Genomic DNA, 71,140 nt, shown 5'->3' with positions numbered 1-71,140 from the left:
CAAAGATGTCTTGGGTGACTCTGGTGAGACAGATTACATGTTTGTGTAATTAATCCAGCCTAAGTGCTTCAGGATACCGGGTCTCCCAACGCTGCTCTCCAGCGACAGGTCCTACTCTCCACCAGTGGGAAGCTGCTGACTTAGGTACTTACTGTATGTTGAAGCGTTTAATGTGCAAATACTGTATAAAAACTGGACACCGGACAGCTTTATTGCTGGTGCTTTAGCTGCGTGTGGTGGCAACGGCAGAAGAAAGGTGTTAAAGGGCTGGAGATGGTTAGCTGTGATACAATTAGAAGAGGCTGAGTGCCTTGAAAGCTAATTTCTTTTGTTTTCGCAAGCCATCTCGGTCAAATAAAATACATCATCTCTTCGTACAAGCCTTGCCTCACTTAGGATTGTAAGAGTGGGAGATAATTTGATTACCAAGATCAAATGATGATGTTTTAGAGGAGGAGCCATCTGGAGTATTTGAGTGAGCAGCTGGCAGCCTGGGCTGCACAGTTAACGATCTGACTATGCCTTGCAACTATTTTTTCCACTGCAAAACCTTTTAAGAGTCTTTAGAGATCAATCTACACCACTGCCTCTGAGCAAGATGCTATCTGCAAAATTGCACACAAGTGTTCCCTTTTAAAAGCTCTTTCCACAACCCCCTCTTTTTCCTTTCTATTGGTAAAGTATTTCTTTGTGAAGACTCATAACGAATCCTTAATTTGCTGTAGTTTGGTAGTTACTCTGCTTGACCTAGTAGTAGTCGGTTTGTTTTTTGTTCCGCATTATTACCGCTGTGCTGCCTAAAGTGATTTCCAAACTTCACGTGGACAGTTTTAATGGAAATACATTTTCCCCTGAAAATCTTACAATGTTGTTTGAAAACAGTCATGGTAAGCATAACACAGTAAAGCTCTTCTTTCTGTATGGCCCAAGATTTTTGGATGTCCTTCAGCTTTTTTCTGTCCTTGCCAAGTATGTTAACTGAGTGGGAAGTTACAACTGAGAAGTCTGAAATCATCTATCCTCGTCAGCGTAGCAGAGGGCAACAAATTCAGCGAGGTAAGGAGCCACTGGTCAGCCAGGCAGCTCTGATTTCAGCCTTTTTTTACCTTCTCCAAGTAAAGTACTTCTTTTTAGGTCCGCTGGGCACCTCCAGCCTCTCAAGAAGCCACATCAGACAGGTTCTGGTGTGGGGGACCAGGAGGGATTCCCAGCAGCACCAGGGAGTCAGGGGTTTGCCTGGAAAGGGGTGTAAGGCGCTGGAGGATGTTCCCTAAAAGCAAGTTGAGCAAAGCAGTAAGCGTGTCCCCTGTGGCCAGTGGCTCCTGGTTGGTGCCGTTGATGGCCCACACCCAGCCGCAGCTCCAGGGACAGCCTGCCAGGCAGGAGAGCGCGGCCAAGATTCTTGTGTCTGTGGCTCCACCAGATGGATGGTCCTGGAGCCAGGCCACCGCTTCTCGAGAAGAAGCTTTTGAAATTTGAGGGGGGTTGATGTCGCATTAAAACAGAACCGTATTTGGAAGTAGCAGAATCCTCCATGAGAAGGAGGGGCTTTTGCAGCAGAGCCTGGGTTTTTTGCTGTGAGCTCTTGCAGTGTCACGTCTGATCTCATTCTCTCCACTTGTGCTCTCACCTCCCATCTCTCCTACTTGAGATTTCTCTCTTTTTTGCAGCCAGCCATTTATCTCACCCTGGTGCTTCCTACACTGTGCTGAGCTGAAGTAAGTGGAGAAGGGTAAGGAGGGCAAAAAGATGATGTGAGATGAGTGGCTTCCGATCGATATACCTGTTGGTGCACCCAGTTCCTCTTCTGAACTTACTTTGTATCGGTTACGAGCCCCTTTTTTCTAGTTCTGTTGCAGAATGGAGACACCAGGAGAAAAAACAGGATTTGGGAAGAGATGGCTGGGAGAGAGAAATATAAAAGATGGATTTGCTGCATGTGGCACAGCTGTGTGTTGCTCTGCAGCTTCTCTGTTGGCTCCTTGGATACTTGGTTTATAGACAGCAACCAGGGTTTTACATGGTGTCAGAGTCCCTGTGAAGGGGTTTGATGTCTGAGTACTTACCAGATAAATGATTTGGCTTGGGGTACATGTCGGATAGGAATAAATTTTGATTAAATGACAATTCTGCGGCCAGTCTTTGCTCCAAACCATTTAGGAATAAGGATGAATGCCTTAGTTTTTGAAGTGGCATGGAGCACTTAGCAGTCTGTACAGTCCTGATGTATGTGTAATGCTTAATAATACTCATTACTTTTGCTTTAGGAAAACCCATATGCTCCCACAATTAAATTGTTAGTGCAATATTAATGAGAAAATGACATTCTTATTCCATACAGACATTTAATTCCCCAGAAACGTTAAAACATTTAGATTTACTTAAGATATTTGTTAAAATTGCCACAATTGCTTTTTACCACTCTTGTCTCTAGCTCTGCTTAAGGACCATTGAGATTGGATTGTAGTGAGGAATGAGGTGATCTTCAGTGACTTCAGCTCCAGAGGGCTTTGCTGGCCTGGCGAGGTGTCCCAGTGCTTGGAGACACTGGAACCCTCCTCGGTAACACCTGAGCCTGGTTCCTGGTGGGGTGGTTGATCCCATACACCCTGCCTGCTGGTCTCCTCAACAAACCAGTTTTGAGCGGCTGTGGATCAAAGGCAGAAAATCAGCTGCCTTTCTGAGGATTTAGGGGACATTTTTAGCCTAGCTGAACTGAAAGGGAACTGTTAAGTCTTGAGATTTCGGTTGTGCTGTTCTCCTCTCAGTGTGTCTGATTGCACTGGGACTACGCCTCCGGTAACGCTTGGATGCTCTACGGCAATTTCCACTTTGCGGTTGTGACCCAGCAAATGGTTTGGCCTCAACAAGTGGAAAGAACAGTTCAGGGTGGGTTCAACGCTCCCTGTCTGTAGGGGAGCTCCAGCATTTCGCAGTCTGCTTTCCCTTTCAGTCCTTCTGCCCTTGCGTTTAACTGGCGCTGACAGGCTGAATAGCAGAATTGCACGTGAAGTAGCAGAGATTTCTCCTTTCCTTCCCCCCAGCTGTCAATCCCATGGGTTGCTCTCGGAGTGGCAGAGGGTGTTAAAGACATCAAGCCTTGTGAGGACGGTGATGGCACCCTGTGCTGCTGAGAGCACTGCCCTGCAGTATCCTTCATCCAACTGCAAAGACAAAACTGTGGCAGAATTTGCTGGCATTGCTCTGCACAGGGTTGAAAACAACTTCTCAGGAAAACAAAAGGAAGAGTTTGTAGCACCAGAGATTACTGCTTGTTGGTATGTGTTTAGTTCTCTGCGACGTTTCGGAGCAGGACATGGATTTATTTTGCCCTTGAATTTTGCATAGCAGGAATTTCCCTTGCTACCTATGATGTTTCCAGGGAAAAGGAAAATCTGAGTTGGAAAAGCACAAGTGGAGATGTTTTATACCTCTTCTCTCAGCATCTAGTATAACAGCCTACCTTCTTCTTAAGTGCTTTGTCCTGCTTATACATTACCACCCTTGGTATAGTATTCCCAGATAGGATAAATGTTTCCTGGGGAGAGAGCTATTTTGTATTGCTGAAAAGCAACTGACAGTGCTGAATAAGCAAATAAATCAAAAGCTGGTATTTAAACTTAATTTGAGCCTCTCAGGAAAAAAATGTTGTACCTTGCAATCTGCATAGGGATATTGTATTGTAGGCAGCAAGGGAATGAGCACAGTGAGGATGATGGATTTCCCTCTGCAGCACATTGCATGCAGGATCTGCAAACCACCGCGAGGATGGAAACCCTGGAGAGAAGAACCCTCCCTCCTGTGCCCACCGGATGATGAATGTTTCTGTTGGCTTTCCGCTCGCCTGGCTATCATCACGCAGGCCGGGAAGGTGTTGGACCATCTGCCAGCCAGAGTTCAAACGCAGGGCAGCCCCTGGCCCTGCTGCGAGGGCTGCGCCCGCTCTGCGAGCTCTCCTCTTCGGGAAGTCCCTCTGCAGAGGCAGGTCCCCCCTCCTTCCCTCCCACGGAGCAGATCCGCACACAAACCTTTTTGCCACGTCCCAGTGGGCAGATTGTGGCCGGGGTGTGGGAAGGGGGCCTGGCCTTGGGGGAAATATCCCCTTCCACATGGCCCGATGGCAAAGGGGCAGCACTGGGAGCGAGTACCTCTAGAGAGCTGGTGAGGGCGAGCTCTCCGCAGCACCGCCGGAGCTCCTAACGCCAGGCTGAGTCCACAGTAAAGGTTTTTCCTTGAAGGTATTTATGTCCCTTTCCAACATGCTTACTCCTCCACCCACCGCAGTCCTAGCAAATGGTTCAGCTGAGCTGGGGAAGGAGAAGCCTCAAGTCAGAAGGACTCTGCTCACCTCGACCTCTTTTCCTGGGGGCTTAGCTCTGCCTGCGCCTTTAGCCAAGCTGGGTTTGATCACTGGGAGACCTGACTTTGCCCTACTCTGTGCCGCTCTTCTGCGGCTGTCTTTGCTTATTGTGCCCCTGGGAGCTGGGGCTGGTGCTTCCCCAGGGCGAGCCAGGTGGTTTTGGGCAGAGGCTGGAGGACAGGAGGGTGGGAGGTGGTTACCGGTGCCTGGCGAGAGAAGCTACAGCAGCCTGTGGGTTACAGCTGAGGTGGGGGGACAGCAGGGACACAGTGGCCAGGGTTGGGCAGAGGGTCCTGGGATGGGAGTCAGCCTGTGCAGAGGAGTCTTGGCCACGATTTAGGACTGGGGGATGTGCTGGATGCTCCCCCGTGTCCTTCTCTGTGTCCCTGGCCCAGGCAGCTGTGGGGGGTAACTGGGAGAAGCTGGTGCAAAGAAAGGTCTCCTTCCAGAGCCAGCTGCAGCTCCTGGATTGCTTCTCAGCGTTATTTGCTTTTGCCACTAGATGGTGAAATAAGTAATAAGGGAAAACATGGAAAGTCTTGCTGCGTTCCCCAGCGGCCTCCCTCCTGTGAAACCATGCTGACGTGCTCTGCTTTCTGGGAACCCGGCAATTTCAGGCAATTATCCCCTGGACCTTTTATACAGCTCAGCCTTCAAGAACTGCTGCTGCCACCCTGGTTTTTTGATCTTTTTAACTCTAGTGCTGCCACCCTGAATTCATTTGGACACATGAACTGGGTTAAACACAGACAGCAAACCTGATGCGAGTGTGCATGGAAAGCTGCCTCCTGTTGTAGCGGCTTACTGTGGTCTGGTTTTTGAAGGGGATGTATGATGCAATCCCCCTTTCCCTTGTTGTGAAACCCACACCTTGCCAGGTGGGAACTACAACTTTCAGTCCCTGCTTGGCTGTTCTCTGCTGTACCCTCTTTTTTCAGAGCTGTTTGCTATGCTGGAAACTTTACTCTGGCTGTGCCAAAGGAGTTTGCTGGGGATGTGCAGTGAACCGGAGAGTTACAGCTCACCTGGGGCACTTCTGCCTTTGTAAGAGGTATTGAATGAATACTGCTGACTGCAGCCCCTGACCCTGAGGTAGTGTCGCTGTGTCAGTCTCAGATGGAGATGGCAAAGAACGGGGACGGAAAGGGCAGAGACACGTGCTCGGGCCCTGGGGAGTGAAACTTGAACGAACGAGTTACTTCTCAGTTGAGTAATTGAATGTTAACCTCTCCCAGTTGGGAAATTAAATGCTTTAAAGTGAGGCAGCCTCAATTTTACCTTAAACGTGGGCCGGCTCTGCTGATGAAAGGTAACTTGTTCAGCTGCAGAAACTTGATTGGTTTCATTTAGGGAAGGTTACAAGCAAAGCGAGTGGTGCCCAACCTTTCTCCTCTCTGAACGCTGGCCTGGGTGCCTCTCCACACGCCCAGGACAACCTGCTCTTCCTCTGAAAAGCTGGTTAGAAAACCCCTTCTGGTCATTTCTGTACCGTTCCCTTTGCAGCTGGCTGGAGCAGCTGCTGGCGGAGCCCTGCCAGCCCCGGGAGCACAGCAACGCTCCTGGCTCCGTTATCGCTTGCTGGGGCTCGGGGGGCAGCCGGCTGCCTTTGTGCTGGAGCGGATCGGGGAGCACCCACCTGAGCAGGGCTGTGTGGGGGTGACCTCCAGGAGGAAGCGATGCCAGATGGTGGGGGGTATTGCCTTCCCTTGGCCAGGGCTGGAAGGACTTGGCTGTGTTTTCGCTGTGTTTTGGCTACATGGTCCCATATAGTGTAGTGACAGGACAAGGGGTAATGGGTTTAAGCTGAAGGAGGGTCAATTTAGATTAGATGTTAGAAAGAAATTCTTTACTGTTAGAGTGGTGAGGCACTGGAACAGGTTGCCCAGAGAGGTTGTGGATGCCCCCTCCCTGGAAGTGTTTAAGACCAGGTTGGATGAGGCTTTGGGCAACGTGGTCTAGTGGAGGGTGTCCCTGCCCATGACAGGGGGGTTGGAACTAGATGATCTTTAAGGTCGCTTCCAACCCAAACCATTCTATGATTCTATGATCTGTATGGAAAAGCCCATTGTAGTCTGGTAAAGGGTTTTGCTGGAGGCAGTGAGTCAGTCGCCTGAGTGGTATGGAATGTTTCTGTATTAGGAATGGTCCATAGGCTGTTTAGTTTATTTTTTATTATGTTTCTGCCATTAGTGGCTAATTTCAGTGGGATCGATCTTGTCAGCTGGCAGGATGGGAAGCCTGGGAAGGGGGACGGAGCTGCTCCCCATGCTGAGGGATGGCCCCACAGGTTAGTTCAGGCCACGTTGCAGGATGCAGCTAGGAGGGAGGATTCTCAGCTAGGCAACTGGATAAAGGAAATTGGACTGTGTAAATAACACAATCGTCTGCGCTTGGCACAGAGGAACACGTATGTATGTACCTGCATGTGCTACAGAGAGAAAATGCACATTTCTCTCTCCCTTAGGCATGAAGTGCCTGAGAGGCACAAGGCCAGTGACACAGCCAGGGAGGAGGCTTCTTCTGCATCACTCCTCCCGCAGAGCTGAAACGAGCCTTTAGTGTCACAGAGGCCACCGTGACACCAGACAGAAGCAAAAGAGGGAAAATAATGAATAAATAAACCAGAGGCTCGCGTTAAGTGCAGTCCCTGTGTCTCAGCCTCACCCCTGACTCTGCCACACTATAATGCGTAGCACGGAAATGTTTCTCTTGGTTGTTGGTTTAGGGCTGTGCAATCAAACCTGGTAGTTAAAATCCTGCCGAACAGGGCAGGCAACCCGAACGGCAGCTAATGAGGAAAGGCAAGCAGAGCTTTCAAGCTGTTTGCAAAAAAAAAAAAAAAACCAAACCACCGGAGGAGCAGGTGGTCACATAGGATCCATCTTTGTGTTGGTTTGAGCCAGCTCTCTGCAGATGGGGGGCAGCGAAGAACTGCTGCCATAGGTAATATTCAGAGTGCCTCCGTTCCTTCCCCTCTGAACATCTGATACGGCGGCAGCATCCCTGCTCACAAGGGGATTAGGTGCTAGCACAGACCGCTGTCGCAGCTATCCATTTCCTACTGTTTTATTCAAATAACTCGGAAAAGTACATCCAGCAGCTGAGTCCAGACAAACTCTGTTGAAAAACATGGCTCTGCAGAAGCCATTGCTGTGAGATCTATGAAAAGAGCAAAACCCAAACTTGCACGTTCAGCAGTGGATTGGCAAAGGAAGGGCTGTGGGTTTGAAGGTGTGTGCAGGAGGAAAAGTGCCTGGGGTCCCAAAGAGACTGGAGGGGTGGCCAGAGCAGCCACACTTCTGATGATTTTTCTTTTTTATTTTTTTTTAAATTTAGATTGTCCTTTTATTTTAAAAATTAATCACAGCATTTGAAACACCCCCCTGGAAATGGATGCTGTGCTTGCTGTATTACTCTGTATTTCTTTGCAGTGGCACCATCACACACCCAGCAATGCCAGGTTTGCTGGCAGCAGGTCTGTGCTTTTCCCCCTGATAGCTTCTGCACTGTTTTTACCTCCTGAGGTTAACACAGTAAAGGGGAAAAGCATTTTTTTGCGTGACTTGGGTGCACCTCCACCAGCTTGCCCTAAGCCTGGAGGAAAACTGGCCAACTCGAAGCTGCTGTGAAGGACTATTCAGCTGTTAGTCCACAGGGTGTCACAAGCCATGGGATTTCAGTGTGTTATCCTCAAGGGAGCCCAGTTACTAAAGCAAATCGTCCTGAAAGACACCCTGCTTTGATTTATTCAAATACACCCCCAGTAGCATGATCAAAATCCACAGCTACAACAAGGGCTTCCTGCCATGGATATGCAAATATTGAGATCAGTGCAAACGAGCAAACCATAGATCTCCTAACACAAAGCAAACTGTGACTGCTGTTTACCTCTGGTCACACAGCACCCACGGCTCCAACCCAAGGCTCCCCTCTTTGACGGCTTGTGTCAAGTTGGCACAGAGCTGCTCTTGAAAGCTTCTGCTGAGAAATAATTTCGGCACTTTGTTCTCGTGGTTGCCCCTTTCATGCGGTCCCCCTAGGCGTCTGTGCTGCCGTGCCTTGAGCTAGCTTTAGGTTTGTCCAGCCTCTGTAACCCTGAACCAGACTGTCCAAAAAGCAAGTCTTGGTCCTTCAGCGGCTCTTGTTATTTTTTTCCTTGCCAGAATCTCACTGCTGTTCTGGAAATAAACAATTCCTGGGGCTGCCTGTTCAAAACACGCATTTTGCAGCCTTATTACCATAGCGATTCTTTCCAGAGATTATCTCCCCGTATGTGATTTGCTCTGTGCTGTGAGCAGCCCTGAGACCCCGCGAACATTTCTCAGCTCCCTCTCCCCAAGAGGCAGTAGGGGAGGGTGGTCTCGGCTCCCCCCGCGCTGCTGGAAGCGATGCCGGAGCAAATGGGTGGAAGAGATGCATAAACATAGAGGCGGCGTGCCTCATTAATGACCTGAAATCAGCCGTAAAGGTCAGCTTGTTTGCAAGGGACGCGCTCGAGGCACGCATGCTGAACGCAAACTTTGCCGCCGTGCCTCGGAAAGGGCATTGCCGCCCGCCCGGGACGGCAGCTGGTGGAGGGGGAGCTGTCAGAGGAGGATCGATAGCCTTCAGCCTCGCTCATTAGCGTGCACCCAGGCTGTCCCCCCTCGCCAGGCGAGCCCGGCTCTCTGCAGGGCTCTGCTGAGAAACCAGGCTGCTTTCCCGGGGAAAAGGCAGGCTCCTGTGGCTCTTCGGAGCGCAATGCCGCCAGAGAACAGGCTGTTTTCCGGCTGTCTCGTCAAGCACTTGTTGACTGAGTTTGAACTGCAGAGTCCTTAGAACTCGTATCAACGCCGTCAGCAGCACACATTCAAAAATTGAGCATCTTGATGTAAATTCCAGGGGATTGATACAAAAATTTTGTTTACTAGCTGCTTTTTTTTTTTTTTAACTCCTGAAGCTTTTCTTTACAGTCTTCCCAGGGGCTACAAATTCAAGTTTCTTGCCTAATCTCAGGACTCTGGGAGTTCAGGCTTTATGAATATTACAAATTACCACCACGCATGGTACAGACTTGTAAAGATGGCCATCCTGTAGGATGGCGTCTGCCATGGGTTGTCATGTGAGATCTTAAGGGTCCTTGCCAGCCCCGGCAGTTTCCGACCACCTTTCATCTCAAGAATCGGGCAGAGCCGTGAGACGACCTGCAGAGAAAATAAAGGGGAGACTTGGCTTTACTGAGTCACTTTTCAGACAGCGCTGAGTGCTTCTGGTGTCAACGAAATCAAAGAGATGATGGTAAATGATGGTGGTAGTGCGAGGAAAGTGCCTTTGATGAGACAGGTTTTCTCCATCTCTGAGGTGAATACAATGCCATCCCAGCTGTCCCCCGCCTGCAGAGAGCGCTCTGTCCAGCGGTTTTTCTGGAACAAACCCTTTTCTGCAGGGCTTCTGGCCTCATATGTCCCCCTCACACTCTTTGTGCCAACAAAGAACCACCATAGAAGCTCTGCTTTTGCAATGTGGTGCCTCAGGAGTGATGTTGTTGGCTGGGTTTAGCTTCAGGCGGACTGAGGGTGTCCAGCCGCAAAAGGAGACAGAAAATTAAGGCAGCCAGTCATGTTTTGTTATTTAAATCTGCTCTCTGCCTGTGTTGGGGAACGCAGCTCGGCTTTGCAGGGAGCATGGGGGCACGCAGGGTATTTCCAGAAAGGCACTGGCCTAGGTCTGGAGCAGAACATCTTGGACAGTCCATGGCGGCCTTAGTGCAGGTGACCTGTTACAACTGTGGTCAAACTGGTCAGAGAAGGAGTTACCCATGTCAGGCAGGATATGGCCCATGCCTTCCTCCTCTCCAGGTACTTCCAGCCAAGCAGTGACCAAGGAAGCCTCAGCCGGCGGTGATCTCAAGCCCCTGCAGGTCCCGCATCTGAGGGAGAACAAGACCTGCTGCTGGGCAGAGCTGCACGTCCTCCTGCAGAGCACGCAGGTCCCCTACAATGAGCAGAAGGCAGAAGATGTCCACAAAGTCCAGTGTCTTCTCAACCTCCCACCTGGCCTTGCTGCCAACTTAGGTGAGTCCCTTTGTGTCTCCACTTGCCCTCTGCGGTGAGGTCTGTGGTTATACATCGCATTTACTCTCAGAGATTTTTTTGTGCGTGCATGTCAGTCATCTTGGGTTCAATTTACAGGTTTTAAGTCACTCTCTGCAGATTGCCCTTTTCCCAGGCAAACTGGCACAGCGGGTCCTGCACTCCCTTGCTCAAACAGTGGGATTCCTCCTCATTTTCCCTCGCTTGGCCCTGTGCCAGCCGCAGAAGCTGTGCTCTCTGGCTCCCAGACCCCGTCTCTCCCACTCCTGCTCCCTCTCTCCCGGGCGTCACTGCTCCTGGGCCTGGCTTATAACACGGTGTGTGGCGCAGGGACAAAGATGACAGGGCTTCCTCCATCTCACACAGGAAATACGTTCATTGGTCCGAGCATTCGGCAGGGCGATTAATTGAGAGCTGCCTGAATCTGGAGCACCAAGTGAGCATCATTAGAGCCATCTGAAAATGAGGGAGAAGAGACCATGAGTGAGAGGATAAGGGCTGGAGTCCGTGCGCCGTACGGGTGAGTAATCTGTACATGCCGAGAGCTGACAGCTTTGGGGGCCGGGCGGGCTACCAGGTACGTCACTATTGCTCTTTCGCTGTTAAAAAAGTCCCGTGTTGCTGTTGCAGCCGCGCAGGTGGGTGATGCCAGCCCCTGTGCTGCTGGAGGAGCACCTGGGGATGCTCCCCAGGTTCGGGGCATCCCGTGGGGCAGGGCATGGGGACCGCTGCCTGCCTGGGCCCGCTGCCCACCTCCCTTCTTCCTGCCCGTGGGGCTGGGGAGAGCCAGTGGGGAGCACGGGGAAGGCAAGGAGGGAGGGCCCGGGAGGCTGTCCGCTGCATCTGGCGCTGTGGGATGGGAGCCGTCGTGGGTGCTGCGGGGCAGGAGGGCCCGTGCAGCCGGGGGGGCTGGGTGCAGACTGGCGGCGGGGGGGGGCTGGCCCCCCCCCTTCCCTCCGTGGCCCCTGCTACACCCCCCACCCCCCCTCCCCGGCCCCTGGGCAGGAGAGTTTCCCTGCCTGTGGAGCGCGGTGCTGGGGCTCCTTCTGACCCCTCTCGGGGGGGTGCCCTGCCCCGCGGGGGGTGACGGCTGGGGCTGAGCCCCGGCCGGGCGGGCGGTGGGTGCAGTGAGGCGCCGCGGCCAGCAGGTGCCACTGCCCCCCCGCGCTGCCCGGGGCCGCCGCCGCCCGCCACGGCGGTAGCGCTGAGGGGGCAGCGCCCTGCCCGGGGGGGGGTCCCCGCCTCATCTCCGCCCCGCTGCCAGCGGCACGGCCGTGCCCCCCCCCCCCCCCCCCCCCCCGCCCCGCGGGGCCGGGAGCCCAGCCCTGCACATCGGGTCCGCGGGGTAAGCGCTGCCCTCGGGGGTGCCAGCGAGCACGGCCGCGCACCCAGCACCCGGAGCGGAGCCGAACCGCCGCGGCGGAGCCCGTCGGTGCCCCCACGCACACGCGGGACGGGGCAGCAGCTTCCACCCCAGCGCGGCCCGGGCTGGCGGCGGCAGGAACTTCCACCCCAGGCGCACCGCGGTGGGTGCCCGGAGCCCCGCGGGCTGCTTAGCGCCTGCACGGTGGTCGCGTCCCCCCACGGACGCCCACCCCCACAAACACGCACCCTAGCACCGCTGCCTCTGCCTCGGCTGCCCCGTGCGCATCCGCCCCACGGGTGCGACCCGCCGGGCTCTGCGCCGCGGGGCCTCCCCTCTCTCCGGGCGGGATGAAGCTGCTCCCGCCGTGGGCTGGGCTGGGCAGGGAGCCTGGGCGAGACCGGGGGGCGGTGGGCGAGGGGCTGGGGGTGCGTGTGTAAGGGCTGAGGTGCCGGGGGTGAGCGGGTGTGCAAAATACAGAAGGGGCTGAGCTCTGTGTGTGTGTGTGTGTGTGTGCGCTGAGTGAGGGGCGTGAGCACTGGAGCGAGGTGAGTGTGCGTGGGGAGAGGTGTGTAAGGGGCGGGGGGCGCGCGTGTCCGTGTCGGGGGGCGGCTGGGGCGGAGCGGCGGGGGGGGCGCAGTGCTGGGCGGGAGGGGGGCTGTGCGGGGTGCGTGTCTTTGTGTGTGCGTGTGTGTGTGTGCGCGCGCGTGTGTGTGTGTGTGTGCGCGCACCGGGGGCAGCTCCCCACGTGGGGCTGACGCGGCAGCCCCGGCCTGATCCGGGGCTATAAAGCGGCTCGGCGGCGAGCGAGACAGAGCAGCCGCCGCCGGCTGCAGCCCCTGCCCAGCTCCGCGCCGCTCCGCGCCCCGCTAAGCGGATCCCGGCGGGCAGCGCCCCAGCATGAGCCGCGGGCTCCAGCAGCCCCCCGGTGGCCGCCGCGCAGCCCCGCCCCGGCCAGCGGCGCAGTAGGAGCGCGGAGCCCCGCGGAGCCGTGCGCGGCGCGGGTAGGGCAGGGGGGGCGAAGGGCGGGGGTGTCCACGCAGCCGGGGTTGATGTTTAACCTGGAGCGCCCGTTCACGGAGAGGGGCCACTTCTTCTCCTCCATGGAGTACCAGCGGCAGCTGGAGGAGGAGGAGGGCTACCTGCCTCCCGGCACCAACGGGACTTTCAACGACAGCGGGGCCGGGCCGGGCTGGGGCATGCCGTACTCCCTGCACACCACCGTCACCCTCATCAGCCTGGCGGGCTTGCTCATGCTCTTCACTGTCTTCGGCAACGTCCTGGTCATCATCGCCGTCTTCACTAGCCGGGCGCTCAAGGCCCCCCAAAACCTGTTCCTGGTCTCTTTAGCCTCGGCCGACATCCTGGTGGCCACACTGGTCATCCCCTTCTCCCTGGCAAACGAGGTGATGGGGTACTGGTACTTCGGCAAAGTCTGGTGTGAGATCTACCTGGCCTTGGATGTGCTGTTCTGCACCTCCTCCATCGTGCACTTGTGTGCCATCAGCCTGGACCGTTACTGGTCCATCACACAAGCCATCGAGTACAACCTCAAGCGTACCCCGCGCCGCATCAAGTGCATCATCTTCATTGTCTGGGTCATCTCGGCCGTCATCTCCTTTCCGCCACTCATCTCCATAGAGAAGAAGAGTGGGCAGCAGGCTGACCAGGGGGTGGCAGGGTGCAAGATCAATGATGAGAAGTGGTACATCATCTCCTCTAGCATCGGTTCCTTCTTTGCCCCCTGCCTTATCATGATCCTGGTCTACATGCGCATCTACCAGATAGCCAAGAGGCGAACCAGGGTACCACCGAACAAGCGGGCAGAGCGCCCTGAGAAGAGGCAGAATGGCTTGACCGACAAGGAGGACCTGCCAGCTACAGCTCAGCTCAATGGAGAGAAGGCAGCAGGAGGTGGTGGTGGGCAGGAGGGAGAGGTCAACGGCATAGACATGGAGGAGACCTCTTCCTCTGAGCACCAGGAGAACAACCAGTGTAAGAAGTCAGAGAGACCGTCGAGGGGAAAGACCAAGACTAAACTGAGCCAGATTAAGCCTGGGGACAGTTTGCCCAGGAAGGTGGAGGAGGAGAGGAACACCAAAGGGTCCCGGTGGAGGGGCAGGCAGAACCGGGAGAAGCGCTTCACCTTTGTGCTGGCGGTGGTGATCGGAGTCTTTGTCATCTGCTGGTTCCCCTTCTTCTTCACCTATACGCTGATGGCCGTCTGCAAGAGCTGCTCTGTGCCCGACACCCTCTTCAAGTTCTTCTTCTGGTTTGGTTACTGCAATAGCTCCTTGAACCCCGTCATCTATACCATTTTCAACCATGACTTCAGACGGGCCTTCAAAAGGATCCTCTGCAGGATAGAGAGGAAAAGGATTGTTTGAAGGACCCTTTGCTATCGGCAGGACTAATTCAAGACTTTGTAGGAGAGTAAGGCATGGCTCTCTTGGGCTGTGCTTGCATGGGATGGTTTCCCTCAGCTCGTGAGCAGGAAGCCTTTAAAACCCGAGATGAGCCTATGGAAATGCCGGGCAGCAGCGAGGAGCAGCAGGCAAGTGGAAGTCCAAGCCGTGGCATTCGGCTTTCCAGGGGAGGATGGCTTTTGACTTGCTTGGTTTATTTTGTTAGGTTTTTTTTTTCTTTTGCCAGAATCTCTCAGTGGATATTTTCATGACTGCTCAGTTTGACTCTTTAAAGACAAGCAATGTGCAGCTCCGTGAGATGAACAACAAAGAGGGAGTATGCCACTCCAGAGGTGTTGGCTTTTTTATTTTGTTGTATCTTTTTTTTTTTCCCCCTGTTGTATATGTAATTAATTTTATCCCCTTGTAAAATACAGCATTGTATCTCTGAATCTGAATGTCTTAATTTTTGTAAGGCACGCAGCTTTGAAACTGTGAATGCTTTAATTATCTCTGATACCTTAAAAATCCCTCTCTTCCCACCCCTGAAATCTCCCTCACTCAAAACCACTGAACAACTAGAGCCATTCGCCCTACCTGACAGTTTGATAATATTACCAAAACTTCCAATGTCCGGTCATTTTTTTGTCTATAAAGCTTAGGAGCACAAACCTCACCAGACTGGCTATTTTTGTTGTTGGTTTTGGTTTTTTTTTTTTTTAATATCATACCTAATTCAATTTAATTTCTGTGTTGCCTGTGATACAATACAGCTGAGGGGGTAACTGCCCTCTCGTTATTCATTAAAGCAGACCCTGACGGAGCGGTGGCTTTGCTGTGCAGGCAGGGATGTCCCCGGTGATGGAGTGACGGGCTTTTTCCCGTGCAACGGGAGGCTTGGGATCCGGCCAGGCTGCGCACGAGTTAATCTCGTTTGATATTATACCACGCTGCAGCACAGAAATGTGTTCGATGGTAGCTTGCTTCCCCCGCCTCCAACTGTAAATAGATAACATTTCAAAGCAAATAGCAAAGCTCCGTATATCATGTTATCTCGTTTGTATTGATTTGTGATGGGTTAACTCCTATGGGATTTCCTGCAGAAGAGGAGGGGGTTTGTGCGCAGAGGCTGTTCCACCTTTCTGAATTAAGGGACGAGAGCTCAGTTTTTTTATCTGCCAGTCTCATTTTTCCTAGGAAATATGAAAGCATCCCTCTTTCAGTCTTACACAGGGCAAAACTCTGAAATGGGAAACTTTACTGACAGTTTCTCCAGTATTTTATAGTGTAATTAAGCTTTTTTTTTTTTTTTTTTTTTAAAAATGTGTAAATATTGTGAGATTGGAGCAGGAGAGAGAGTTAACACCGCTTTTACACTCCTTTCCTGAAATGTCTTTCAGCTCTTTCTGCTAAAAAAAATTAATACAAAAATGGACAGAACAAATCGAACATCCTTGTGCCATGAAGAAATTTCTGGAGAACATTAAAAGGAAAAATGTTTGATTCGTCACAATAAATGAGTCTGCAAGCCTTTTAAGGTTATGAAAACAGCTTTATTAAATACTGACAAGTCTTAGAAATTGTTTGGAGAAAGCAAAGTTTGTGTAAGTCTCATGTATAAGATGAATTTGCTTTCTCTGGAGTCATATGGTGCACAGGGAAGAGACTTTAAGAAAAAAATCTTTTTACTTTTGGGAAGTGTTTTGTTGATTTTGCTCTCTCTTTTGACTTTGTAATTAACTCCAAGGGTCCCCGAATGCATCTTGGGACCTGGAGAGCAATGTTTACATTCACTTGCATTTTCAGAATTGAATCCTCAAGAGGTGAGGAAAGCAAATAAACTGTGCTTTAATGTAAAAAACAAAACAAAACCACAAGCAGAAGTTGCTATAATGGATGATTATTTTTATTAAATAAAAGAGTGTTTACAGATCAAGTGTGAAAACCCTCTGGATAATCTGCTAGCTGTTTTATTTTATTTTATTTTTCCAGCTGTTCACCGATCTTCCGGCAGCTTTGGTCTTGACATTTTTTAAAGAACGCATTGGGAAAAGCACTCGTGTTTTCTGAAAGGCATTGTTACCCCAGGTAGGGAACAATGGCTTGGTTCATTGCGCAGTGGCATAATAACAAATGAGTCCTTGATATTTCTTGGGTCATCCCCCCCCACTTCATGCCACAGTAAGAGCATTCACGTGTTTCTTAAATAACAGAGCTTAGGGTTTCAGGGTGTGATTTGCTCCCTGGAAATGCAGCCTGGCTCTACTGCTGGAGACGCCTGGCTGGTGCAGCATTTACAGCTATTGAGTGGAGAAGGTTTTTAATAATTAGGTTGCAGATGGGATTAGAAATGATTAGACTGGAAGGCAGTATTGCTTGATATATGCAGGAGTGTCCGTCTGAGTGGGGCTTTGTTTCCAGCCCCAGAGAGCAAGCCAGCCAGGCTCGCTTGCCCTTACACCAGTGCTGCCAAGACCCTCAGTGCAGGAGGGTGATGGGGGATCATTCTCCCACCAAACGAAGTGCTGCTGCTGCGTGGCTACCTGCCTCCCTGAGGATGCCGGCGTCTGCTCACCATCGGCTTCAGCTGGGCTCCTTCTTTGCCACGAGTGCCAGGTAGCTCCAAAGGCAGGGGGGGACACAAGATGCTGGTCCTGTGAGTGCTTTAGTGGGTGCTTCGTCTTGCCCAGGAGCACATGGAACTGTTTGGGAGCTCTGGCTCCTGGTCTTCCCACTGTTGGGGTGCCTGGAGTCACCCTGCTTCCCTGCTCCTTGTTTGATAAGAAAATAAATGACCAGAGCCCAATGCTGGAGCTTGCTGGTCTCACCAAGGTTGCAGTTGGAGGTGCTCAGCAAGTTGGGAGGTGGACCAGGGCTGACAAACAGCATCATGTAGGGCACCTGGTGATGGCCAAGAGATGAACCTCTTGGTCACCTCATGGTGGCCTTTGCAGGCCAGGAGGACGTGATTTGGGCAGTGTCCTGCTGTCTGTCCTCTGGTCTCGGCTGGGCCCATTGGCCTTGGAGGGTTTTACAAAACAGACCCCGTGGGGCAGGAGGTAATCCAGCAGCCACTGGTTACGCTTGCCCCATCCTTTTGGCTGTCTTGTGTCCTCATGGCCAAACCTCTAGTACAGACAGTAGAGTATTTTGGTGGGTTTGGGGCTGGGGGACCGGGGCTTTGGTGGGCTTTCAGTTAGTGAAGCTTTGCACAGCTGAAATGTCTGATTGGTCCCAATTTTCCATCAAAAGTAAGGTGCAAAAACCTGGAATTATGCCTCCAGGGTTGTGTCCCTCCCAAAACCTTGTGCCCTCATAGCGCAGCCCAATCAAAGCAAATACTCAAGGGACTGTTTTACACATGGGCTTTGACGCCCTGGATCTGAAACAGCAGAGCTGCCTGCCCATCCTTGTGGCCAGTGTCTGAACTTCAACCATCCTGCTGCCTTTGCCATCTTCCTACTCAGGCTTTTATTTCATTTTCCCTGAGCTGTTGGTCATTTTGGTTTCAGCAGTGTCCTGGACCCTCCATGCCTGCTGGGGATGGGCATGTCCAAGCTGCAGTGACCTCCAGGCACGGTGGGCTGCGTGGTGGAGGTGCTGGGGTGAAACCACCATCGCTTTCCCTTTGGGAGGTGAGGATCAGCCCCGCTGCCTCTGAGCCAGAGGTCCTGGGCTTTGCTGGGGCGCTCCCTCTGGCTCTGCCATGGCTTTGTCCAGCTCTGCTCACATGTGCCATTCCCATCTTCTGTGGGGCTCAGTCCCACCTCCCTTGCCTGCTCCAGATGCCTAGCTCTTCCCCTTCCCCCTCCCGAATGCCTTCTCAACAGGAGAAAGCTGCCTCATTGCTCCCAGCTCATTCCCATGCAAATGACACATTAGGGGATGTAATGAACTTTGGTTGTTCTTTATAACCTTTTGTTTTGAGGGTGAAAGGTTAATGGTGTGAGGGGGACTTGCCTCCGCAGTGGGGTGGAAGCCATCCAGGCTGGCACAGTGAACAGCAGGCAGAGGTGCCACTGATGGCTTTGCCCTGGGAGGGATTTCTCCACAGCTTTGCTGTGTGGGGTGACCCTGCACCCCACTCCTTGTGTGGGGACTCCTGAGGACAGCCCAGGGACATGCAGGAGCTGGTCATGAAGAGGAGCCTCTCCAAGATATCCAGCAAGGGACGGACTTGGCCCGAATGATTCTGCTCACACAAAATGAGTTTCCCAGGCCTGGGGGAGCCTCCATCCGTCAGCCGTCCTGTGCCGTAAGTACCCCCAGTCCCACCCAGCATCCCCTCGCCCAGGGATTTCCTTCCGGGTTGGGTGGCTGGCCTGTGCAGCTCTCATCAGCTGAAGCTTTTTATTTTATTTCTTAACATTGCCTGTTCTTTCATCACTGGAAAAGTTCAAAGTCTGCTGAGATTGCTCCTTTATTACACCCAGTGCCCTGGCAGGCGACTACACTGGGAGCTGTCTCACCATTTCTGCTATGAACTGCTCTTTGCAGCTGGTTTATAGTAACGTCTCTGCGACTTGTTAAATATTTGTAGCTGTGATTGCTGTGCCTTATCCCAAGCTGTAGAAATGGAGTGAGGAGACAACAGGGTTAGTGGGGAGCCCACCCCCTGCATTAGCCACGAGTGCTTGGTCAGCTCACAAATGCTCCAGGACCAGATCCTGACCCCTCTGTGAACAGAAAGTGGTGTAGTCTGAGCCCTGGGAAGTCCATGTGAAATTCCAGCTGGGGGTCACAGCGTGCTCCCAAATGTCCCCAAGGCTGAGCAGAGGGGGTAGTGAAGGGGCTGTGGGGGGCACCATAAAATAAAATATACCTTCCTTGAGTCGGACCATGGCTGGTCCCAGGAGGGAGGTTTGTTGCAAGTAGAGGAGAAGGAGACCTGCTGTTGTGGGGCAGGGGATGTTGGTAGGTGTTGAATGGAGGTGCTAATGCTCGAGCTGGTCATTCCACATCCCTTCCTTCTTGGGGGACCTTCTTGGCCATTTGAGTTGTCCCCTAGGAGTGCTCATTTCCCAAAGAGGACCACCAGTGTGTGAGGACAACATCTCACAGCCAGGTCTATAGGGACATAAGATGGGTCCCAGCACCCAAATCCAACAGAGGCATGAGGACAAACCATAAAAGGGAGCAGGAAGGCAACTCTCTCACTTTAGCGTAGGTGTCTATCAGTAAAGGTGTAAACGTGCTGACTTAAACTGTCTTAAAACTTCTTAAGCTGGCTCTGGTTTAGTCTGTTAGTGTGATCGTCAGCTCCATATTGGCTAAGTTAGGAGAGGCCATCCACACTGGCTTAGATCCAAGGTCCTGCTCTCCCTTCATGGCTCAGAGTGGCCCACAGCAGATTTTAGGGAACAGGGAGGAGTAAGGACCCTTCCCAGGAGGCTTGGGGGTTATTAAGCATTCAGGGATTTCCTGGGGCCAGCGGTGCCTTGTGCAGTAACGCAGAAATTCCACTGACATGTTTCCCTTCCGCAATGCTCTGCACTGGGACATCTGAAAAGCTTTGAAAAATGAGCTTTGACTCAAAAGCCAGCAGCTGGTTCTGTGCGAGAGCAATGGGGTGAGCGGGCTTGTCAGGAGGTGAGGTGAGCTTACCTAAACATCCCTGCTTCCCTGTCTGCAATGCTTGCAGTGTTTGGCCCGTATTGGTTTACGCACAGCCTGGGGCATTGCATTTGCAGGAGCAGCCTTGCGGTCCTCCAGAGCTGTGTGACCTGCCTTAGGGTTCGCTCCCAGAGATGAGAAACCTTTGTTGTAAATCAACTGCTGCATGAAAGAATTGATTGCTACTTTGCTGATTGAAACAATTGTGTTTTGCCGGACCATGACTGCATGGCCTTTTTCTTGTTTGTTTTTTAATTGCTCTCCACAGAAAAAGAGAAAGAGCTTCCCACCACTGGCCATCTCTGATAAAATAATTCCTGCTGAAGGCTGTTTTGCCTTCATCTGCACGTGTGGAGTTGCTGCAAGATTGAAACTTCAATCTGAAGATTGAAACTTTAAGGTGTTACTGAAAAATTCCACCAGTCAAAAAATAAAATAAATGCATAAATAAATATTTAAGACACTGCAGCCAACCTTCTGCTTTTCTGAATTGACCAAACTTTTTTTAAGACTGAAATGATGAATTCTTGCCTTTTAATACCAGGATAACTTTTGCCACCAGGAAAATTTGGACAAATTATTCCTATTGCAGACCAAAAGGTGCAAGGTTAGAACCTGAGTGCGGCAGACCTGCTGCTGTGATGCTGATTTACACCTTGATGAAGCATCCTCCCTCCTAGCAATTATCCTTGCAATTTTGATCTCTGGGTAATCAAGTGATAAGTTCTTGTCCTGGTTTTGGCTGGGATAGAGTTAATTTTCTTCCTAGCAGCTGGTATAGTGCTCTGGTTTAGATTTAGGATGAGAATAATGTTGATACCACACTGATGTTTCAGTTGTTGCCAAGCAGTCAAGGACTTTTCAGCTTCTCATATTGCCCTGCCAATGAGAAGGTGGGGGGTGCCTAAGAAGCTGGGAGGAGACACAGCCAGGACAGCTGACCCAAACTGGCCAAAGGGATATTCCATACCATATGACATCATGCTCTGTATATAACTGGGGGAGCTGACTGGGAGGCAGTGTGGCTCAGGAACTAGCTGAGCATCAGTTCTGGGTGGTAAGCAATTGTGCTGTGCATCACTTGTTTTGTATATTATTATGATTATCATCATCGTCTTCCTTTTCTGTCCTATTAAACTGTCTTTATCTCAAACTATGAGTTTTACTTTTCTTTTCAATTCTCTCCCCCATCCCGCTGGGGGTGGGGGGTGTGCGTGAGTGAATGGCTGTGTGGTTGTTTTAGCTGCCTGCTGGGTTAAACCACGACAGGTCTCTCTCTCTCTGTGTACAGGTGAGTTTTTTCATGGTGCAGATATTTGACCTGAAATGGCTCCTTGAACAAAGTTTGCCAGAATGAGCTTCCTGTTAATTTAGGCACGGCTGTGCCTGGCACTTTGCAGCCTGGCTGCTGCACAAACACCGCCTCTCCCCGTTCGTTGGCTCTGCTGTGCCATCACCCAGACAGGGCACAATTCTATAGGATCCCAAATACCTTACTAAGTTTTTCTGTTCCCCAGGGGGGTACCCAAAATACAGATCAGTGACATGACCCAAGTCAACCAAGTGGCCAATGTGAGAAGAAAGTGGAGTCCCCCTGTTTCTCTTGGTTGTGGGTTTGACCTGTAACCTAAGTACAATCCAAAGATTTAAACTTCAGAGACATTATTTAAAAGTAATCCTACATTTATTATTTTCAAAATATCTTGTGGCTTTTAAGCCAGTCTCAAAATTTTGTTGGGCCAGAAGAGTTAAAATGGCCAGTTTAAACTGAATATTCTGACTTGCTTACATTAAAAGATTTACCATCCTAGAGCCTTTGGTGTTGCTGTCTCAGGATAATGAAGATGCATCTGATACATTTTGAACTGCAGTATAATTACTTTCATCAACACTGGTCAGTGTTTGGGTGAGATGGTTTTAAAACAGTGCAGCAGAGAGGAAAAGAAAAGCTAAATGCTGCTCTGCTAAATCAGGCACGCGCTGAGGAAAGCAAGGTAAGTAGTGCTGTATGTAGGGCAACCTTTCATCACTGTTAGCTCTACTGGGGCTAATTAGAAGATGTGTTTCTGGCTGGTATGACTGGTATGAATGGGGTTTGATCCAAACAGGGTTTCCTGTAGTAAAAGAAGATGGTTGTAGTAGCAGATGCAATGGTGGCAGCTGCCTTTATAGCCCAGCGCTAATTGGCTTAAATCCTTTGCAGTGGAAACGAACTGCTCCTATTGTAGCTGTTGTTGCTCATCGGCACCAGAAATGCCTTTTCCTGGCTGTGCTGCTGGGTGATGGTCCGAGACATGTAGCTGTGTCAGGAGGGTGGGCCAGTCACTGGGAAATGATGCACACCGGCCACATCCACCCGTGAGGGGTCCGGGTTTTATTTCCCCTTAGCAAAATAGCTTTTCTCATCACTTTAGCTTCATGGATTCCTACCACTGAAGAGGTAACAGTATCTGGGAGTGGGATGAGGGCATGTACTTGTGGGGATACAAATGAAGTCCATGGAAAATGAGAGACGGTGAAGCAGGGTGTGGAAATGATTGGTGTAAAAGATCCAGCCTAAAGGGCTAGAGGAGGCCAACAACCCAGCACAGGAATTCCAGTAACTGGGAATATAAAGATAGGACCCACTCCCCTCATTAATTGCCATCTCAGTTGGGATGGCATAAACTGGCACGTTCAAGTTATCAGATGTTTGGAGGAAGAGGGGAATTTTTAGCTGTTGTTTATTCAGACCCAGATTTAATTAATATTAAATAGATTAAATATTTGATGAAATAGATTGAAATTAAATATTTAGCTCCCTCTTCTCCCCCAGATAGCAGCCCCAGTGGATGTTTATGTGGGCAGTAACTCTAGAACATCTTCTGAACACCAGAGAGTGTTCAAAGACCCCAGAGCTACACGGGAGCATCATTGGCAGACAGGAATTAAATGAGTCTGGGCCCCTTGTCTTTGTCAGCCTGTGTGGGAACATGGTCCTCCTTCTTCTGGGCTTATTCAGTCACAGCCCGCTGGGACTTCAGGTACTGCCTCAGTGCGGGTTGTCACCCCTGCTGTCCTGCCATGTTCGTCTTCAACTGGGAGAGAGGTTTCACGGGGAAGGTTTTCTCCCACACGTCTCATTTCTCAGGGCAGTGGGCCGGAAAACATAAACTGGGAAGTCAACAGCGTTGCTTTATACAAAGTAATTACATCCCGCGTCCTGAAGAAGAAGAAAACTTGTAGAAAAATGGCATCTTGCCTGAAGGAGGGCAGCTAATTCCCCACCACTTGTGCAGGCTGGTGCCCCCGTGCATCCCCCACCAGAGCTGGGGTGGGACCCCTGTCCCCAGGTCCTGCTGGCAGGTGAGTCCAGTTGGCTGAGTGTCTGCTGGTGCTTTGGGCACCGTGACTTTGTGTGAGCTGCGTGGTGGAGAAGGACACGGGGCTCATTCCATGCTCAGGAACTCCATGTTTGTCCCACTTGTTAAAACCAAATAGTTTTGAGGATTTAGGACTTAAATCCTTTTATGTTAGTATCTGTCCGGGGGTCTTTCAACCTGTGCCTCAGTCATGAAACATTTGCCTTAGCAGTGAGGAGGGAAGGTCTGTGCCTGGGTTGGTGTGCCCTGTGGCCAAAGCCCAGCTGCAGGGAAGCCTCCACACCTGGAGCACATTGTGCAGAAACATGAAGTACTTTGTCAGCCACAAGAGCAGCTGTGAACTAGAGCCATTGGGAGGCAACCCTGGCATCCCTGGGGAAAAATGGACAGCTTTGGGCTGCAAGAGAAGCAGCAAGAGGAGAAAGGCGATGCCATCAGTGGAAATTCGTGGGACACAGAAGTACAGCCTCACGTAGCAAAAGACACAAGAAAATGTGATCTCTGTGTGTAGCAGATGTACCTTATGCCCGTGCTGAGTTGGATCTTCTCTGGTGTTAGCAATGCTGAGAGGCAATGGCTCCTCCCAGCGCTGTTAGGGGAGCAGGGCTGGGATGCTCGGCTGGTCTGTACAGCACCAGCAGCGCTGCCGACCAGGGCAGAGGCAGATGCTGTTGCAATAAGCAGGTGAGATCCTGTCCTGGCTTTGGCAGGCAGGAAGCAACTTGCCTGTGGGAGCTGCAGGTGCTCAGCTCAGTGCCTTTGCTGGGCTTGTGCCCTGCACGGGTGGTGGTGGCTTAATTGGGAAAGAAAACAGGTAATAAAACCTAATGAAGCTGGCATACCCCTTTTTGTCAGACCTGAGGAAGAAAGCCACAGCAAAACCAAGGTCTCAGCCCTCAGCTGTTTGCTTGCAGTACAGTTTGAATAGGCCAGAGATAAACCAGAATATCTAGAATTTCATTACGAACTTCAAGTATAGTCTTGTAAATTAGTCACGGGCCACTTGGAGCCCTGTCACTTACCATGCTGGTCAGTTTGTGCAGGTTAGATTATTTATCGTCTATTCTTTCTCTATAAAAATGAGCTTTGCCCCTCTCTCTGTGGTTTTCTACAGCTCTCCTTTGGACAGGGCTCGACTTGTTTTGTAGGCTGTTTAGCAACTTTGGAAATATTAGGACCTTGCTCGCTGCCTTCATCACATCTTCCCCCTTCCCAAACTTCTGTATGTAGCTGTCAGAAATCAGCTGCCTGGCCTTAGAGGTAGAAACTTAACTAGAAGTAGTCTCATTTGCCAAAATCCACCTGCCAGTGAGTGGAAGCTGAAAAAAGGGTCCTTGGTTTGGGCAAACCAAACATCTGCTTGGAGCTGAAGGCCCTACCCACCTGCATGCTGGCAGGGTTTGATCTAGTTCCCTAAAGAAGAGAGAGGAATTCATGTTGTATTTATAAACCAAATACAGATATCTTATCAATATTGCAGTGTCTTGCTTTATCTATAAGAGCTTTACAATCTAGAGTCACAAATAAATCCACTCTGTTTCTGCAGGAGTAGATACGGTTTCATTTGTTAGCACAAGGTTACTTAGTTAAATTATTTAGAATTTTTCATGCAATTTAAAGCACGTTGGATTAGCAGGCATGGCCAGTCCTGACCTCTCTCTTGAAGCACGAGAGGGATATATTGGTTTATTGTTCCAAGGGCACCTTTACTCAGTCTGCTCCTTCTTTTGCTAGTTGGTGTGTCTGACCCTACTTGCTACCACGCTCAGGGTCATGCCATCTCCACGTGACTGGCACTGGGGTAGTACCCGGTGTGTGAGGTCTCATACATCATTGCACAGCAGACAGAAATGCCCCTGCTCTGAAAATCTTGCATGCCATATCAAGTGATCAACACAGATAGGTGTTAAAAAGGCAAGAGAGGAATAAATAATAGGATATTCACAGTTTGTGAAAGTTGTGTGTGCTCTTAAGAAGACTGAATGGCTGGGGACAATTCCCCAGGAGGAATAAGTTGATGAAGCCCTGTTGAAGTCTCTGATCTTGCAAGCCCAGCATCCATGTTGGACCACACTTTGCAGACGGTGAGATGGCAAAGATTTAGGGCTGGTCTGTTGGGGCAAGAAACTAGATCAGATTATTTCCCAAACTCCTTCTCAGCCTGAGTTTTTTGATCCTGTATGTGCGTGGAGGGAATTTTGATGGCATAAACCTCATTTAGGTGCTCATGTCTCAAATGTAGATCCTCAGAACTCGGTCCTGGAGCTGCCAAGTCCCAGGGCCATAATCTATCTCTCCTGGCACCTCTGCTTCTGTCTGGACACAGATCACTGTCTTGGCATGCATGCAGGGGCTTTCTGCCACGTCCCTTGTCGGTGGGACAGGACTTCAGAGCAGCTTGCACTGTACCTGGGGCACCTGGGGTCTCCTGAGCAGACATCTCCTTTTCTGGCAGTGTGATGCTGTGGCAACCCCGGTCATCTACCCAGAGGTCTAGGGATGGGTGATGAGGGGCACTTGAAGGGGCTGGGCTGGGGATATGTTCCCTTCAGTGCCCAATTTTTAGTGCTGGTGTTTGGCCCCTGTGCTGGCACTGCCAGTGTTTGCTTGGTTTTTTGGTACACTAAGCTGGTTTTAAAAGTAGGTACAATATCCTAGCAGGAGTTTTCTAAATGAAAGTATTGTCATAACCCAGCAGTATGACCTGTATGTGTAGACAAGACCTCCCATTAAGCATGAGGGTAAATCCAGTGCTCTAGTTATCCAGCAGACCACAGTGGTCTACTGGAACCTGAAACATTTCAGAAGAAGTAGCAGAGTAGTGGCTTGTCCTTCTTGTCACCTCCAGCATCACTGTGTGGGGATGGAGGTAGTGCAATCCATTCAGAGCGGTTAAGTAACTTGCTAGAGGTCGAGTGAAAAAAAGCTGTGGTAGATTAATAAAAGATGGTTGTAAATAATTCAGCACGGGCCAGTTGATGAAGCTTAGCAGGACCAGAAAGCTAATCTCATTCTACTTGGTGTAAAGCAGCCTGGCCAGCCTTTTGGCAGAAGGTAAGCCAGACTTATGCTGAGGACCTCTTGGGAGGTCTCGTGCTGTGTGGGTGTGTTTGCACACCCCCTTGCTAATCCATGCTGTGGTTCTCAGGGACCAGTTGGGGATGGGGACTTTGCTGCACACCTGTGGGTTTGGTGTGATGGCAATTGATCTCAGTGTCTTCTGATGTCTTTAGGGTCAGGCATGGTTTCCCTTTTGGTTTCCTGCCCTTCCCTCTGGTTTCTGCTAGCCCTGGTGCTGGGGAAGGGCTGTCCCTGACTGCCCAGGAAAGGCAGGTCTGCACCCCACTGGTGGTGCAGAAGGGAACCCTGACTCGGGGCTCTCAGAAGCCCATGGTGATGGTTCTTGCTTGGGGTAGGTGCATCCCCAACGCTTGCAGCATTACCAGAGGGGCACCTGCAGACACCTGGAGAAGGACCCAGACCCCAGAGCTCCCTGCCTTACTCTGCACTCCTGTTCTCGTGGCTGTGGGTTGCCCACAGCTCAGCGCCAGCCCATCTGCAGATGCCAGTGCCCCATGCTCATCTTGCCTCCGGATGCTGCTGCATCACCCCATAAAACCCAGGTCCTTTTTCTAGGAATCTTCTAACAAAACCCATACAAACCTGTCTTTGTTTCTACGGCTCACCTCTGCGCTGCTGAATTGCCTCAAGCTTTGTTGCCAGCAGGCAGCAGAGTCCCCACAGCCGTCAGGGATGTCTTTTTGCTTGCCCTGCCAGACTTTCAGCAGAGCTGAAAACATAGCCAAGCAGAGAAAACCGTTCCTAAAGCAGATTTCTGAGGGCCCCCCACAGTAACACAGCCAGGCGGGCAGATCAGCACCTGGCAAAGCCAGCCCATCCTGACAGCTCTCCTTTCTGTTTGATGGATTGCACCAGGCTGTTGATCGGCGTTTTTTAACTGTGAGGGACCGGTAAGGGCAGGGTCCTCACAATGGTGGGCAGGTCTTGGGAAGCTCCTCTTGATGCATGGACATCAGTGGCACCATGCAAATGCTGAATGCTGCTATCACCCATGTATGGCCCTCTGACTGGGGCTTCCTCTACTGGGGAAGAGAATTAGGTTATGGCTGAGCTTATTGTATTTTTGCCTGGTGACACAGAGAAAGGCATATGCAATAGGAGCCCAGAGAGAGTCTGATTAATGCGCTTCTGGAATTGGATTGTTTAATGCAAACAGCTTTAGAGATATGACTAAAGTAGGAAAAGAAACTTGGAAAAGACCCCATTTGGGATAAAAGCAAAGTAGGCTATTTTTTGCAAATACCAGTATAGCTTCTTCTAAAAATATTATCTTGGATGTCTGTTAGAAAATGAGAACCAAATGTGATTCTGGACGGTCTAATGCAGCCTGTCATTTCAGAGGAGGAGGGATGGGGACCTCTCACTGTAGGCAGGAGATGTGCTCGCAGGCTCCCAGAGGCACGGCAGCAACCAGGCTGTGCAGAATCCAAAGCTGCCAGCTTTGGAGGGAAACATGGAATCAAGTGAGCAGCATTTGCCCGCGGGCTGCTGAATTGCAGGTTCACACTTTCCCGTGTTGGCAACCATCTTCAGTCATAGTTCTGGGAAGATTTTTGGGAGTATATAAGAGTTTCTAAGAATCAGGAGAATGGCATGCAGATGACCATGGTTTTCCATAAGCGATGGTATTTACATACTCAAGAAAAGGAGTCACACACTGTTAACTTCTGTTTTTTTAAAATTTTATTTTCGTTTTTAAGCACAAACGGGAACAATATCAAGGAATGGGGAGAAGAAAGAATGGTCCTTGCAAGAGAGGCCACATCAGAGCTGTCTTTCTGTCCATCTGTTTAAGGCCCTTTTTTGCCATCCTTGCCTCTCTGGTGCCCGGTGCTCTGTTCCTGAAAATCTCGCAGAAGCAGCGAGGTAGGTTTCTGTCCTTTTCGCATGTGTCTCTGCCTCAGCCTCTCAAGCAGTTTCTTTCTTAAGCCAATAGCTGCAACGGCTGCTGGGAACACTGTGTTCAAAGCGAGTTCAGGCTGCAAACATCGATGCTGGTGCCAAGCCCTGTGAATGATTGAAAACCTGCAGGGTACCCTTCGGTACTAACTCAGACAGCATACAAGTGGTTTTGGAGTGTTTTCCATCTAATCTAATATTAAGCTCTGCTCCAACTTTGCCCTTTCCAAGCAGTGATCCAGCAGTCCTCTGGCCCTCCCTCTAAAAGCTTACAGGGGGATTTTTTTTTTTCCTTTGGAGCTGACAAACCTGAGCGTGTTTTATTTGAAATGTACCGATGAGAGCTTTCCACCTCGGGCAGTGGAACGGGAACATGCACCCTACAGAGCGCATGCTTCTCCAGCCCTGCCTGATGGTTTCGCCTCATCTTTGCAATGTGTGTCACGGAAAATCCTGCCTGTTGCTTTTATGACCAGAGTCTGTGGAGAATGCAGTGACGAGAAGGCACCAAGGCCACCAGCCTGCAGAACGGTTACACTGGGTAGCACTGGAGGCTTTCCTAAGTATGAAACAGAGTATGTCTGTGGAGGGAAAATTTTATCTCGGACCTGCTTGATGAGATTCAGTTCATCTGCCTCTGCCTGTATGAAAACATAGATGATGTCACGGTGGGACCGAGGAGTCAAGATCACATCAGGAGTCAGCAATGCATGATCTAATGGAGAAGGTCAGTAGATGTCAGCTGCATTTCCCGAGGGAGTTTCCAGGGGGCTTGGCTTTTATCACCTTCGTTAGCTCATTATACAAATCCTTTGGTATGATGCCTAAGACCAAGAGAGCTCTAAGGTGGCACAGAGAGGGCCAGGCGGTCAGGTCTACCAAGTCCCTTGGGTTGAGGGTAGTGAGCAACGCAAACTCTTCATCTTGCAAGCTCAGAGCATCCTCTTTGCTGTTGCCTGGTAGGCTGGTCTCCAAGATGACTTGCCCAGGAACACATTAGCCTTCACGAGACTTAAATAGACCCTGTAAGCTGGAACATCCCATGTCCTGCATGCTGGATGGCTTCAAGAGAAGTCCTTAGCATTGAAGGGAAGAGCAATTTCAGGCAAAACCATGCCTGATCACTATCATAGGGAGAAAGCTGCAATATTTCTTTGAGCTGTTTTAAACTGATCAAATAAGTGCTGGGAGTGTTGGGAGCTTTTCAGAACCCAACTGAGATGCCCCCAAAAAACCCCAGCAAAAACAACACCAGAAGGTGCTTTTCTTGTGACATGTTTTGATTCTGTCACTGTGTGTAATTTTTGTGATCACTTTGTTTTGCCCGATTGCATTGCTCTGGGCGTGATGGGGAGGAAAATCCATCTTTCAGTAAATACTCCTCAAGCCACCTGCTGTCACAGCAGATTGCTGCATGTGTCCATTCCCAGAGAACAAAACCATTGCTAGTCTGAGATTTCAGGCCATGTTGCATACCTGCTGCTGGCCTGATCCACTTCACAGTGCAAACTTTTCAGCAGGTTTTGGATGCAGCCCTTATAGCATTAAACAGCTGTAATACAGTATGTGAACCGCCCATGCAAAGACTTATGATCTGAATTTCCAGGCTGGAGGAAGAGGAACATCCTCCAGCAAAAACACTTCTGCAAGGCCTTGCTTTCACCTCCCTCAGACACTCCCAGCAGGAGGAGAGACTTTTGCACTTGCCTGGGAAGAACTCAGACATTGTGTACTAGGTGCTCAGACAGGCACTGACATCTTAATCTTTTTTGCTGTGGGACATGAAAAGCGTGTGTGTTTCTGCATGCTCAGCTGCATTAAGAGCTTTTGAAAGCTTTTCATTTGAACTCTGAGTTTTCCCCCCTTCTGGGTCCCTATTGTCGAGCCTTGCTCTGCAAAGACAGAGATTAGAAACATGCTCCTGAGCTTCTCAGTGACTGTATCTATGTATGAAGCAGCTGGCTTTGTAGGCAAACGTTTGCCCATCTTTATGCCTGTCGCAGCTTATTAATGTGTGGCACGACTGCGATGCATCTGGAAATAGCCCAGCACTAACTGCTTGCTTCCTGGCCTTGTCACCCAATCCTTCTGCCAGGTTGTCTCCACTTCATATCTGCTTTCTTTTGGATGCAATATTTTTTAAAGTGACAGTGCCCTCAAGGATTTTGGCAAAATAAAAGGAAAATGGAAAAATCTTCCTGGCAGAACCTATTCTTCTGACGCAGCAGCAGCTGCTGTGGAGGAGATCCAACAGCAGGGATCCTCTTTGGAGGAATTTACAGGCTGAGGATCAGAGCTTGTGCTTCTCTCCTTGCTTGGTAGCACAAGCTGCCTCCCTGCAGAGAGTGGCGATGGCCAAATCAAGCCTGAAATGTGACATTCACAGCTCTAAATTAGACATATGCAGTTTCACTTTGTCTCCAGAATCCAGGCCAAGAGGGTGACGGTCTTCCAAGGCTTCCCAAGAGGTGGTCTAGGAACTTCCTCGGTGATGTGTCCAGCCAATCCAGGACTCAATGGCTTCAACCTGTTCTTAGACACCTGCATTAAGGCAAGTTGAATCACTCTAAGCACCCACTTTCTCTTGGTTGGTGGTGACGGAAGCCTCCTGGCCAGCTCTGAGGGGAATACTTGCTCTGTAGAACTGCAAAGTTGGGAGACAGAAGTCCAGTCAAGGAGTCAATCTGCTTTCCTCCTACCTTTTGTCCTGGTGGGCTCCATCCAAATCTACAGCAGTGGGTTGACCATTTGCACCCCTTCATAAATTATTAAGCCTTTACTGAATATTTTAATAAGCACAGCCACAACTGAAAAAGAGAAAAGCTTGGCAGATATTTCTCATGCACCTAATGTTTGTATATGTAAGTTTGGAGTGGAGCTCTGGAGAGGGACTGGAATAAGACTGCAGAAGATAACAGCAGTTGCTCGTGCACTTGTCTGGATTTCATGAGCTGAGGAAGCTCATGGCTGCAAGTGCAGGATGCTCTCGAGGTTTTGCTCGCTTGTTCTGATAAGCCAAAAAACAAGTCTAAGTTTTAAGGAAAGGTCTTTTTCCTTCATCTTCCCATCTCCTTCCCCATTTCACACTGTTAATCACACTGACAGGATGCCCTCCAGGCTGAGAGTATTCTGAGAGCAGGGTGAGAGGAGGGTGCTGAGAGGGAACAGCAGGCTGTGCATTTTCCTTCGCTAGCATGATTTGGCCATGATTAATGCACGTGGAAAATAATCAGAACATTCAGCCTAATTCTACAGAATTATTAAAGGGATGATAGCAAGGGGAGAGGAGAGATTTTGCTGGTTTTATTCCATTTATAGAAAGGAGGTCAGGTGTTGTGCGAACATGGTCAAGTGATATCAGGCACCTCAAAATTAAGGTAGGGAGCAAAATCTGTTGTTTTGTTTGGTTTGGGGTTTTTTTTGTTTTGGTTTTTTTTGGTTTTGTTTTTGTTTGTTTGTTTCTTTTCTCCTGGAAAAGGCAGGGCAGTGTTAGTCTGAGCTTTGGGATCTCTTGTTACTTCCCTAAACAGGATCAAAAGAAGCTTATTCATCACTAAACCCACGTAGTTTGTTCTAAAAGGAAGAGGAATTGTAAATGAGGAATCTTTGGAAAAATAAGATTATTATACCTTACCTTGAACTGTTAATCACCTCTCAGTCCTTCACCCCCCTCCTTTCCACATCCTGTTCAGCCATTAATGCTGATGGGGACGGGTGCAGCAAATTGTTGCCTGTTCCTGGGGAAAATGCACCGTGCAGGAGCTGGGTCAGGCAGATGGCTGGGAGGTGAGTGCATTGCAACAACGTGGTGCCCATCTTCCTTACACCCATCACCAAAGCCATTTTGTTTAAACCTAGGTCAGACATAGCTACTTATAGTGTGTCCACATGTTTGGCAAGAGCATCTTGCTGACCATTCCTGATGCTGGCAAGTTCACTACTTACAGGCGTGATCTTTCTTTATCCCATTAGAAAGGAAAACGTTATATTGTTTTATAAGCTGGAGGTTTTGTAAATCTTTCTTCCTCTCATGTCTTTCAAACTCAATAATAAGACATTGGGTTACTGGAGAGATTGTACTATTTCTCCAGATTTTATAAAGCACTAAATAAAACACAAAAATGACTGATATGAAAAACATTAGAAAAGCCTATTTTGTGATTATAATTGCATTCCTTTCTGATACAGGAAAGTATGTCAGTTACTTCATTTAATTGTGCTTTTTTTATGACTTTGAATTTGCATTTTTATTTATTTTCCATTTTCTTGTAATTCCCATTTACCAACACAAAATTAACACTTCTCATCCCTGCTGAGCCTACTGCTGTTGATTTTTCCTTTACTTTTCTAATTTTGCAAACATTGACTGGGGTTTTTTGCCCAGTAGGTTTCTACAGGTGTCCATGCCTGATCAGAGCAATTATTGCCCATAAATGCTTAATTCCAGAGTCCACGGATATCATTTAAGACAGAATCAGGTATCTTTTGATCTCTGGATCAAACTGTAAAGAGTAATTGGATGCCATGACATTTACCAGTCAGGCTCTTGGATATTGCCCTATCACAGCTGAGTGCAAGGCTGAAGATGCCTCCTGCTTTGCTGGAGAGCTGGTGGTGTGTGTGTGTGTCCTGCTGCCTTTTGGGGCCATTGGAAGCAGTGGGTGCGTGAGACTGCAGTGCATGGCAAAGCCTTGGGAATGGGATGTTGAGGGAATACCCACCATGACCTTTCTGCTTGCTGTGGCGCTGGCAGTGCCTCTTGGGGGACTTTGAGCATGTAGCTGGGAATTGGAGGTGGCATTGACATTGCTGCCTGAGGATGTGGCAGCCCCAGGGGGCTGGGGCATAATGCAAACCCTGCTGGGGCTGGGTTTCTGGGGGCAGCCAGTGTAAGACCATCTGTCACATCATGGTTGGATTTCTTTCAGATGCTCTGCAATGATGCCTTCTGGGTAGAGGGTGGAAATTTGCCTTTGCTATTGACCCATCCTTGCCAACCAGGGTGCCCAGGCTTGGCTGGAAGGGCACACAGAGAGTGGCAACCTCTGCGAGGGAGATGGGTGCTCTGTCCCAGCAAGTGGGGAGCAGAGTGAGGGGACGAGGGGTGCACACAGCTGGGACCCAGGTGTGCAGCTCTGTGGTGTTGACCCGAGGAGCAGCTCCTCTCCAAGCTGCTGTCCCTCGGCTTGTTCCCTCATTGCAGGAAGGTAAGGAGAAGGTGGTAGCTGTGTTATCTCTCTGCGTAGCAGCAGGAACTGGCCTGGGGCTCTCCTGTTTCATTCCCATAGGCCTGTTCCCATTTCAGGGGATGAGTTTCAGGGCTCAGCTCTGTAAAGGCAATGCTCTGCAGCTTAAGCACACTGTACTGGGGAGACCCTGCCCCTTGGTGAGGGTGACCGCACAAAGATGGGCCGAAAGTACCCATAGTGGGTGGATGGAGGAAAGTGGGGAGGAGGAGGGAGTGAGAGAGGAATCTACACCGCTCATGGCCCACAGGATGATGCTCTCTTCACTTTTAGCTATGCAGCTCAGATGAGAGATCCCTGTGTGCTGCGGCAGCGGGGGGTTCACTCAGCACCTTGTGTGGGCATCGCCATCTCCATGCTGGATGAGGAGCCGGTTGAGTCCTGCCTCAGTGACTGCAATGGCAGATGCAGGACTTCCCTATGTGCTGTAGGAAATAGAGGCAGTTCCCAGCCACCCTAAAATCTCAGTGCTGGTGGCCTGTGTCCTGCAGAAAGGTTGAAAGAGCTGCAAGGCCACCAGGAGCTTTGGAGAAGTACCAAGGCAGGAATCGTATTCCATTGACAGGTTAGAAATTAGTTGAATATTTTTTTTCCTGTCAGATCAGCTTCAAGACTATGCTGTAGGTATTGGAACTGAAATGGAGATTATAGCTAATCATTTTAAGCTTTAGGATGTAAGAACTAAACCTATGCTGGCCAGACCTGAATAGCCTGATCTAAGCGGGCAGGAAAATCCCATGGGCTCTGCCATGTGATGGGACTTTCTCAGGAGGTCAAAAATGCTCAACAGCTTGGGAAAGAGGAGAGAGACATTTTCAGGGGCTCTGCCTTGGAGTTATTTTGCCCAGACTGACAGTGATGAGCTACCAGGTGGCCCAAATGAAGTAGCTCAGTGCTTCTTGCTGGAGAAGTGTCCAGCCAGCCGTGAGAGCATTCACATGATCCCTGCAAAGAGACCGCATAGAGACAGATGTGGACTCTTGCTGCAGACTTGGGGCCTTGACACAGAGAACAAGCACCGGGGTTGTTAGTGCTGCTGTTTTCCAAATGGGTGAATGTCAACTGTCCCTGCAGGGCATGTTAGTCTGGTACTTGCCCAATGTATTTGAAGGGAGATTTGTTTTTCAATTGGTGCAACCTGCCCTTGCAGAATAAACCTACTGACTTTTTTTTTTTTTTTTCTCTTTAATGATAAGCACAAGAGCCTGTGGTGGTCACAAGATCATTTCAGCAACATCCTGACTCAAGCAGCTTGTTGCGTTGTTTGTAAAAGTCCAATTTTCTTTTTGAGGAAAATCAATACAGCTCATTACTTAGCTGAGAAAAGATCTCTGTGTCAAGCAGCTACTCATTCCACTAGAAGGCAGCCCCGAAGCAGACTCAGCCACTTTTCGTAAGCTGGACAACAGGCCGATAGCCTTTGTCTTAAATTATCCCTTCTGAACTAAAACCACCCCACTGAGAAGACTGCTCAGCTTCCTGCAGATCACCAAAAAGCTGCTCAACAAGTGAACAACACCAGCCTTGGGCAAAATATGCACCAGAAAAAAAATACCAAAAAACCACCACAACACAAAAGACACTATTTTTACAGCTGGAGTAATGACTGTAAGTTCTCATGCTGCTTCTACATTATATCTTTTCTTCTGGGCGCTGGCTACATCATTAAGCTTTTTGGTTTCAGTGCTAGGATGTGAGATTTAGTACTATGAATCTGATAGCCAAATATTCTTTGTTTAGCCTGTTCTGAGTGGTGAGATGAAGCTCAGGTGCTTGGTGCAGATTTATGATGAGTTCAAGACCTTTCTGTTAATGCACAAGAGGTCTTAAAGCAGCCATGGAGTCTGAAAGGGGTTGAGGGTTGAGGCTTTTGGGTGGGGAGTACCTTTGCCTACCGTGTGTGTGTATGGCCTTGGGGACAGCAGTATTGGCCACCGTATTTGTGCAGGACCTGGCCTGGGGGCATTCTCATCTACCTTCCCCAGTAAATACACACTTTAATTACTCATACGAGCATATAGCTAGTCAAAATTGCTCCTTGCTACAGCCCAACTTCAGGATCAAGTACTTCAATCCCTTGTCAGAAGTTGCTAGTTTAGAAAGTTGGAGGAGAAATTGCTCCTGTACGAAATGGAGAATGGGGGGGAAAAAAAAAAGCATGTTATGGCTTCTGGTGAATACGATCTGGGAGTAAAAAAGTCATCTTTTTCATTTTTTGGTTTGAGACCTGAATAAGGCTAGTGGAAAATTTAGCAGAGGCATTTCACTGCAGTGAGTTAAGTGACAAGGTCAGTGAGATAAGAGGGCCAGTGCACAGAGAATTACTGAGAAGGTTATCTAAGGGTTAGGGTACATGCTCAGCTAACCAGGAAGAGATTAGCTAGAGAAGAGGTTCTTCTGTAAAGAAGGATGCAAAGCCAGTAAATTCTGTTAAACAAATTTTCTGTCTTGACTGTTCACAGGCTGCTCCAAAACCAGAGTGGATAACAAAAGGAATAGTGAGGTGTATTTTAAGAGAGCCATTGGCCAAAAAAGCCGGCTTCTCTTTCCACATCACTGCTCCAGCCCTTTGTAGTGGTCACTATCGAGAGCAGGTTTTGGATGCATGGAGTGCTGATGAGCCTGGTCCTCCTCACCCCATCTCTTCTCCATCAGGTGGTAAGGGGCTGCTTCCCCCCTCACACCCCGGGGTGAGCAAGGTGCTCAGGGCTGGGGGGATGTGTCCTGGCAGCAAGGAGCGGGGCAACACTTATGACAGCATTTTGCAGTGTGCTGGCCTCGAGACCAGCTCTTGTGTACACACAGGAAAACCACAGATGAAAGACATTTACATCCTTGTCACCACATGCTGTCCCTAAAACCTCTTTTGTTTTGAAGTCCATCACTGGTCTGTTTCCAGTTTTTCTGTGTACTGAGACCTTGATCCCGTGAGCTGTCCTTAAGAACTTACTCCAGATTGTAGATAATTTTGGGTTGTGGAGACTGTGAAGAGACGACGTTGCTTGTATTACCAGACTCCTCTGGTGTTTGATGACAGCTATGATTGTGGTGCATATAACATTATTATTTGACTGCAATTACAATAGCATGGGTGGTGTTATGCCTGACTAGCTGATTAATCATCTGGAGCAATGAGTAAATCTCCCCCTCTTTTATGATAATTAATGTGTAGAGCTGGATCGCAGTCAGCTGAGTGTGGAAGTGATCAAGGCAAACAGAGAGGGGTTTGGCAGCTTTAGGCTGCCAAACAAAGGTCAACAAGTAGAGCTCTTGGGGCAATTATTCCCTCCCTGATATGAGCTCTGTCTTGAGGCAGCTCTGGTCCACCTCAGAGACCTGCATTTCAGTGGTAGGTGGACAAACTGCTAAAGACAAGTTGGTCCGGTCAGAGTAATAAGGAGATGTTTTGGTGCATAGGGATGCTCAGTAATGCCTTGTCCTTGCTTTCCTTCAATTTCCTGCTAGGTGCTGCCTCTGGCTTTCTCCCATCACAACAAGCGTATGGCTCATTTTTTTGGGGCCAGACAACAGAAGTAGGAAGCAGTGGAGACTGAGTGGATTTATTGGGATTTGGTGTGTTTTCTTGGAGGATTTGCATGGGATGGGCCGCCTTGTGTATGTATATGCCCTTAGTATAGCAGTCATGCTTGTTTCTAGTTTACCTCTTGTTTTTCTGTTTGACCTTGGTCCAGAGCCTCTGTTTACCTTTCTGTCTTTTCCTTTCAACATGGTAAATTTGAGCAGTAAGTCTCTTCCTGTGTGTGTGCACGTTACTTACACCAGTCATAACTGAAACCCATGCTGTGCTGTTTAAAAGGTCTGGTTTGAGGATGGAGCCGTTTAAGAATGTGGGATGGAAAGCTCTTTCCTCCTTGCATTGGTTAACCAGAAAGCCCTGTGCCAGTATGTCTGTAGCTACCCAGGAGTGAAGGGAGGAGAGAAATTCATTAGTACAATTGGATTAAATACCTGCTGTGCTGGGGACCTGCCATGATGGCTTAGTGCCACTGTTGTCTCCAAGCAGGTGGAGTGGCTTTCTGGTTCTCCCTGCAATCTGGGTCACATACGTTCAGAAAACAGCAGTACAGATTGTCTGAAAGTAACTTGTGGTTTTGCTTGTGGGAATTTACAATTCAAATCAAGAGAAGTTGCAGCCTCTCTCTCCCTCATATGGTGATTTTCTTTGCTCTCCTGATACAGCAAAGATCAAGATGAAATATTAAATGTCCTCCACAATGTAATTATATCTGGCTGGTTGCAATCAATTCCCTCTGCCTCATGTAGTTTGCTATTGCTTCTCCCTTCCTTCCCTTCCTGTAAAAGACGCGGGGCTGATTCTCATCTCCCCTGTGGGCTGGAAAGGAGACACTGCCATCTCCCACATGGACCCACCAGCTTAACAGGAACAACTTATGGAAATGAATTCTCATCAAAAGCCCCAAGCAGTGCAAAGTTTGTTGCAAAGACACTGGACTCTAGTTTTCATAAAGCCCCAAACGATGCTTTATCTATTAGGCTGCAATTAAACAATGGTTTCCAAAGCTCAATCTTTTCCAGGCAAGTTCCTCTTTAAGAATATGATGTATTTAAAAATAGCCTTTTCTCTTTTCCTGAGCATCGTTTTGGAATGGCTTTATGAGGCAGAATGCTTCATGTGAACTTCTCTCTCCCACAGTGAAGAGATCAAGGTTACTCATCAGCTTTTTCATTCTCTGCCTCTAAACATGTCAAGCAATATCCAAGACAAATCCCTACTATCAGGTGCACAGACTGGTATTATCATTAGCAGGTCTCTGGGAAATCAAAGCCACTATTTAAGACACAGAGATCAAGCATTAGAGCCTGCCACTCTTGTTCAAGGGAGCAGAGAGAGGGCCACAGAATTAGCCCTGGTCTTGCTGGTGTGGCCGGGGACAAGCACGCAGTCCAGGAGCCGCCCTTGCACCTCCATGGCTGTTAGTGGGCAGGAGAAATCTTGAGCATAGGTAGGACCGATCAACAGCTTACGTCCAGACACACACTTCTATGTTTTGCTGCATCAGGTCCTCATTGCTGTTGAGTAGTGGATTCACAGAAAAATCCAGAGGCCATTTTTTGAAAGACTCTTCTTGGTGCTTCTTGAGTGACAATGTGATCTGGGGGTTAATCCCAAGACACCTGTTTTTTTGCCTTCAACACCAACCTGCAATATTTAAGCTTCATTTTGCAGCACCTTATTTATAAGGACCTCATTGCCTAAGTGCTATTTAGAGTTCATTTAATATATATGGACAGTCGGGCACCCAGTCTTGGGAAACTCCCCAAGAAATTTCCCAGGCTATTGTAAACATGACAAAAGGTGAAGTATAGAACCCATCTGCCTTCTCTCATCTGGAAACTCTTCTTCATTGGTTTTCAGAGCTTTGAACTTTCTTTTGGTGAAGGATACTGGACTTTTCTTCCCAAGCAACAATACAATCAGTGCCTCCTTTTACACCCAACAGCTCATCATCAAGAGAGAGACCAGACTTTGATTTCCACCTCTGCCCAAGGAGAGCTGAGCTACCAAATTGCAGTTTGCACAGATTAAAGGTGATGAAGGCAAGAAAACTGAATGGAAACACAACCCTGCAGCTTAGTGGACACTGCAGGACAAAGAAGAGAGGACAGATGCTGATGCCTGCTACAATGGGTGTTAAAAGCAGTGAATGAGCAGCTCTGGACATCTTCTGCCTGAGACATAGTTTAACCCTGCAGGACACAGCTGCGTTCCCATCTGTGCCAATGTAACTCTGGTTACATTAAGCTTAGCGTTTCGTCACCATGGTCTGAACCCAAGATCATTCCTCTGCGAGCAGAGAGTGTTTGCATCCCATCAGGCAGGAGTGGGAGAAATCCCAGAGCACAGTAGGAGTGAGGCACCAAACAGCTCCCCAGCCCACAGCTTTCTCCTTCAGTGCCTCTGTCCAGGAGACCTTCTGCCATTCCTGTGATATGGCTGTATTAAGACTACAACACATTTCTTCAAAAATTGAACAGACCTTTCACTACACTTTAGTCTTTGCCTTATCTGTTGGAGCCTTACGGGTTGCTATGTTTACAGCTGCTTCTACAGCTAATGTGGCTTTGTTTATGATACAAAAGAAAACATGTCATTTTTTATTTTTTGATTGCTAGAATTGCTTCTCCTGTTTTACATTTTTTCCACATCAATCTAGAAGACCGGAGATAACTCAGATGAAAAGGAGTCAATTATGTGGTGCCTGGGATACTAGAAGTCTGGACTTTATGACCCAGTAAGTTTCTCTCTGCACCATGCTCCCAATTTGTTGGATTTTTTTTCTTCTTTAATATCAACAAATAAAATAATATATCCTGGATACTCTGCAGTCGAGAGCACTCATTTTATTGGCAGTAACTGACTTGGAAGCTACTATATCTCTGTGACTTTTCAGTTTTTTGTATATATATTCTTTTTCCATCAGCTAGGAATATTTATTTTTTTTGCTTTTCATCAGAAATTGAAAGCTTGCTGACACTAGATTTTTGGACAACTTCTGAAATCAATCCAAGCTAGGAATTTTCCATTGTTTTCCATTTGCATGATGGTATTTTCCAAAGCTTTCCTTTACACTTCATCTTTGATTGGCGTGCTACCACTGATACAGACAGGAGAAGAATTGGGTCAGCGCTGAGTCCTTGGGAACTCTCTGCCAGTGGCTGTTAGGAATATCAAACTAGTGATGAAATAGATTAAATCTACCAATGATGTATTGCTGCTGTCTTCAGGGAGGTCTACACCTTGGACAAATATCTCCTGTTAGTGTGACAATGCTCAAGTCTTCCCTTCTGAACAGCTTTCTGTCTAAAATGGCAAGCAGCCAAGCAATAATGGCTGTGCTTCAGCGACTTTCAAATTTTTATTAGGGTTTTTTTAAAAAAAAAAAGATGAGCAGAAGCTTATAAATTTCAGTATTACAATATATTGAGAAACAGAAGGTTTGAAGTAAATTCACCATCCTTTTTGATTGAGTCTTAGGACACTGAATGTGGGGACCTTGCAGAGGCAAGAATGTACCTCATCATTGGTAAGTACTGGAAAACTGTTCTTCTGTTTAAGTTTTGTTTCCAGACACTGAAACCCTTTGAAATATCCTATACATCATGCAGTATAAGACTATATATTGTATCATTTCAGTACCAGACAAGATTATACACGATCTTCACTCTCTTATATTTGGTAGAGGATTTTTGAATTCCTTGTTCTTTACAATTTTTAACCTGGCAGAGGGCTCATTTTGGATTTCCCTGCCTGTGTTGAATTGCCTGTGTATCTCTGCCCCAGCGTGGCACAGCTGGCAGGGTTGGGACCCAGTCCTGAACCTGAAGGAAGCATCTCATGTTCTTTCTAGGGGCTGCACCCTTTGGCAGTTGCCCATCCTAGGGGACACTTTTGGAGTACTAGCTGAGGGAGAGCTGGTCTGCAGATGTGAGCCTGCAGGCACCAGGGCTGTTACCCAGCAGACTTCACCAGAAGGAAAAAAAACTTAAAGGAAAAAAAAAATTATTGCAAACACAGGACACAACAGGACGAGTAGGCTTAAGTACCTTAAATTAAGGGAACTGAAAGTCCTCTTACTGCACCACAATATTTTAAGCAGAGTCATTATAATTAATCTTCTTTTAATACATAATAATAGTCAAAGAAGACACAATACAACCCATACTTCTCTTGCTGACATGTATCCAGGAGACAGAGTGGATTTAAAGTAAGATGATCTTTGTAATCTGGTAAAAATAAAATCCTGAAAGCAGGAATTAATCAATGTGGAGAGTGGCAGGTAAAAGTAGTACAAATACCTGCTCTAAAAGCATTGGATACAGTAATTCCCACAGGCACCAGGAAGCTGCCAGCTAATCAGACAGTGATGCACCATATGCTTCACTGTCTAGTACAAAAAAAAAAAAAAAGGAGCAAGAAAGAGAGAAAATCTCTTAGCATACCATTCAGCAAGTGACAAATGTACTTGCTGGGGCTCTCTGGAAGAGGGGAAAGCCATGGCCAAGGCTGTGACTCATTCCCAAATGAGCAGGGCTAAATGGCATCGAGGAAGCTGCTGGCTGGGTTTCACGATGCGACTGGCCACGTGGCTGTGACATCCACCCTGAGCCAGCCCGGCGCTGCTGCAGACCTGCTCAGCAGCACGAGCGTGTCGAGCAGGTTTTGAAGAGCCAGCCTGTTCTCCTGTGTGCATCTTCGAGGCAGCTCTCTCCCACTGTCAGCAAGTACAGCAAGTACGGGAGAGTGTTTGCAGAGGACTCTGCTGGCCAGGTTCCTTGGCAGGCAGGAGACCGGGCTTAGCATGGTCCTGCCAGGTGTTGAGTGGGTCCCAGAGAGGCCAGGTGTCCTCTGGGAGGGCTGGAGGAGCTCCGTGTCCAGCAGACTTGGCTGTAACCAAAGGAGCAGAAAATGGTAATAGCTTGTACTTCAGCGAAAGATAACCCAGCAGGCGTTAAGCAGACTTCTGGGGGAAGCCATGTGCAATCCACAAGGGTCACTGGTCCTGCAGGAACCAGGAACTCCTGCATGTACTTTTGATCATCACTTTTCATCCCCCCCCACCCCCCCAATATATTGTAGAGATTATATTATACTCCTATGTAGAGACAGTATTGTATAGATCATAGATTATACTTTATTCCAGCTGTATTATAAATTCTGTTTTCTACAGATGTATGTACAGATCAAGAAGTGCACTGAAGTACAATCCCTGTCTCACCAGTTTTACGGACTAAGAGTACTGTAAAATGGGGTAAGATCATCTCCTTGCTGGCTACTGCTCACTAAGCTTCTTTCCTCTTCGATCCGGCCTTTAAGATCCTGCCATTAATCTGTGCAAGCACTGACACCTGTAGGACCCTCTCTATGCTGATTCAGCTCACTAATCTGGCAGAAAAATTAGCACAGCAGAAAAAAGTGGTTTGTTTTATGCTGAGTTAATGAATTGAATTCACCCCGACTTTGTTTGCATAGGTGAGCTGGAAATCTCCCTCCACAGTGGGGTGGGGCTAATTCTCATCTCCAATTTTAGCTCATCTCCTGCATCATTCTCTTCTAGATTTCCTTTTGATGCAGGTGGGTAACCCACAAAATGGATCTCGTGCTTTTTGCCTCCTCTGCCTGGAAACATTTTTTTGTCACTGCAGGTAGAGCCAGGACTGAACATTTCCTCCCCAGCACCACGTGGATCTGGACTTCAGGGATGCAAGCTGCTTGGAAAGTGGGAGAAATGCACAGCACAGTAAGTTCTGGGAAGGGCAAAACAGTGGTTAAATAAAGAATTTTTTTTTTTTTTTTGGTGCATCCAATAGCAAGGGACTGACTGTCTGTCAGGCTGGGCACCAGTGGCTTGTTTGTTTTTCCTTAGATTTGTATCTCCCAGAGATGGTTTGTTAACTTTTTCTTTAAGCAGTTATTTGTAAATGCACAGTGTTTTAAATACACCTCCTGCATGAGTGCTGGTACAGTCTAGTGGTGCAGGGAAAAGCCTTCCCTGTAGGGCAGATCCTCTGCTCCATCCTCCGGGCTGCCCCAGCCTTGTTGCAGGGCTTAGCCCCTGCGGAGGGGTCAGGGCTTGGTGTGCTCAGCAGGACCCAAGCAGGGAAATGGCTGTCAGTGCACAGCTACCGCTGCTTCTCTCAGGAGTGTCTTGAGAGCATGGCAAAAGGGACTGGGGCTTGGTGCTAGAAGGATGCCTGACTTCTGAGCAAATGCTTCTGTCAGTGGTTACTTTCTCTTTGTTCAGCCCTCAGCTGTTACTCTGCTGCCAAACCTTTTTCTTCCTTCTGCCTGAAGCCCCTCTGAAAAACCTCACAGAATTATATGCCCCTTTCCCCATATTCAGCCTCCATCTCTGTGCAGATGCCTGGAGTAAACTGCTTCTCTTGGACTGCAGCCCATGAACCCACCTATGATCTGATTCAAGTGCAATCATTAAAGGCTAATGAAGCTCCATTGTCTTGAATTATATCTATATTGCACGATGTAGTGGAGAGCTATCAAACTGTGAATGAATTTAGTCAGCACAGTAAGCAGTTTAGCCAAGCTACCATGGGGCTACTAAAGGGCTAATTTTCCCCCTCTAGATGAAAATCAGCAGAGACAAATCTTAATCTGGTGTGTGCAATTAAGATGTTCATCCAAAACTCAAGCTGAGCTACACCTTCCACAAGAAACAAAAAATACATCCTGACTAAATCCACAGAGTAGGAAAAAAGAGAGAAGGGTGAAGTGAAGGCTCTTGGTTTATAATTTTGATTTTATTAATCCCTGTGCTAAAAGGTTCCTTTGCATCTGTGCTCAATCAGCAGGTGCTGTGGGCACACAGATGTAATAGAGCCGTTGGCAGTGAATGTGTGCAGTCTGATATGGGAAATAGGAATCTTGCTTTTAGGGGAGGGGACACCTGAAGCAGCTTTACCCAAAGAAAGATGTATGTGTGAGAAGCACTGAGCTGGACAGGAGTCAGTGCATGACCAGATTGTGGGAAGAGCTGTATGTGATCATGGCTGCAAAAGCAAGCAACTCCCGTTCAAGAGTCCGAGAGGTACCTGGGGTGAAGGATAATCGAGCGGTCAGGCGTTCCCTGCAGTGAAGGCTCTGAGCTCTTCCTATCCCATTTTATTAGTATTCCCCATGGTTCCTCCATCTGTCATAGCCTGCATTATACATGGAGGGTTGAAATAATAATTTCATAATTTCCTCTCCCAGTCTAAGTGAGAACTGTTTGTGCTTTTTTTGATTAAAGCATGCTGTGGTTGTTTTCAGTACTCACAAATACCAGGATTAATCGGAAGCTATTGTACAAAGAGCTCATTCCGGCACCTCTTACAATAGGCTTACTGTGACACTGGTCTCAGTTAGGTGTATTGCACCTCCGTGCATTATCCTCTCATCAGATAAAACAGTGGCTTGTCCTCACTTAAATGGTCCCTGGAAGAAAGCAAAGCTGAAGCACTGAGCATCTTATGGATCAGCTTGCAATGAGCATTCATGGATTTTAGGAAAGGCTTGTGCAAGACCAGAAGAGTTGGGAAGGAGAGAACCACAAAGCAAAAGACTGGCTCACTGAAAGGAGAAGAGCAGAAATGCCACAAATACGACAAATCTCCTTTGCCAGGCAGCTTGGCATCATGAGCAGCAGACAACGCTTTTCTCCAAATAGATACAAATGGACAGCGTGACGAAAGCAGTAGATAAGGGCCCATAGGTTAATGCTGTTAGAGCCTATTCTACCCGTGAGCAATGGCAAAGACTATGTTTGGTCATGAAATGTGGAGACGTCACAGCATTCCAAGTGTTGAATGCAATTATGGATGCAGTAGATCTCTTGCTAGGACATGTGCAAGGGGAAATGTTTCCCATAGCTGAAGAGATTTCCATGTAAAGATTCCTTCTTGTCTTATGCACTGTGCCAAGGAAAACACAGCACTGGGGCAAGGGAATCTCACAACAGAAAGAAGCGAGTCCATGAATGAGTCCACTGTAGCACCCGTAACAGGCATGAATGCATGCTGGCCCTTTGCATGGGGGGGAACTGGAAGTGGCTTTGGCCATAGCCCTGCCCTGCAGCTGGCCGGTGTCTCAAAACAGAAGCTGGAGACAGCTGTAACAACCTGTCAGGCTTGGCAGCACTGGAAGAAAGAAGGGAAAGGAAGGGACGGTGGAGGGACAAAAGGAGGTGAGGAAGGATGTAAGAACATTCTTTAAAGAAAGGCTTACATCAGTCCCTGTGTTACTGAACCAAGATGGTCAAGTGAGAAAGTCACGATTAGAGTTCATGACCCCTAGCAACCTATGACCATTAATTATCTCTGGCAGCAATACCAGGTTGCAGCAATGTCCAGCCTGTGACTGGGGCTCTGTGTGCTGTAATGTAGAGACACAATAGGGTACAAATACTTGCCTCGCAGATGTTAAGGATGTTGAAGAAGATAAAAACAGTGCCATGGGAAAAAGAGCAGTTAAGTGAGCAAGGTGAACAACAAATCATTGACAGAGATTGCTCCTCCTGGCACAGTTCGGTGGTGCAGCCACAGGAGAAAACACCTCTTCCAAGGATGACAGCTACTCTCCATCTATTGTTTCACAGCTCTTCATCTTCCCTATGTTGCCACACAAATTCTCAGTCATAAAGCACTTTATTAGCTTAGTCCTTAAATGCTCCAGGAAGGAAATCAACCTGGCTGAACAATCCTTCCTATACTGAAATGGCCCAAGAACTGCTGAGTCTGGTTTAAACCAACAACCCTCTAAGAATTTCCTCCCTACTGCAAAGCGGGATGGTGGTACTTACAACAGCCTGAAAAGGGGATTTTCTCACCAAGTTTTCTCTCCCTTTGGTTTCAGGGCCATTTCAGCTGTTTTCCTGGGAAGAGAAAATATCCTGCCACCCACAGACAGCAACCTCTGTCTTTCAGATCCCTTTTCCCCTTGAAGGCCCTCCTGTGTGCCTCGTTGTTCAGGGTTTTCAGCCCAAAGCAAGGATCAGAATCTAGATTTTAATAACAAAGGATCTTCAAAGGGAATGCCTGATCTTTCCCTCTGATCCACTTAAGGCCCCTGCTACTCTCAGCTCTGGCTATGGAGGCTGAGCGAGAGAGGAATGGTTTCTCACAGAGTGTACCCTTTAGCCACTCTTGATCAAAGCCTGGATGCTGGTATCCATCCAGAAGCAAACAAATAAATGCATAGGTGAAGAAATGAGGATCTGAAATTTGCCCTTGGGTAGCCAACTTTCTTTATCAATACTGTGAGTATTCTCAGCTGTTAAGTAAAAGCTGAGAAGATAAATCCCAAATATAAGAAATTAAAATCAATAAACTCACTGAGTCCTCCATGTCACAGTTCAGACTCATAAAGAGATACAACCACTAAATCCCTACAGTGCTGCTCTTTTACAATTGCACACATTTAGAAAAGAGAGGAAAGAGTTATATGAAACATTTGGCTGGGTATAAGAATCAGTTATCTTAATGATGCAATATCAAAAGGAAATATTGTCTCATTTAGAGATCTACCAGCTACAGTCACTACAATACTCCCAAAAGGATGGTAACTATTCTCACAGATGCCTAGAAATTAAGAATTATACTTTCACTATGTTTAATAACCTAACTGTACTTTCAAGGATCATCTATCTTAGTAAAACTTTGGGGATCTAATTCAATTGCTTTTTGTCTGCCATTGCTTATCTATAAAACACTTGTCCTTCTGGTGATACTGTGTTCCAGTGGATCTCCCAGAAGTTGGAAGAACTGATGAACAAGGTCTGATCTGCTCACCATGCCTCTAGGACTGCATCCTGTCCTCAACTGTCTTGTTTTGCAGAGCAAAGGACTGACTTACCTAAAAAACTGCAACTGCCTCACCCTGATCAAGCCACATGGTAGGACAGAGACATATCCACCTTTTGATACTTTGTGCTGATTGTTCTGCTATAATCAACAGCTAGTTGTTGATTTTTCAGCACAGCTAGCAACATGTGCAATGTGTGAGACTTTTGTTTACCTGCGTGCAGACAAAGAATAGTTTATAATGGATTATTTACAAGATCACACCATTATGGACCAGCTTTACCTGGAACCCCAGAGTAACACCAAAATCGATAAGCTATGCAAAGAAAGACACTTGAAATGCAGCCATTCCTCAAGCAAGACATTGTAGTGCTTGGGGATGTCACGTGCATGTGCTTATGATAAAGACAAAATATCAGTGTAATGTTTGATGGTGTGAAAAAAAGGACTCAGTATAAAACTTCCCAGCCAAATTTCTGAGGCGTGGTGGCTACCATGCTTTTTCGAGGGTTATCAACAACTCATCCAATTCGGGTTCCAGTTCTTTCCAGGCAACCTTCACCAGCTCTGCGGTCAGTAAGCCCATGGTTCACTATGCCTCTGAGTGGCAATTGACTGAATCCTCTTCCATTTTACTTGCTCCTTGATGTCACTCAGGTTTGTGCTCAGTAAGTAAGTTCACTGTTGATGTGGAGCTGTGAGTAGAGAGTAAAAAGCTAAGGTAGGCACTTTCACTTGGGCTTTACGCATATGCAGTGTCTGGCAGTAAAGAAACAGTGCCGGGAGCAAGCCTAAGGACACGGTGCTACCAGGAGACTGCAACGTGGGAAGGTAGGATCTTGGAAAGTACTGCAAAGTAGATGGCAGGAGCTGAAGGGAGGAGGGAATAGTTGTGGTCCCTGGGGTGGACTGAATGTGAGGCAGAGCAAGGAGCTGGTGGGGAGAGGAGAGGCACTGAACCCACTTCTGCTATTAAGCTTGTAAGCACATTGTTACTTCTCTGAGCTGTGTTCCAACACAACAATTAAAAATATTAAAAGTATTAAAAATGGACTCATCTTGAAGGTTACAAGAACTCATCTTGAATTTTATGCCACTCCTCATATGCTTAGAATTAAGTGTATACTTAAGCGTATTCTGGATGGGAATGTAAACTGATAGGCAGCACCAAATATCAGGCTAACAAATGTGTGTAGGGTCTTTTCAGCTTCCTACGTGGCAGTGCCTTTCAGCCTCTCTCAATAGTCCAGAGTATATTGTTCGTGTGATTAACAAACCACAAGATGGATTTCTTTCCAAACATCTGATGCCTCGTGAATAATTTTCTTAATCAAAATGAATAAGCAGGAAGCACATATTTTACCATTGTTGCTATGATACTGTGAATTATTGCATTTTTTACTCAACTGCTCTTGTGGTTTTGTACAGTTCTAGGAAATACATGAAGAAATCATTCTGGAGAAGGGATTAATGTGATGCTATAGAAGTTTGGATTCAGCTCTCTACCAGATGCTGACTCATAAAGAGAGAGAAGGATGTTTCAGAGGTAGTGGATTATGGATAGAGTTTGTAGGTTTCAGTATTTATTCTTATTAAAAATCAGTGATATAAATCAACAGTGATTCTTGCTTGTCCAAGATTGCTGTCAGTTACAATTTCTGGTCAATATGGGAGAGCATCTGACCCTGGCAGAGCACCAGCTGTACAGCTGCTGGTGCAGGTCTCAGGGCAAGAGGGAGGCAGGCTGAAAAAACAGCCAGTGCATGTAGGGGATAAAGATGTGCTGTGAGTCTGGAGAGTGAATAAGGGAAAAAATGGACAATTTTTTAACATTTATTGATTAAATCCTGCCCAGTCTCCTCATGGAGCACAGCTGTCTGCCATAAAAGTTAAAAGCCAGCACAGATCAACAGGAGAATCGTGCAGGGAGAAGTGCAGTTGTACAACTTCAACAAATCCAGTGGTAAATGTGCATGTCAAAGCACAGAGCCCTGGGCTCTCCCAGGTGTTCTGGGGGCTGTGAGCTTGGTCTTCGCCACCATGCTATGGCCATCAGTCCTCAGGGTAGCAGCTGCTGCAAGGAGAGATGGAGTGTTTCACCCCACCTCCAATTAGTGTAGCATTCAAGCCATGTTGCTGGGCTGGCTGGATTTCTCTCTCGCACACATGCATACATGCACACAAACAAAGTGACGATGACGGCAAAACACAAGATGGGAAGTGCAGCTGTCAGGAATTTCTTGGCTCACATGAGAAAGATGAGGAGCGGCCAAGAGAATTGAGAGGAGAAGGGCAAATCCCTCATAAAGAAAAACAAAGTAGACAGAAATACAAAAAACAAGAGGTCTTTTAAGGCTTGAGAAAGTGGAAGGAAAAGAAAATGGTGAGGAAGAGAAAAAAGGGAGAAAAGCCAGAGAAAAGCTGGGGAGTTATTGATGCTGCAGGATCACAGACCTGATGGCTGTGTGCTAACTGTGCTAGGTTTATAATAAACATCAAACTTCAGCCCCAGCTGCATTCAGATGAGCTGAGAGTACGTTCCATAACACTTGTTAGGGAATGTCATTTTCCTACCAAGACATTTAGTGATAGATGGGAAATGAGCTGGTGATCTCTGTGTCCATCTCCTAACAGAAGCAAGCTGCCACAAAACCAGGAGTCGTGAGGTTTCCCACTGAAATGTTCTGCTCAAGCTCAGTTTTAATTTGTGCTGGAGAGTTGTGAAACCAAGCCCTCAGACTGATAAAAGTGGGAGCGAACGTGGGTGAGGCTGCTAGCTGTGTGGGTAACTGGAGGGATAGGATGGAGAACATCACTCTGGCTGCTAGCTCTGTGCACTTGCAAAGAGAATAATTTACAACTACTAAATGTTGTAGTGACCTCTAAAATATGTGCCTGACAAGAAGGCTATTTAAAATAAAATGCATTTTCTAGTTCTGGAACAAAGCAGCAATCTAAGTTCAGAGATGCCTCTGAGGATGATGTGAGCTTTCCCTTGTTACGCTTCCATTTGCAGCGTACGCTTAGGGAAAAGAGTCAGTCACCGTTGCTGTATGGGGTTGCGGAACCTACATTCCTGAAGGAAGAAAGATGCAAAAGTCAGGAGTGAAAGAGAAGCAGTCTGTCTTGAGCAAGAGGATGAAGAAAGTGCTGGCTTGGAGGAAGCCCTACAGGACCGCAGAGTGGGGCTGGACCCACCTGGTCCTTGGCTGTGGGGTTGAGCCTGAAGGCCAGTTGGCTGCAGGATGCCGAGTTCCCCTTGCAGCTTGACAGCTAAGTGCCTCAAGAGACCCCCAAAGTGGGACCACAGGACAGAGAGGTCAGTGCCAAGCACATGCTTTTCAATGTGTCTCTGTTTCTGTTTTGTAACTTTTCATTTTAGCCACTGAGAACTTTATTAACCCTTCAGTGTGGTAGAGTACATTTGTCTTTAACCTTCTCTGGGCATATGCCTGAGCCCAGATCAGTCCAAGGCTTGCTGCTCCTCTGGAAGCAATGAATCCAGGTAAGACAGTGTGTGCAGACTGCACATGCTTTGGGTGTCTACAGACCAGGATGCACTAGGAAATGGCCACAGTATGGTTATTAGGGCACACCAGGACCAACCCACCAGCCTGGGGTTAGTACCATCAGTAAGAGTTCACAGACAGAAATTCCTCAGGTTTACCCACCTGCCTGTCTTGGGCTAGGGATAAACTGTTGGGAGATAACTCAGCATGCCTTTTTATCCCAAAATGTCTCACCTAACAGAGACAGCCTCACAGGCTAAAGCAGATGACACCATTATTAGGAAAAAAGCCAGGGAGATTTTGAAATGAGATCTGAATCCAGTCTGGTACTTCAAGATCAGTTTTGAAGAGTAAAATGTGTGCAAATATGTCCTCTGCAGGGTGAGCCACTTCTGTCCCTGCCTTTTGCACGAGTATGATAATTGCAGCTCCTTATCTGTACGGAAATGCACCCTTCTCCCTCCCGTCCTCCCTCCCTCTCCTGAGTTCTCAGTCCCAGATGCTGAGTTCTTTCAGTCACTTATCTGGCAGGTATGTATGAAATACAGTGTTAGCTCAAGGATTAATGAACTAATGTACTAATAAAATAAACATATCACAAAAGGCATCACCTGGTCAATATGCTTAACATCTTGTGCAACAGATAAACCCAGAAGGATCTGATGAAGCCACAACAATTGTTATGTTTACAGAGTAGTTATACGTTACTGAGCAACTCAAACAGGATTCATCCCTCATCAGTCCTCCCTTGCTGTTATATCACTCCAGGGAAGTGTGTTTTATTCAACTGCCCGTGGAGCCTGGCTATTAATAGGGGTCTAAAGCGCACCAAATTGGCCATTGGCAGTCCCATTAAGATGCATAAGTCCATATTACTCATTTTATAGTTTGTGTGTAATTTGAGCCTTTCAAATTTCCTTTGAAAGTCTTAGTTTAGTTACATATCACTACCTGAAGCAAAGGTGATGAAGTTCAGGGAAGTTTTGCTGTTGGACTCCCTGCTGTAAGGTGTTGTTGGGGCTGAAAGTCTATGTGCATTCAGGACACAAACTACTAAAGGCTGTGGAAGTGTGCTGGGGAAATATCGCGACTGTTATTGGTGACCGCCTACTGTGTTAGACGGACTATTGTCCAACCCAGTTCAGCTGTGCTTATATTCTGTGCTGTATCATGGCTGTCAGCCCACGTGTCAGCATATGGCAGCTTCGATTTGCACTTTTAACCAGGCAGTACAAGAGGACTCCAGGCTAACCTAGACTATTTTGAGGGCTTGCTGATGAGCCTCTACCCTGTGCTAAAAAATAAAGTCCTATCAACCATGGCTTCATCTCATCAAATATTGCTGGTTTAAGAGGAACCATCAGAAGACAACCTGTCTTGCCGTCTTCTGTTTTGCCCGAGCACACTGGGATTGTTCAGATCACTGGGTGGTTGGTCCTAGTCTGGCTGAGCACTTTCGCAAGCAGAGGATTCGGATAAGCCCATGTTGGCAATATAAAAATCACTCTTCAGAAGGCAACTATACCTTCAGGAAGGGAAAAGCATGGTCTTTTATGGGGACATAATTACCTAAAATATATACACTTGGAACATGATGCTCAGATTGTACATGCTAAAACCCTTCTCCCCTCTGGCTGTGCAAATTCTGAGGACCCTGATCACCTTGGCATGAATTATTGAAAGGAACAGAACGAATACTTAAAAACAAGAAAACGTGTCTGTGGTCCAAGATGCTTTTTAAGCATCTCAGTGATTCCTTCTTCAGCCTATTGCCTGCTGCCTCCTAAACACTGCAGATGATAGTCCTTAATTCCATTAGCTCTGTATATGAATGTTTAGGAACAAACTAGGAACAAACTTGGAACAAACTTGCCTAAGGGGAATTATTACACAGTTGTGGAAGTATTGTTTCTTTTTCTGAGGCATCCAGTGTTGGTCACTCAGTGCAGACAGGTCTTTGGTTGATAAGGACTATAGGCATGGAAATGTGAAGAAGAATCTTTTCTTGGAGCTGTGTTGAATAGGAAGGTTATAGTAGTATTGAGTAGAGTTGGTACAGAAACAAAGCCAGACATTCCGCTTTTTGTCTTGAAGCAGCTGTAATTTAATTTCATTTGGGATGTAGCACGGGAAGGTAATGAAGAAGTCAGAGAGAGAGCAATAAGAACTGAACAAGGCTGGAGCAAAGAAGCACTGGACAAATTATCTTTCCTATTTTCTGGTGAGCATGTAACATGTAAAAAACCTGCTTTATGCTTCATAGCAATATTATGATCAATATTACTGATACTATAATCATATATATGATGTGTGGAACCAATAGAAAGAAAAGGGGTTTCCTGCAGTAATGGGTAGGTTACCAGGCTGGAAAACTTACAGAAACCAAGAAACATTTTGTGTCTTGCTACCTGTCTTCTTGATTACATTAGTATCTAGTATTAAAATAGGTCATGACTCTGCTGCGCAAACACACCACAGCAGACCTTCAGCTAAGTTGTCATGGAGCCATCATTTTCATTGGAAAATCAATTTAATGCCTCTGCCAGCTCTGTGATACTTTTTTCTTGGGACAGATTTCTGAAACAACTTGAAGGAATGGTTTAGTGGGATGTGGGAAGAGGTGACGTGTAACAGATGATAACTCATGGGCGTTTTTTACCTTGTCAAAAACGAGTCATACAGTTCACCTCATTAGGAAATCTCATTTATCCTTGGGTTTTGAGGGACTTGAGAGATTTGGGGACATTTGTGGGAAGATGGTCTGGTGGCTGAGAGTGGTTTTGCTATAGGAAAAGAGCAAGGTGTTGTGTGTCTGTGAATGAGATTAGCATCTCAGATCATTCTGGGTTCATTGACCACCAGTGGTGTTAATATTGACCACTCTTAGCATTGGGAAAAGGGGAGGCAAGGCCAGTGTTTAAAAAAAAAGAAGGAAAGAAAAACTATAGGAGATATAAACTAATTACCTGCAATTGAGCCCTTCATATGGCATGTCCTGTCACATAAAGTATCTCAAAGCTCTTCTTTATGGATGTTGAGAGATTTATGCAAGGGAGTGACTTGGAAACAGAGGAGAAAGTTGCAGATCATGAACTCTTGCTGAATTGTTGGGGAATATAGTCACACCTCTTGCTTTCCCAAAGTACTTCATGGAGTACATGAAAAATGGCATGCTGCTAATATTTTTTCTGTTTGAATCTGGTCTCTGTCAGTTAAGCATGTAAAGAAAAACTGCAAGGTAACATTGGGCAGTATCCAGACTTGCAATTGAAGCAAGGTACATACAAAAGAGGAGGGATGAAGTATCAGTGAAGAATTCCTCCTGCATGATATTAAGTTACATTTCTGTGTATCATATTCTCCTTTGTACGGGTAATGCAGAAAATATTGCCGCCTTCATTTCTCTTGGACAGCAGCAAAACAGCACAAAGGGAATCTAGAGCCTGATCTACAGAAGAAACAAAGGACTGCAAATACAAATTCAGTAAAAATCAGAATTACGCAGTTTCAATTATGCCATTTCACTTATGCTTCTATTCATTTTCAAAACAATATTTTGAGTGTGTGAAAAGTATGTTGATTCTGAACAAAAAAATGTTCATACAAGTTGCTAATGTGATTTCATTAATCCTCTTTAAAAATGTAAACTCATTAATGCTATTGGTTATTTACATTAGCCTCAAGGAAGTGTAAAAGGACTGCTTGAGGGTTTACCTTGGAATAACTCGAACCTCTCAATTTATTGTGGCATATGGATCAGCTTGAGAGTATTGTCTTCAACAGAGAGTAGTTATCAATGGATCACTTTGCCAGGCAGCTCTCTGACAACATGGGGGATGCTCAGCAGAGGGAGACGCAGGAGAGGAGGAAGACCAAGAAGAAAATCCTGATGAAGGAAAAGTCTATGAAAAAGTGTAACAGGTATATTTTGATAAGGAATCTGACCTCACAGGTCCTCACATTGGAAGAAACAAAAGTCCTGGACAGTTTTAATCTTTTATTTCAGACTACTGAGGTGCTGTCCCTGCAGCTACTGGCAAATACCCAATGCACTGAGACACAGGTCGTCCCCTGTTATCAAGCTGGTAATGGAGAAAAAAACTGTATGGGGAACTTCATGGAAGGCAGCCAGTCAGATCTGGTTTGCATTTATCCAGATCGAGAATCTCCTTTGCTACTTACTGGCGTCTGCTTAACATGAGCGAGATGAGGGAGAAAGGCTGTCTGCAATGAATCAGGCTCACTCTGGACAGATAAAACAGAAAGGCAACAGCAGGGATTTCAGTACTGCAATCTGGAAAACAGAATAATAATAAAAAAGGGATTAAAGTGATAATTTTCAGTTGACAGACTTTGTAAAGCTACATTCGTCTAATGGGGAAACTGAATTTCCTGGATAGCATATATATGTTGCCGTGGAGTTACTTGATTAAATAATTGATTGGAAATGAAAATGCAACTGTGTGTAGGATGATAAAGTATATAGTCTCTGGGACCCCCAATTTTTTTGTGTGAATTACTCCAGTCCCACCAGCACACTTCTGAGGGAAGCTTTGTCTTCATCCCTCACTCCTGCAGGAGAGCAGGCTAGTACATGTGAGTTAGATTTATTCCTTACCTGGTAAGTCAGTCTGGATCAGGGGTGGGACAGAAAAATGTTGCTCCTCCTGGAGCACAGTGTTATCTGGTGGGTATAGCTAACCAAAACAGATATAGCCATTCTGGTCTAGACATATATTAACTCTTCATTGTTCCAGGCATCATCTCATGGAGCTTGGACAAAGGCTGCGCTAGCTTCCCAGGCAGCCTGCTCTTGAGGGAACTCAGGAAGACAGGGCAGTTATTTCCTCTCCTGAGGCAGAAAATGTCCTTTCTGAGTCTTACAACCCAGGTTAGTCCAGGAGGCAGCAAATATGAAAAAGCTTTGTGGAGCTCTTCATTGTGCAGATGTGAAGACCTACAAAGGATAGGTGTGGGCAAATGGAGATACCATGGTATATCCCTGAAATCTGGGTCAGAAGCCACATCAGGATGAAGACCACAACCAAAGACAGAGCTTCCCTCTTGCTTGCCTCCCCATTTCTACAGTCTGAGCTGACACCCACCTAGCCAGAGTGCTCTGCCTTGTGGAAGAAGCAGAACTTTTTGACATTGGAGGTATCCTACAAGCCATACCAAAATAAAATTATACCAGGGGTTTAATACAGAACAAGTTTCAGCACAGCAGCAGACTTCATCAATCGTTATGCTTTTGACTTTCATTTTGTAAGCAGGCATTCAGAATCAGCTTTGGTTTATTTGGCATAATTAGATAATAGTACTCATCAGCTTGTTAATGTATAAGGCCCAGGTATTTGGCATTCAGGTCAATATGCCATACATAGATATTCCCTATCTTTGCCCAGTGCTTGTTAGTGTAACGCTCAGAAATGGACTAATGTTGTGTGAATAATTTCAGCAGGGCAGGATTATCTAGATCCACTCATCCCCAAACTCACGTTATTTTTAAGAGCCATATTTAAATTCATAGGAAGCAGAGAAGACTGCATATATGAAAGGCTGCCTCACAGCAATCTGCAGCTTTAAATAAATTAACCCTTTGGAAAGGTATAACTTCATTTATAATTTCTTTGCCTCCAGCTCAGTGGAGCATGAAAAAGATCCACTCCCTCTCCCAAACCCAACTGTGTTGGGTTTGCGTGGCAAGGTTTTGGTAGCGGGGGGGGGGCCCCAGGGGTGGCTTCTGTGAGAAGCTGCCAGAAGCTTCCCCTGTGTCTGACAGAGCCAATGCCAGCCGGCTCCAAGACGGACCCGCCGCTGGCCAAGGCCAAGCCAATCAGCGCCTCTGTGATAACATATTTAAGAAAGAGAAAAACAGTTAGAGAGAGCTTTTGCAGCCGGAGAGAGGAGTGAGAAGATGTAAGAACATCTGCAGACACCAAGGTCAGTGGAGAAGGAGGGGGAGGAGGTGCTCCAGGTGCCGGAGCAGAGATCCCCCTGCAGCCCGTGGTGAAGGCCATGGTGAAGCAGGCTGTCCCCCTGCAGCCCATGGAGGAAGGATGAGGGGGTGTAGCGATTCCACCTGCAGCCTGTGGAGGACCCCACGCCAGAGCAGGCAGAGGCACCTGCAGGAGGCTGTGACCCCGTGGGAAGCCCGGGCTGGAGCAAGTCCCTGGCCGGACCTGTGGACCCGTGGAGAGAGGAGCCCACGCCAAAGCAGGTTTGCTGGCAGGACTTGTGACCCCGTGGGGGACCCACGCTGGAGCAGGTTGCTCCTGAAGGTCTGCACCCCTTGGAAGAGACGCACCCTGGAGCAGTTCGTGAAGGACTGTAGCCCGTGGGAGAGACTTATGTTGGAGAAGGTCGTGAAGGACTGTCTCCTGTGAGAGTGACTCCATGCTGGAGCAGGGGAACGATGAGGGGAGTCCTCTTCCTGAGGGCGAAGAAGCGGCAGAAACACCGTGTGATGAACTGACCGTAACCCCCACTCCTTGTCCCCCTGTGCCGCTGGGGGGGGCGGAGGTTGAAGCTGGGAGTGAAGTTGAGCCTGGGAAGATGGGAGGGGTGGGGGGAGGTGTTTTAAGAGTTGATTTTATTTCTCATTCCTCTACTCTGTTTTGCCTAGTAATAAATTAGATGAATTCCCTCTCTAAGTTCAGTCTGTTTTGCTTGTGATGATAATTAGTGAATGATCTCTCCCTGTCCTTATCTTGACCCACAAGCTTTTTGTTGTACTTTTCCTCCCCTGTCTAGAGAAGGAGGGGAGTTATAGAGCGGCTCTGGTGGGCACCCGGCCCCCAGCCAGGGTCAACCCACCACACCAACCCAAGTACTTGGGTGAAAGCTATTTCAGAGAAAAGCAGTACATAATAGTCTTGCAGACCTGGAAGCTGAAAGGTGTGGTCTTATCTTGGTGCGCACATTAATAACCCAATTTCTTCCAAGAATTTCATATATTAGTCAATGCTTATCATGGGTAAGTTTATAGAGCCATAGGGACTTATAGTAGGTCCATAAATACCCTTCCCTAAGTCACTGTTGAGACTGTAATTAGGAAATTATTTGGATTTTCTGTTTCAGGCCTCAGCCACTAAGCTCATGTAATTTTTTGGTTACCTTTACAGAGAAAAAAATGTATTCTGTATTATCATAATCAGCAGTAAACTTACAGAATGAGAGTTCCTTTTCTCCAGAATATTTTCCATTTTGCCACAAAAGCCATTTCTTGTTTTGCATAAACATTTGAGTGAAAGATTTTTCATTATTCTGGAAGAGACACTTAATACCATTGCCTTTTTTATGCAAAGGAAAATCAGACAGGGAAGAGGTTAAATGTTTTATTTTGGTTTCCGGTAGAGTAGCAATGAGAGGTGTATGCTAGCAGATGTGACCTTGGAGGCCAATGTTCTGGGCACCCTGGCGTCCGCAGCAGCAGAGGAATAGGACCAAAGATGAGAGAACAGGCTCCCCCATGCCTGCAATGTGCTGTGCACACTAAAATATGCTTAAATGCCCACACGTCTCAGGTTGCAGGGTAATGTAGCTTCGTAGTGCTTTGCTTTCTTCTGTATGAGTTATGATCCCACTCCAGAAAAATGCCATGAAATTGAATTCACCTACAGTGGGAGGAGACAAGAAGTTGTAGAAGTACAGTCACCTATGTATATCCCAATGAAATTTGTCTAAAATATATACCAAAGCAATACACAAACCTGTGCCCAGAGAAAATCAGAAGCCATGTTGTTGCTGTTATTGCTATTGTTATGGTTATTACCTAATATTAATTTATTTTACCTAGGAATTTTTTGGCTGAATTCCTCTATAATTATTTTTGGACTGTCTCTGTTATGATGGTGTGTCCATCAGATCAGGGCATGGATAGAGGATTGCTGTCTGATAATCCACACATGTGAAGAGATCAGACACTTGGAGAGTGGTGAACAAGCAAGAAGAAGTCAAGGTAAATACTTCACTGCCTTTTGAAGGGTCCTTACTGAAAACTAGCAAAGAATGCAAATCTTTCTATTGTGTAGAGTGATGACTTTGTCAAAGAGCAGGTCATCACCATTATACTTCAATTCAAAATATGGCAGTGCTTAAGTGTTTTCAGCTCCCATTAGTTGTACATGTGATGAGATGATAGCTGACTAAAGTGATTTGAAGGATTTTTTTGGAGATATATGGGACTGAAAACTTTGCCACTGTTTCTTTCCGATATGGTTACAGGGCTCCCTAGTCTGCCTTAGTTCAAGATTTGTCTAATACCATTGTATTTACTTTAAATTGGCCAGGAAGAAAACTGTAGTAGAGGATATGGAGGACTGCCCACTGTGCATGATCCTGGATGGGAGCCTGACTTATCATCATTCCAAATTTGCATTGGTTTCATTGCATTTTCAATATGGAACAAAGGTACTTCTGTATTTTTAATGTTTTTTTATAGATCTAATTCTATTTGTGTAAAGGAAATTTTTATGATATGGACATGTTATATCACCTTTCATATAACAACAGTCTGGTAGGAGTCCAGAGCTATTAACTAGGATTGTCCAAACATAGTGAGCAAAGAGTAGAAACTGGGGAAAGGAACAGATAGAGCCACAGTTGCCTGCTCTGCTTTAGTCCCTCTGTCCCTTCAAAATATAAGGATCAAACAAAAATTTTTCACATTCACTGTGATTTGATATAGGCTAAATTCACTTTAGGCTTAGATGCCTATCAGGTTGTAGCAGCTTTTTCATCTCCACTGCAGCAGGAAATTTTCATTTGATTTCCAAGGGACTCGAGTTTGAGCTTCTACTAAATTAAGTTGTTTGAGTATTAGGGCCTCTGAAAACTGTTACTGAACTCTTCCATCCTCCTCTATTCAATTTCATGCTTCTAATTTCTTTGCTTCTAATGAAAGGGATGTTTACTACCAGGCATCTAACTTGAACTGATCTGGCAAGTTGCTGAGAAATGTAAGTTGCAAAACATTTGATATGAATGAGGTTTTCTCCATCAAAAAGGTCTTATGTCAAAAGTAAAGACAAGTCTTTGCTTTTGCTTTTAGTTAAGTACTGGATGTTAGACATTAATCATTGAACTGGAAATCCAATTACACGATTATTAATCAGATGCATTTTTTTTCAACTTGGGAAAAAAAAGGCCAAGTGAAACATGAAAGTCCACTGAGAAACACTGCCAATTAAAGCAATTAAAAGAGGATGTGGAATTCTTAATTCTTACGCTTGGCTAGAAGGATGATTGACTGGGCTTGACTCTCCTGGAAGCGGGTGTTCTGGGCAGTTTTTTTATTTGCTTCTTAAGATCAAATGCTTCTGTTTCCTTTATGAGGCATAATTAATTTTCTTTGTAGGAAACTTTACTTATTATGATATGGGTAGCTGATCAAGATTAAAATGTTTGATCAGGTTAAGCGATGCCTGTCATTCGACATTCCCACTCACAGAGAGAAACACATATTCCTTCCACTTTCATAACATTCTGCAGACAGACTTTCTGACAGCTGAAGTGTAGCCAGTAAATTTCTTTTCCATTAGTTGCAAATTGTACAATAATATACTAAAGTAATTACACCATAAATCTTCTTGCCATAAAGTTAGGCTCTGCAGTACACACTCATAAAATAGTGCAGTAGCAAATAAAATCACTGCATCTGTATATATTAGTCTTGCAGTAACTTTTCTGAGGGTGGTCTAAAACATTGACAGGACTATATTGGAAGGAACCAGAAGGAATTCAATGTTTCTTTTCTTTTATAAGAGAAGGGCTATGGTTCTTCAATAATTAGTGGTACCTTGTAGTTGCGCATGGTCAGAGCAAGGATTATTGCCAACAATCTCCTTAGATGTGCATTGTGAACTAGAATATAATATTCCGTGGATCATCCAGGATGCAGTGAGTCTTAGTTGAAGACCTGAGTCGAAGACAGACTGTGTTGAATCACCTAAGGAGTCTACTCAATCTAGACAGAATACCTCTAGGTTAAATATAACCATTGCATGTCTCAAATACTTTGAAGATGAGGGAAACACAAATGAGAATATATGCACTAAAAGAAGTAGCTGCTGATACATTTATTTCTGTTAGGTCCCTAGAAAAGGACAGACAGGAACTGTAATAAAACACTTTCTCAGCACCTGAATGTGAAGAGTCACCATTTAGCATTCACCACTGTATTGCAAACTGTGGCAATAAAATTATGATTTCTAGGCAGTTTTGTTCCCAAGGCCAAGAGTTACCCTGGAGACAAAGCTGTTTGTAACCCTCCTGATATTCATTGAATTGCGCAACAAGAAAGTTCCTTCCTTTTTTTGGGAGAGGAGGGCAGCAGCTTATCCCATCCAATCCTGTCCCATCTTTTTTTCCCTTTCGGCCAAAGACTGTAAAGATCTGTTTATTTCCAGAGAGACCAGGGGCTGATGCAGTCTTCCTTCAAGCTGTAATAGGTGTTTGCACCCAGATGGCCATGGACCTTTCACAGGACAAGGAGCCTGTGCTTAAAACTTCTGTATTGACCCCAAGGAATGGGGATGTGCATGTGCCCTTTGACTGTACAGCACCTGCTCAGCCTTCCTCCTTCTCCAGGTGGGCTACCAGGTCCCCAGGAAGCCATATATTGCTGAAGAGCTCTGGATCCAGCTCTTCCCATTGCCCACCTGGATGCCCTGAGATAAGAACTGCAGGCTGGATTTGTGGGAGTCCGTGTCAAGTGTAATTTGCCACAGTGTGTATGGCTCAGTAGACAGAATGTGTGAGCTTTGCTCTCTCCCCAGAGCAATGTCAATGATGCCATTCACTCCTGCCACATGAGGGGCAGCATTTATAGAGGTCAGGTTATTTCCAGGGGCATTCATTTCTTGTGGTTTGGTGGCACAGGTGGAGAGATGGATTCATGCTAGTGATCAGATTGCTGGAAAAAACAGTGCAGAGGCAGGGCAGGAAAAGCTTCTGCTGAAAAAGCCAACATTGCGGCTTCTGATTCTTCATGACACTGCAGCCACGGACCTCTGCCAGGGATCAGCCGCAGCGACAAGAGCACAAATAACCCTCAGTGTGGGAGCATTTCAGGTGAATGGGCTTTGCTATTCTGTGAATAATTACCCTCATACAGGCAGCATCTTTGACTGGGTCTTGAGCGACAGTAGTGTGAAAAGGGCATTTGACTTTGATTCATCTGGGAACCGGGCGCATACAGGAGCGCAGGAGAGATATTTTCCCTGCACATCAAGGCCAAGGAAGTACATTTTATTGTATTCACTATATGTGGTGTGATTTGCTGCACTCTGATATTCAGTTGCAATTAGGTGGTTAGAGACTTATCATTAATCTTCGGCCCTGTGCTGCCTATCAATCTGTTCCCTCACATAGCTTATGGCATTATTCTGAACATTTTGATTAGGAAATATCCCTGCCTTGGAGCTGTTGCTGGTGGTAGGATTTCTGTATGCATCTCCTGTCAATATCTAAATTTGTTCTATTCAAGGCTCTTTAGAGCACTTGTCTCTCAAATGACAATTATGTCTCTTGTCTGATTCAGAGATCTCTCAAAACCCTGCTGAGTTGGTGCCTGGACATTAGACCACCAATAAATTGCTTCTTCCTTGATACCTGAGCATATTCCTTGATGAACTTTCTGATTTCTTTTCTCTCATTAAGATTTCTTAGGATTTTCAGAGTCAACTAAGTTATCTCCTTCTGCTTTTTTCCTTCCTAAAAAGGCTTACATTCTTGTTGCCCTTATTATATTTAAAATGCTTTGAATTTGATTCTGCACTCACTGGTCTTCCTGCTTTTCAGTTCACTCTTGCATAAATAATAAGAGAAAATCAGGGGACATTGAAGTGTTCTTGTGAGGGGGAAAGAATTTGTTAGAAAAGCCACTGTGGGGACGGCAATGGGGAACCTCTACTCTTCAGGGAGCTCTCTTCCAGGTCAGGAGACTTAAAGGCATCTCTTAATTCTCAATGCTTTTAACTGATGAGAGTGGCCAGCAAGTGGATGGACTTCTCCTGACCTGCATCCTTCTCTCTGGAAGCTTTAATCTTGTTTATCCCTGGTCTGATATGGGCATACGGTTCATTGTTGATCTCTCCTACCAGGGAAGAAGACCTCAATACATCACAGGTAAAGCTGATCTTTATCCATGCAGTATTCAGCTGCCCTGAAGAAATGAGCCTCTACAGATCAAGTACAGATCAAGTTTTAGATAAATCTAATCAACCGCATTGCATTCTATATCACAGATGACATTCCCTTTGAAATCCTCAGGATGGTTTCAGGTAGCTATGAACTTAAGGATTGCTTTCAAGTACTAGTAAGAATAGATTCATCCAAGATAGGAACTATAAACCAACCCTTTTCTATACCATGCTGAAGGTCACCATGAAAGACAATGGGAAGTGAATGGGATCCACTTTCAATCTTCCAAGATTAAAGGCCTTCCTATAATAATAATAATAATAATAATAATAATAATAATAATAATAATAATAATAATAATAATGAAAAAAAAAAAGGCAAGGAAATAAAGTTGTTATTCAGCCAGAGTACTGGATGTGCTGAAGAATGTGATGTGAATGGAGGTATGAAGAGATCAGACTTGACAATAATAGTATTTTTGAAATCTGCGGATCTACCTCTCAGTTATACCCTCCTGCTGATGAAAAAGTGTTGAATAAAGCTATAAAGCTGGGCATTTTGTGGAGTTTAACATAAAATGAGCATTAGCTCTTGTGAGGTTTTCTTTCCCTGGGAGTATCTCTAGTACATCTCTTAAGCTTGCTTGAAGTTCAAACTTTTTACTTCTCTGTTTAAACAAATGTGGATTGTGCTCTATTATGTTTGTCACAGACAGAGGAAGGCAAACTGAGCTGAGTTTTGGATATTTTTCCTCCGCTTCTTTGAAGAGATAGTGTGTCAGATTGATTCTAATTTTCCCCTATATATTAAGGTTGCAAAATGTCCATTTTGATAGGCTCCAATCACCTGCACAAAACCCTGCCCAAACTGTTAACCAACAAACTAAATCCTGTGGACATCTACAGTATAAGGAATAAGTACAAAAAATAAAGAAAGAATATAAAGAAAGAAATATGTCAGACAAGTAAGTATATATGAATTTCCTATGATAAGTATTTGCTGTTACTTTAGCAATAGCCAGATTTATTACAAATGCTATAACTATACTATTGAAATTAAACCGTAGGAAGAGAACAACACAAAACCAGATATTAATCCTTGTGCATCCAAAATTTTCATGAGAAGAAAAGAGTTTTAGGAAAGGATCAGAGACTCCTCACTGTCTAAAGTCCCTGCTGTGCTTTACTTTCCACTGCTGGGTACAGAGAAGCAAATCCAAATAATTCACTGCATATCTTGACTAGTTTTTATTTACATTTGGCATCAGGATGCAGCTGTACTGATTCTTCCCGATTAAGACAAGGTCATCTTCATCATTCCATGTTTAAATAATCCTTGTGTTTTCAGTCTCTTGTAGTATACATCCTACTAGACCATTAAACTATCATCTCTGTTGGGTTTCTATGAATTTTTTCATTTTCCTGCAGCTGATAAAATGAATGATGATGATGATTACTTCTTACCAAAAGCATCTATCATTTAAACTTCCACACTTCCCCAAGCCTTCAGTACTGTTAAAAGTCAATTTAATGCCTTTATCCCTTCAATTCATGAAGACTGACAATAGTGTTTAAATGGAATCCAAAGGGTATCTCCAAGTATGTGTTATTGCAGTTAAAATCTGGACTGCTTTGTCAGAAGTTCATTTGCCTGTAGAGTTCAGGTTTTATGGTAATGTGGGTTAATTCTATGCAATTATGGAAGATCAGATAAAAGTTTTTCTATTAGTTCCTAGGAAAAAATGCTTATTGGGCAAAGAAGCTCGAAAGTTTTGCTTTATGAAATTGTGTTTTCTCTGTCGTTCCCTCTTTCTGGGAACTGCAGAGATCTTAAGCACAAAACTCAATTTGTTTTCTAGTTCCATGGTGGAATTCACCTAATTGAATGAGTACTAAACAAGTTTAGATTGGCCAATTCTTTAAAAAAAATGACCAAGATGACTGCAGCTGGTGTCAGCTGAACTAATGCTGGTGGACATTATATTTTGTAATATCCAGGTGATAACCAAAGCTGGGAGAACCCATGGGAAAAGAAAGACTGTGTGGGAAAGGTGGAACTGGCTGTTACTGGCAGAGGTTTTTCCAATGTTGATTCACAACCCCAGCCCCAAACATTTCCCAGCCTCATCAGAAGCTCTCAGAAGGTTATTCCTTTTTGTGTGTGTTATTTTACCCTCTTGATTTCATAGTTTATGTCTCCTGGTGGTTTCTACAGGAGTAGTACAGGGACCTTCCAGTGGAAGGTGACACTTTGGCAAGGGTTGAGAGGGACGAAGTTGATTCATGCTAATAGACTCTAATAATTAATGGCATTAAGAGCTGGAATAAACACATTCAGCCTGTATTGTGCCTTGATCCAAAGGACATGATTATCCATTCCTCACATCAGTTAGGGTCTCAGGACCTTTCACAGGTGGGCAGCTGTGACAAGCACTGAGCATCATTCAGGAAGCACGGAGGGACACGCTCTTTTTCTGGAAGAGACTTCCCTAGCATTTTTGATTGGCTTTGACAATGACAATCTTAGCCACCAAAAGGAATACCAGGAAGACGAGACCAGTTACACTGAAAAAAACAAAACCAACAACAAACCAACACCCCACACCAAAAAACCAAACCAAAAACAAAGAAAAGAGAAAATAAAAAGAGTTGAAGCCTGTGGCTGAGACAATCAGTGCAGGAGACTATTTATTTGACATGTTTCATTGAAGACTATCACAGGTAGGACTGGGAATTCATACTAACGTAAATATCAATTTGCATTATTAAATTTAATATCTTACAGCTGCTTGATTCAGTATAGTTTGTACTGTCACATCCTCTATATGTGTGTATGTCTTATGCTTCTGAGTATATTAGCCAATTTCAACTAAATCAGATGAAGGGGTTCAGGACAGTAGGACTTAGGATAATTCAATTCTCCTGAGATCTTTGGAACATAGCAACTACAGATTGTGCCAAAGTGAAAACTAAGCACTCTGAGAAATTGTATTTGTTCCTTGGTTGTACATCACTTACAGGATATTCTCAAAAGAAATGAGGAGACCACAGGAAATGCTTTTAAGCTGATACGCAAGAGGCTTAGAGCTATGTTGGCTTTCTGGTATGGGTGAAAGTCTCTTTAGAGTGCTTCGATAGTGTTGCAGTGTTACTCAAGAGATGACTTGAATCCCAACTTTTCTACATTGCCTACATTCTGCCTGGTAAAATATCATAAACATGGACTAAAGCCGGAGAGTGGTCTCCACTGGAGACATATCCATAGCATCAGAAACTGAGTACAGATAGAGCAAAACCCATTATGCAACGTTACAATGAAATGGAGCACAGCCTAAGCAGAGTGAGTCATACCCCCAGTCTTTAGTTGCAGTCATGGAGATGTGCTGGTCAACAAGCAGCTCCAGTCTTTCTGCACTTGTCATTATTTGTATAGCCTGTGCATGTAGGACCTCAGTCACGGTTGATTATCCTGCCAGTCTGCATGGTGCAGATCTGAAAAAAACCCAAACAGATTTTGCCTCATGGAGGTAAGTATATTCCACTGTATTTTTGTTTTCATTGTACATGTCACTGTTTCCTCATCTTTAGTCTACTGCCTCCAGGGAGAAAAGGAAAATATTAAATGTCTCATCTTAGGCAAGAGGGAATAATTCAGAGAGATTTTCACCTCAGCACAAGCCTTCAGAGTTGGTTCTTTGTTGGTAAATAGTACCAGATAGGTCAGGATTTGGAGAAAGACACTGAGAGATTTCAACTGCCGGTTGAAAATTTAACTGAGAACTCCTTATCCAGCATGGGTGGATTTCAGAGGAGCCATGGGGTTAAAAGCAAACCAAAGAGTGAAGCTGGGGGGGGGCTTGGTCTCCCTATAGATACAGGGGATTTCTATATATAGATATAGGGGAAATTCCTGGGGCTGAGCCTCCCAGAGGCTGTGAAACTCTGGTCTACAGAAATGGAATACCAAACCAGGTGCTGAAATTGCAGCAAACCCGCAATAATGGCTGTATGCTCACAGCTTCTCATAGTGAATAATTTTTTTTTTTTTTGGTACGGAAAGTGCTCTAGGAAAGGTGACTGAGGGCTAGCTTGACCCTCTAAATGAACTGCAGACTCAGGCTATCTGAGGGACGCAAGGCGACTAGACAGCAGCAAGACTTGAGGGAAAAAAATTTGCTTCTTTCTCCCACTTCATGACACAAGAACTCCTGACTGAGAAAAGTCATGGCATGCTGGGAGGGGCCTGATTTTTTCTTTTGTTCCTTAGACTTTCTTCATAATTAATGCAGTTGTTGTCTGCCAAGACCTGGAATGCTGCTGCTGAAAATGTCAAGGCATTTCTTACGTTCTTCAGTATAAGAAACCACAAGTGATGACAAATCCAGCCATCACCCAGTCTTTTATCATTATGCAGCATTATGAAAATCATCTCTCCATATTGATAGGCCAACGGTGCCATTGATTGTACAGTCAGCGCCAAACTTATGATCCTTTAAACCACATAAAGATTATCTTGGTTTCCTTTCAGCTGCATAATTTATTTCTTGCCACTCGCTGCAAGAACACATTTGGGACTACCTGGCTTTCTACTTTCAGGTATCCTATCAGGCTTACTTTCTTGTAGGAGCTCAAGGCATCTGTTTTTGCGGAGGTGAAATAAAGGGGTTCAAACAGCTAAGATGAAACATGAAAACTCCTCAAGAAAAATGTAAAACATGACTCCTCTTTCTCTACTGTAATGCTGGACCCTGCTCTATTTCTAAGGAATATGGGCTTGTGCCTCTTGCCATAAGGAGGGTTCAGGTCTCCATGACACAATGGTAGTGGGATACCGTGCAATCTTTTATCTACCTGTGCTCACAGGAACCCTAGGAAGCCAAGGGCTGCTGTTATCCGCTGTTCTAGAGACAAGAGCAGAGAAAGATTAAGGCATCTAGGTTGCTGGGGAATCAGTGCCCTCAAGGGCACGTATTCTTCTTTTCCGGAGGCTTCAGGAATCTCGCAGCAGAGCTCTGGTCCTCCCACACGTGTGGACAGCTGGAGTAACACTGCTGCTCATTACAACCTGGTGTTGCACCTCCAATGGATGACTAGGTGAGGGCCATAACTCCTGCTCATATCAGGGTGGTGCAGTGCCAGTGCTGTGGTGGAAGCTGAGGCAGGGAAGCAAGGGGCTGCTGGGGGACTCCATGGGTCCTCTGGCCTAGAGAAGAAATGAAGAGAGCCCCTCTGGAGAATGAGGACATTGCAGACCAGCCAAGAGATGCCCTCCATTCAGTTCACCTTGCAGGGGGTACTGTGAAGATCAACAACCCGATAACATGTGACCAACTTTGCCAAAAATAAATGGTCATGGCACTTAAAAAAGACAGCAGGATTTAAAAATGCTTAAGCTAAAAAGTTATGCAGAAGTTGTCAAGACTGGAGCCAGTGGCTGTAAAGTCCCTCAGGTTTCCTGAGCTGCTGATCATGCTGTCCTGCCCACATGGTGTGGGGAGAGCATGGCACAGCCACCCGAGGATGCCCAGTGACAGGTGGCCATTTCAGCTGGCCATGGCATCAAGGCACCTCATGAATGTGCAGTGTTACAGCAGAGGTCCCTCTCTCTATGGGTAGGCTAGCTGGGACCTTCCTGAGATGAGACCCTTGGCTGGCTGCAGCGAACTCTGCTCTGCAAAGTCTGTGCCATCGTCGTGCCTGTAAGGGACAAAGGTGGGAGTGACGTGTCGGGTGGGTGGCTGGGCTGCAAGTGCTGTAACCCACACTGCACTGCAGGGAGGTCGAAATCACCATTCCCTGGTTGTTTGCGCTGTATTTAATACCAAGTAAGGGCAGGAAGTGTCAAGGTCTAAGGCAAGAGAAAAAAAAATGATAACAGAGAGCTGAGCAGATAAGCAACCTGAGAGGGGATGGGGCCTGATCTGATTTAATGACACAAACTTGAATATCTTAGGCGCTGTTTTGATTTTGCAAAAAACTTTACAAAAAGAATAAGAAGACTTAACTATGAAACTTTTGTGCAGCTTTTCTGGGTGCATTGAGGTATGGACTTTGTGTGCAATGGGACATTTAAATATTCTGCCACCATGCTGGGCTGCCTGGATCTCACAGCAGACTCCAGTCACCAGCCAACAAGAGAAAATTGTTGTGACATGAATGGGCTGCAGGCAAGCAGCATGAATGGAGAAGAAAAAGGGGCTAAGTTACATGTAAGGCTTTTATGTCTCAATTCTCAGTGTGTTTTCACATCCAGTACATGGGTAAATTACAGAGAGGTGTACTTTGGGAGCTATTCTCACATGTCCTGAGCCAATGTCGTGCTCTGGTGGCCACAACAGCCCCCGCTATGAGGTATGCTTTGGAGTTGGGAAGTCTGCAGGCTCCTGATCATGCACAAACAATAGTCCTACAGCAGAGGTGGCTGCAACGATGCTCAGGGCAATCTTGACTGAGCAGGGACACATCATTCTCCGGGAGCCATTCTGCCTTTGCTTGGAGCAGGTAATGGGGAGAGAACTGGGCTTTCTTCTGCTTGCTGCTGCTCCTCTGTCCAGACTGCCTCAGGGGATCAGTAGCTAGTACTTTGCCAAGATAACATTTATTCAGTTTTAAGAACCTGAGAGACTTCATACAATGATGTCATCTTGCATTGTCTGGAAGAATATTATGAGTAAAAACAAAAATTAAAAATTAAAGTGTGTTTTGCATGTAAAATGCAATGCCAGATCTGTGGTAATATCGTGACTCATATGGGGTGAAACTTCGAGTCTTCATACAGCATTATTTGTAAAAAACACTATCTGGAACCACCTTGCAATAGTAACACTACTGTTTCTTTAGGACCTTCCTCTGTCCACTGGACTTGATCTCTTTTGGGGTTGTTTAAGTCCTTGGGGCTTTGAAAAAACTTCTGGCAACTTTCTTTTGTGTTGTGGTTAACCAGATGCATTTACTGCAAGAGGGCAATAAAATTAAAGAAGTCAATAGCAAATAACTACAACTGTTTATCTTATTTGAGGTCTACAAAGCAACTAAAACTGAAATTGACAATTGACTTTAAGCCGACACAAAATACAGTTTGTGTGCTAAAGCTCCTTGTGGATCCCAAATCAACCTAGTGTCTCTTCCTAGTCGAAATAGCAAGAGCCTGGATTTCACTTGGTTATGCGGTGTAACATAACAGATTCAGAACTATGTAACCCAGTTCAGAAAATGGTCAATCGCACTATGGAAATCAGTTAAAAATATGGTCTAATACAAGGATTTAAAACCTACATTTAAAGTTAAGCACATTGGAAAATTGTTAGGAATTGGGAGTTCCCCTTGTTTTAGTTGCTGCATGCTGAAAACTCTTGAATATCTGGCAATGGCAGATAGTGAATAAGACAATTTTTTTTGAATCAGTGCCTGAAACTACTAAGTCTGTGAGCACTCCCAGGAAACACATCCAAGGATTTATTTGAGAATCAGCATATCATGAGACCCTCTGGGAGACTTCCTTCAGTCCTTCATAGATTGTAAGGCTCCAGCCAGCTGGATGTAAGTCATTAAAGCTCCTTATTCTATCCATTAGTGCACTCATTAATATTTCTCAGTAACTTGGGACACAACATTTCTCATGCCAATCTTAGAAAAGTTTTCTCTTCCATCTAATTTTGACCTAGAGACAGCTGTAAGGACCAAAAGCTCACCACTGAGTTTAAGAAAAACTTTTTATAAAATTTATGTTTGCAGAATCTGTCATTCTAGGCAAAGCAGTAGAGGCATTTTACTTTAGAGATTAAAATCTTCCATGAAGTTGTTGACTGTAGGGGTATTTAACTTTTATCATTGGGCTCAGTGTTCCTCTCTGAAGCTTATTGAACCACTAACTGTAAAACAATGAGCTTTTCACAGCAGGTCTCAAAAAGAAAAACAAAGAAATGCAAAGAAAGACTCCTTCTGGGGCCTTAGGAACTGGATAAACATGGTGCTAAATTGTTCGTATACTCCAGAGATGGGTACCATTAGAAGACAGCCAACTTAAGCACAAATAATTGCTTTTGGGTAGAAAAACAGGAATCACAGAATAGCTGAGCTTGGAAGGGACCTCTGGAAGTCTTCCTGTCCACCCCCACTGCTCAAGCAGGAACCATCTAGAACCACTTGCCCAGGACCATGTTGAGATGGCTTTTGAACATCATCAAGGTGGGATCCAAGCTTTGTTTCATTGCATGTGTATATTCATACATAGACATGTATATACTCTTATACTAATATGAACATAGATTATATATGCACATTTATATGCATATGTAAATGTAAAAACTATCATATATGTATATATGACCATGTATTTTAACAGCAACATCTGGGTGCTCAGCAGAAATTTGAGGACTTGCATTTACAGAAATATTCTGTAAACTTCAGGGAAAAAAACCCCTGAGCTATTTGATTCCACCAAGAAAAAACACTTCAGTGCTAAACCCAGCAGGAGTGCTAATTGCTCTCTGAACATGGTGACGGTTATTGTTCTTAAAGCAAACAGTAAGCAGTGGCTTCTCATCACTTACTGTGCTGTAATTTAGCCTTGAGGTCAGAGGTTAAACATTCACTTTTTGCTCTTGGCCATACATGAGAAAACTCATTAGGTGAACTTTTTTTTTTTTTTAAAAAAATAAAGTTCCATCATTCCTAGAGGAATTTATGGGAGAAGAGAACGAGGGGCAGCAGGAAGAGACTCAGAGCCCTGCAGGGTGTACACTGTGCTGCCA

The 71,140-nt window shown here is 46.4% G+C and overlaps 1 protein-coding gene and 1 long non-coding RNA gene across 3 annotated transcripts; both read left to right on the top strand.

Annotated features, from left to right (window-relative positions):
• Nucleotides 1-12,564: 12,564 nt before the first annotated feature.
• On the top strand, nucleotides 12,565-15,511 carry ADRA2A (adrenoceptor alpha 2A). The gene has a single exon (XM_010304030.2). The coding sequence runs from the start codon at nucleotides 12,847-12,849 to the stop codon at nucleotides 14,179-14,181; it is 1,335 nt and encodes a 444-aa protein (XP_010302332.2). The 5' UTR covers nucleotides 12,565-12,846; the 3' UTR covers nucleotides 14,182-15,511.
• A 12,470-nt stretch (nucleotides 15,512-27,981) lies between these two features.
• Nucleotides 27,982-58,190, top strand: LOC142602564 (uncharacterized). Of its 2 annotated transcripts, XR_012836312.1 has the most exons (8): nucleotides 27,982-28,121; nucleotides 28,631-28,881; nucleotides 35,863-36,058; nucleotides 42,112-42,192; nucleotides 42,587-42,681; nucleotides 48,164-48,281; nucleotides 49,752-50,054; nucleotides 58,043-58,190. It is a non-coding gene; the product is annotated as an uncharacterized LOC142602564 (long non-coding RNA). The 2 variants fall into 2 exon arrangements; XR_012836313.1 differs by lacking the exons at nucleotides 27,982-28,121; nucleotides 28,631-28,881; nucleotides 35,863-36,058 and adding an exon at nucleotides 38,751-39,675.
• Nucleotides 58,191-71,140: the final 12,950 nt, after the last annotated feature.

This window comes from Balearica regulorum, chromosome 7 (genome assembly GCF_011004875.1).
Source record: "Balearica regulorum gibbericeps isolate bBalReg1 chromosome 7, bBalReg1.pri, whole genome shotgun sequence".
In the NCBI taxonomy this organism is placed as follows: domain Eukaryota; kingdom Metazoa; phylum Chordata; class Aves; order Gruiformes; family Gruidae; genus Balearica; species Balearica regulorum.
Note: the sequence above shows the minus strand (reverse complement) of the source record. Positions and strands in the feature narration are given on the sequence as shown.

Bases quoted from the DNA above. Each gene is read 5' to 3' on its own strand.
- ADRA2A (XM_010304030.2), top strand. From the start codon at position 12,847: ATGTTTAACCTGGAGCGCCCGTTCACGGAGAGGGGCCACTTCTTCTCC.